This window comes from Oncorhynchus masou, chromosome 18 (genome assembly GCF_036934945.1).
Source record: "Oncorhynchus masou masou isolate Uvic2021 chromosome 18, UVic_Omas_1.1, whole genome shotgun sequence".
NCBI classification, from domain to species: domain Eukaryota; kingdom Metazoa; phylum Chordata; class Actinopteri; order Salmoniformes; family Salmonidae; genus Oncorhynchus; species Oncorhynchus masou.
The window spans coordinates 52,869,052-52,941,140 of NC_088229.1; the positions used below are offsets into that span (position 1 = coordinate 52,869,052).

At 41.6% G+C, this 72,089-nt stretch overlaps 2 protein-coding genes, 1 non-coding gene and 1 pseudogene across 3 annotated transcripts; 2 read left to right on the plus strand and 2 right to left on the minus strand.

Moving 5' to 3' along the window:
• The first annotated feature begins 5,254 nt into the window (after window positions 1-5,254).
• LOC135504797 (kelch domain-containing protein 1-like) lies at window positions 5,255-28,262 on the plus strand. Its single transcript, XM_064923665.1, has 13 exons — window positions 5,255-5,383; window positions 6,135-6,205; window positions 6,513-6,630; window positions 13,770-13,882; window positions 15,595-15,679; window positions 15,777-15,875; window positions 16,067-16,141; window positions 16,393-16,451; window positions 16,660-16,772; window positions 17,444-17,516; window positions 17,783-17,867; window positions 27,118-27,197; window positions 27,918-28,262. The coding sequence occupies exons 1-13, from the start codon at window positions 5,279-5,281 to the stop codon at window positions 28,075-28,077; spliced, it is 1,236 nt and encodes a 411-aa protein (XP_064779737.1). The 5' UTR covers window positions 5,255-5,278; the 3' UTR covers window positions 28,078-28,262.
• An 84-nt stretch (window positions 28,263-28,346) lies between these two features.
• Window positions 28,347-60,333, minus strand: LOC135504798 (LIM and SH3 domain protein 1-like). The gene is made up of 7 exons (XM_064923666.1): window positions 60,043-60,333; window positions 58,708-58,802; window positions 57,913-57,997; window positions 48,580-48,687; window positions 46,675-46,747; window positions 30,508-30,605; window positions 28,347-30,233 (listed from the first exon to the last, which is right to left on the minus strand). Exons 1-7 carry the CDS (start codon window positions 60,109-60,111, stop codon window positions 30,060-30,062), a joined length of 702 nt encoding a protein of 233 aa, XP_064779738.1. The 5' UTR covers window positions 60,112-60,333; the 3' UTR covers window positions 28,347-30,059.
• Window positions 60,334-61,063: 730 nt separating this feature from the next.
• On the plus strand, window positions 61,064-61,135 carry trnac-gca (transfer RNA cysteine (anticodon GCA)). The gene has a single exon. It is a non-coding gene; the product is annotated as a tRNA-Cys (tRNA).
• Window positions 61,136-62,020: 885 nt separating this feature from the next.
• On the minus strand, window positions 62,021-62,899 carry LOC135559385 (general transcription factor II-I repeat domain-containing protein 2A-like; annotated as a pseudogene).
• Between the last annotated feature and the right edge of the window lie 9,190 nt (window positions 62,900-72,089).

Below are 72,089 nucleotides of genomic sequence, written 5' to 3' on the forward strand. Positions count from 1 at the left end.
GGAACAAGGGAAAAAACATAAGGTCAAAAAGCACAATGGGGGCATCTAGTGACCAAAACCCGGAACAACCCTGGCCAAATCCTGACAGTAATTATTGTCTTATTTCACTGTAGAGCCTCTAGCCCTGCTCAATATGCCTTAGTTAACACTTTAGTTCCACCTCCCACACATGTGGTGACGTCACCTGGTTTAAATTATATTTCTAGAGACAATATCTCTTTCATCGTCACTCTATGCACAGGTTTACCCCCACTATACTCACATCCTACCATACCTTTGTCTGTACATTATGCCTTGAATCTATTATACCGTGCCCAGAAATCTGCTCCTTTAGCTCTCTGTTCTGAACGAACTAGATGACCAATTCTTTAGCCGTACCCTTATCCTACTCCTCCTCTGTTCTTCTGGTGATGTAGAGGTTAATCCAGGACATGCAGTGCCTAGCTCCACTCCCATTCTCCAGGCGCTCTCATTTGTTGACTTCTGTAGCCATAATAGCCTTGATTTCATGCACGTTAACACGCCTCCTCCCTAAGTTTGTTTTATTCACTGCCCTAGCACACTCTGCCAAACCAGATGTCCTAGCCGTGTCTGAATCCTGGTTTAGGAAGACCACCAAAACCCCAGAAATTTCCATCTCTAACTATAACATTTTCCTACAAGATAGAACTGCCAAAGGGGGCGGAGTTGCAATCTACTGCAGAGATAGCCTACAGAGTTCTGTCTTACTATCCAGGTCTGTGCCCAAACAATTTGAGCTTCTACTTTTAAAAATCCACCTTTCCAGAAACAAGTCTCTTACCATTGCCGCTTGCTATAGATCACCTTCTGCCCCCAGCTGTGCCCTGGACACCATATGTGAATTGATTGCCCCCCATCTATCTTCAGAGCTTGTGCTGTTAGGTGACCTAAACTGGGACATGCTTAACACCCCGACCATCCTACAATCTAAATTTGATAATCTCAATCTCACACAAATGATCAATGAACCCACTAGGTACAACCCCAAATCCGTAAACACTGGCACCCTCATAGATATCATCCTAACCAACATGCCCTCCAAATACACCTCTGCTGTCTTCAACCAGGATCAATCACTGCCTCATTGCCTGCGTCCGTAATGGGTCAGGGGTCATGCGACCACCCCTCATCACTGTCAAACGCTCTCTAAAACACTTCAGCGAGCAGATCTTTCTAACCGACCTGGCCCGGGTATCCTGGAAAGATATTGACCTCATTCCGTCAGTAGAGCATGCCTGGTTATTCTTTAAAAGTGCTTTCCTCACCATCTTAAATAAGCATGCACCATTCAATGTTTTTTAACCAGGAACAGATATAGACTTGGTTCACTCCAGACCTGACTGCCCTTGACCAGCACAAAAACACCCTGTGGCGTACTGCATTAGCATCGAATAGCCTCCGCGATATACAACTTTTCAGGGAAGTTAGGAACCAATATACACAGGCAGTTAGGAAAGCAAAGGCTAGCTTTTTCAAACAGAAATTTGCATCCTGTAGCACTAACTCCAAAAAGTTTGGGGACACTGTTAAGTCCATGGAGAATAAGAGAACCTCCTCCCAGCTTCCCACTGCACTGAGGCTAGGAAACACTATCACCACCGATAAATCCGCGATAATTGAGAATTTCAATAAGCATTTTTCTACGGCTGGCTATGCTTTCCACCTGGCTACCCCTACCCCGGTCAACAGCCCTGCCCCCCTCACAGCAACTTGCCCAAGCCTCCCCCATTTCTTCTTCACCCAAATCCAGATAGCTGATGTTCTGAAAGAGATGAAAAATCTGGACCCCTACAAATCAGCAGGGCTAGACTGAAATGATCCACCTAAAATATGTTGCAACCCCTATTACTAGCTTGTTCAACCTCTCTTTCGTATCATCTGAAATCCCCAAAGATTGGAAAGCTGCCATGGTCATCCCCCTCTTCAAATGGGGAGACACTCTAGACCCAAACTGCTACATATCTATATCTATTCTACCCTGCCTTTCTAAGGTCTTTGAAAGCCAAGTTAACAAACAGATCACCGACCATTCAGAATCACACCGTACCTTCTCCGCTATGCAATCTGGATTCCGAGCTGGTGATGGGTGCACCTCAGCTACACTCAAGGTCCTAAACGATATCATAAACGCCATTGATAAGAGACAATACTGTGCAGCTCTATTCATCGACCTGGCCAAGGCTTTCGACTCTGTTAATCACCACATTCTTATCGGCAGACTCAACAGCCTTGGTTTCTCAAATGACTGCTTCGCCTGGTTCACCAATTACTTCTCAGACAGAGCTCAGTGTGTCAAATCTGTTGTTCGGACCTCTGGCAGTCTCTATGGGGGTGCCACAGGGTTCAATCCTCGGGCCGACTCTTTTCTCTGTATACATCAATGATGTCACTATTGCTGCTGGTGATTCTCTTATCCACCTCTATGCAGACGACACCACTCTGTATACTTATGGCCCTTCTTTGGACACTGTGTTAACTAACCTCCAGACGAGCTCCAATGCCATACAACTCTCCTTCCGTGGCCTCCAACTGCTCTTAAATGCAAGCAAAAATAAATGCATGCTCTTCAACCGATCGCTGCCCACACCTATCCACCCATCCAGCATCACTACTCATGACGGTTCTGACTTATGTGGACAACTACAAATACCTAGGTGTCTGGTAAGACTGTAAACTCTCCTTCCAGACTCACATTAAGCATCTCCAATCCAAAATGAAATCTACAATAGGCTTCCTATTTGGCAACAAAGCATCCTCCACTCATGCTACCAAACATACCCTAGTAAAACTGACTATTCTACCGATCCGTTACTTTGGCGATGTCATTTACAAAATAGCCTCCAACACTCTACTCAGCAAATTGGATGCAGTCTATCACAGTGCCATCCATTTTGTCACCAAAGCCCCATATACTACCCACCACTGCGACCTGTATGCTCTCGTTGGCTGGCCCTCGCTTCATATATGTCGCCAAACCCACTGCCTCCAGGTCATCTATAAGGCATTGCTAGGTAAAGACCCGTCTGTATGTTTGTTTATTCCATGTGTAACTCTGTGTTGTTGTTTGTGTCGCACTGCTTTGCTTTATCTTGGCCAGGTCGCACTTATTCTCAACTAACCTACCTGTTTAAATAAAGGTGAAATAAATGTAAAAAAATTAAAAGCGCTGTAAAGTACAATGTCTCCAAACTCTGTTCTGACCAAAATAGCAGTCACACGAACTGCCACCAAAAGGTCAACCAAATTTGCAGTTTAGAGTTTGTAACATAAATGCCATTAATGTACCAGAGATGGTAAGTTTAAGAATTTACTAAATGCATGTCAGCTCAGCCAACCATCTGAGGGACCAGTTAGCAACAGTCCAGGAATCGGTACCAGCCCATGGACCAGAGGTTTAGAAACACTAAACTGTAGCTTACTAAACTCAGCAAAGAAAAAAAAGTCCTCTCACTGTCAACTGCATTTATTTTCAGCAAACCTAACATGTGTAAATATTTGTATGAACATAAGATTCAACAACTGAGACATAAACTGAACAAGTTCCGCAGACATGTGACTAACAGAAATGTAATAATGTGTCCTTGAACAAATAATGTGTCCTCCTCATGGACTGCACCAGATTTGCTTGTTCTTGCTGTGAGATGTTACCCCAGTCTTCCACCAAGGCACCTGCAAGTTCCCGGACATTTCTGGGGGGAATGGCCCTAGCCCTCACCCTCCGATCCAACAGGTCCCAGACGTGCACAATGGGATTGAGATCCAGGCTCTTCGCTGGCCATGGCAGAACACTGACATTCCTGTCTTGCAGGAAATCACGCACAAAACGAGCAGTATGTCTGGTGGCATTGTCATGCTGGAGGGTCATGTCAGGATGAGCCTGCAGGAAGGGTACCACATGAGGGCGGAGGATGTCGTCCCTGTAACGCACAGCATTGAGATTGCCTGCAGTGACAACAAGCCCAGTCCGACGATGCTGTGACACACCGCCCCAGACCATGATAGACCCTCCACCTCTAAATCGATCCCGCTCCAGAGTACAGGCCTCGGTGTAACGCTCATTCCTTTGACTATATACGCGAATCCGACCATCACCCATGGTGAGACAAAACCTTGACTCGTCAGTGAAGAGCACTTTTTGCCGGCCCTGTCTGGTCCAGCGACGGTGGGTTTGTGCCCATAGGCAACGTAGTTGCCGGCGATGTCTTGTGAGGACCTGCCTTACAACAGGCCTACAAGCCCTCAGTCCAGCCTCTCTCAGCCTATTGCGGACAGTCTGAGCACTGATGGGGGGATTGTTTGTTCCTGGTGTAACTCAGGCCGTCCTGTACCTGTCCCGCAGGTGTGATGTTCAGATGTACCGATCCTGTGCAGGTGTTTTTACACGTGGTCTGCCACTGCGAGGATGTTCAGCTGTCCGTCCCGTCTCCCTGTAACTCTGTCTTAGGCGTCTCACAGTACGGACATTGCAATTTATTGCCCTGGCCACATCTCCAGTCCCCATGCCTCCTGGGCATTTTTCTTTTGGTGTTTTTCAGAGTCAGTGGAAAGGACTCTTTAGTGTCCTATGTTTTTATAATTGTGACCTTAATTGCCTACCGTCTGTAAGCTGTTAGTGTCTTAATGACGTTCCACAGGTGCATGTTCATTAATTGTTTATGGTTCATTGAACAAGCACGGGAAACAGTCATTAAACCCTTTACAATGAATATCTGTAAATTTATTTGGATTTTATGAATTATCTTTGAAAGACAGGGTCCTGAAAAAGGGAAGTTTATTTTTTTGCTGAGTTTACAATCAATGGCTACTAGAAGACAGAAAAACGCGTAGCCCATATTTTAAGTGTTTTGTCTAATGTTAAACTGAGCAGAATTATTATATTGTTTTTTTTACCTTGGCCTAATAAAATTAAACAATTAGAAGTGCATCATTATACCATATGACATCAAATGTAGGGTATTGTGTCTATTTCTATCTATTCAAATGTAGCTAGTGTATTATAACCTAAAAAATATATGTAGAAGATTTATTCAATTGAAACGGCGGCCTTCACCCAGTCACATAATGTTCTGAAAAGATTTAAGTCTCACAATAGAAACGCGGCCCATGAGTTTAAATCAATCCTGAAAAGCACATTTGCACAGTCTCGCTTGCCTTTGCATGTAGCAAGAAGTCCATCCCATCTCAGAGCCATTAGCATTCCTATGATCTGGAGAAAGTAAAACCGAGAGACACAGTTGCTTTTCTTTAGTCGCAGTAGATGATGGATACAGGAACCGGTGTCGAGATGTCGAACTCGCTGGAGCGGAGTGATCACACTGCATTCGTGGAAGGGAGCTTTCTTTATGTGTGGGGAGGCTGTAAGGTAAGGTTATATGGGGCAAAGTATTTATTTATTTTTTAAGCCGCATTTGAGCAAAACGCTATAGGCATCACATTTAATATGTTCAGATACCTTTTGAGTTGAGAAACTCGGCTTTCTTTTCACTTAACTAATTCATAGACGTAACCACCTTCAGCTCCTATCGACGATATCTTACAGCCGTGGAAGTTTTTTTGAGCTTCAAATCTCGTTTATTAAATTTCAAACGCATCGCTTTCAGTACGGTTTAGGAAACAAAATGAACTTGTCTTTCATACCGACAGCGAGAAATAATAATACAGAATGTGAAATTACTACACACCTTTATAGGGTTAGGGTTCCCACACGGTCATATTACAGCGCTTGTTCACAGAAAACAAACGCGTCTCCGGACACCTGTGTGTAACGAAGACAGACGCCACAAACTTGTCACTGAAAACTACAATCTACTGCAACTGTAAAACTGGTTAAAATAATGTATGTTTAAAAAATAATAATAATGAAAGTTGAGGGCTTTATGTTGCTAGAGCCGTACCGCAATTGAGACCCTATTTATGAGATTGAGTATTTGGTTGCCAAAGCCAATTTACCTCTACAATAAGGTGGAATGTTGGGCTACCTTTTCCGTTTTTATTAATGTTACCACTGCCGAAACTTTTAGTAGGTTTAGCCTATTGTGTGAATTGCTACAATGTTTCAATAGAGTTTGAATCTTATTGACGGTAGATGTTGTTTTTTTGATGTTCTATGACAGTCAGTCTCCGGAACAGAAACACTGTTACCCAGTGATGAGATTTGGCTGTGCGATTTGGAGAGTGGAATATGGTAAGAGTCTCATAACAATCTTAATGTCTGTTTCCTGTTGGATTCTAGTCATTGTTAATTTAAATTATTCTAAAATTAAATGATTCACCTGCCCGCTGCTGTTGACACTTCTTTGTCATTCATTGTTTATTGCTCGTTAATATCTTCACTTACTTGACCAAGTTTGCAGTGCCGTAGCAAGTACACAAAGGCTATCACTCTTCCCTATTTCGTTTTTTGTGTTTGTGATAAAGCCACCTGTCCCAACACACACTACCCACAGACATACACACTACGGAGCTTTAATTTGCGTGTGTGTGTGTGTCAGGGAGCGGAGGGGGATGGAGGGAGAAATCCCTCCGGCCTTATCAGGCGCCTGCGGTTCTTATCACAACGGCACTCTCTACGTGTTTGGAGGGTGTGACCCAAATGGACACACCAACCAGGTAAGAATCACCCCCCTTTTCTCTCTTACCGCCCCACCCCAAGACAGCAATTATCCACCCGATGACCTAGGATCAGGTCACCCTAAACCTTAACGTTTGCTTCTGAGTCAAAACAGTTTCCGCATACATTTTGTGATATCTTTGTTTGTTTTGGTGTCTGTCAGTTTTTTTTTCAGCTGTTCATGCATGTGTAAAGTTCTGGAGCCTAAGTCTGCGCTTCTTTGTCTGCGATTGGTCAACAGTAGCAATTCTTCAATGAATTGTTTGTTGTCATTTAACAACAGACGACTCGTTTTCATGCACATTTTTTTCACTTGAGAAATACTGCACCAAACATTTTAATGTAAAATTGCGTGACTATGACCATCCCAGCAAAAATGTCAAAATGAATTACAAAATGTTATTAATTCAGACTATTTTTGAAGAAGTGTACTTTTGCTACAGTGTCTCAAGAGGGGCAAAGAGCAGTATTACTGCTTTTTCCCCCCTTGTTTGCCAAGCGAAGGTATTTTAAGGGAGTATGCGAGCACAGACATTCACTTCTCTTAGCTAAGTTTGGCAAGGAGCAAACCAAACCTATGTATGCGGATGCCTTTATCCAGCTGTGTCCTTTCCCCCCCTTGGAGGTACAAAGTGTTAAATAGTGAAACTGACCTCCGATCAGATTGTGTGATTGATAGGGGCCTATTAAGAGAACCAAGAAAGGCCAAAAGCTGTCGGACGTGTTTTGTTTTGCTCATTGCCATGAAAACTATCCGTGATATGCAACCTGGGCTGTAACCTGATATCAGAGAAGTGCAGACAGAGAAAAAGACAGGAATGCATTAGTGCCATTCCTATGAACTGTGTTCATGAGAATGTGGCTGCTTGTCGATTGGAAGTGAATTGGAAGCTGACTTTGTGAAAAGGGGAGTTCGAAATGGTCTTTGGTAGACTATTACATCCGGGCTTGGGAAAGTTTTCTTTGGTATGACAAGGAAACAAACCTTTCGTGGTAGTTGTTAGTACACTGCTAATAATTTGATAACCATAAGTAGTATGGTAGTAGCTCCACCTTGCTCTCTGATCAAATCAAACTTTATTTATCACATGCACCGAATACAACAGATGTAGACCTTAGAGTGAAATGCTTGCTTACAAGCCCTTAACCAACAATTCTTTAAGAAGTTTTAAGGAAAAAAAAGTGTTAAGCAGAAAATAGAAAATAAAAGTAACAAATAATTAAACAGCAACAGTAAAATAAGAAGCAAGGCTATATACAGGGGTTACTGGTACAGAGTCAATGTGTGGGGGGCACCAATTAGTCAAGGTAATTGAGGTAATATGTACATGTAGGTAGAGTTAAAGTGACTATGCATAGATTATAAACTGAGCGTAGCAGCAGCGTAAAAGGGGGGTCTGGAGTCTTTGACAATTTTTAGGGCCTTCCTCTGACACCGCCTGGTATAGAGGTCCTGGATGGCAAGAAGCTTGGCCCCAGTGATGTACTGGGCCGTACGCACTACCCTCTGTAGTGCCTTGCGGTCGGAGGCTGAGCAGTTGCCATACCAGGCGGCGACGCAACCAGTAAGGATGTTCTCGATGGAGCAGCTGTAGAACCTTTTGAGGATCTGAGGACCCATGCCAAATCTTTTCAGTATCCTGAGGGGGAATAGGCTTTGTCGTGCCCTCTTCACAATTGTCCTAGTGTGTTTGGACCATGATCGTTTGTTGGTGATGTGGACATCAAGGACCTTGACGCTCTCAACCTGTTCCACTACAACCCCGTCGATGAGAATGGGGGCGTGCTCGGGACTCCTTTTCCTGTAGTCCATAATCATCTCCTTTGTCTTGATCACGTTGAGGGAGAGGTTGTTGTCCTTGCCCCACACGGTCAGGTCTCTGACCTCCTCCCTATAGGCTGCCTCATCGTTGTCAGTAATTTTTCTGCACTGTTGCACTGTTGTGTTATCGGCAAACTTGATGATGGTGTTGGAGTTGTGCCTGGCCTTGCAGACATGAGTGAACAGGGAGTACAGGAAGGGACTGAGCACGTACCCCTGAGGGGCCCCTGTGTTGAGGATCAGCATGGCGGATGTGTTGTTCCCTACCCTTACCACCTGGGGGCGGCCCGTCAGGAATTCCAGCATCCAGTTGCAGAGGGAGGTGTTTATTCCCAGGTTCCTTTGCTTAGTGATGAGATTTGAGGGCATTATGGTGTTGAACGCTGAGCTGTAGTCAATGAATAGCATTCTCACATAGGTGTTCCTTTTGTCCAGGTGGGAAAGGGCAGTGTTGAGTGCAATAGAGATTGCATCATCTGTAGATCTGTTGTGGTGTTATGCAAATTGGAGTGGGTCTAGGGTTTCTGGGATAATGGTGTTGATGTGAGCCATGACCAGCCTTTCAAAGCACTTCGTGGCTACAGAAGTGAGCGCTATGGGTCGGTAGTCATTTAGGCTGGTTACCTTAGTGTTCTTGGGCACAGGGACTATAGTGGTCTGCTTGAAACATGTTGGTATTACAGACTCCGTCAGGGACTGGTTGAAAATGTCAGTGAAAATGCTTGCCAGTTGGTCATGCTTGAAGTACACGTCCTGGTAATCCGTCTGGCCCTGCGGCCTTGTGAAGTGTAATTCAAGCTATACGATTCTATTTACATGGTAATTCATTTTGTGAAGTCTGCAAACAAATACACAAAAACAATACACTATAATACAGGTAATGCAGAAAAAATGGATAGTTAATGCACACATATTCACAGTTGCTGTGTCCTACTGTCGGACCATGTATTGGACCTACATCTGTCCTATGTCCCACTGTTCAGCAGCCTGATGGCCGTCGGAATAAAATTTGACCCGTCCTATTCTTGCTGAAGAGTGATACTTTAGAGTATATCTCCTTCTGGAGGGCAGCAGCTCAAATCATTGGGCAAGGTTGTGTGTGGGGTCCTCTATGGATCGTTTGGCCTTTTCCATTGCCCGTCTATCAAAGATTCCCCGAAGACCCTGGGTGTTGACATGCAGTTCAAATCCAATTTTATTTGTCACATGCACTGAATACAACCGAACCGTTGTGGACTTTACCGTGAAATGCTTACTTACCTTTCCCAACAATGCAAATTGAAAATGCAACAAATTTAAGGAAATGGTAAAACAAATTACAATGAGGCTAGAGTCCAGTGAGTCAGCATAGAGCCAGTGCAAAAAAATATAGGGGGTCAATGCAAATACTCCGGGTAGACATTTGATCAACTGTTCAGCAGTCTTATATCTTGGGGGTAGAAGCTGTTCAGGAGCGTTTTGGTCCCATACTTGGCACTCCGGTACCGCTTACCGTGCGGCAGCGGAGAGAACAGTCTATGACTTGGGTGGCTGGAGTCTTTTTTTAAGGCCTTCCTCTGACACCGCCTGGTATAGAGGTCCTGGATGGCAGTGAGCTCAGCTCCAGTGATTTACTGGGTTGTTTGCACTACCCTCTGTAGTGCCTTGTGGTCAGATGCCAAGCAGTTGCCATACCAGGCAGTGACGTAGTCAGTCAAGATGCTCTCAATGGTGCAGCTGAATAACTTGTTGAGGATCTGTGGGTCCATACCAAATGTTTTCAGCCTCCTGAGGGGGAAGAAGTGTTGTCGTGCCCTCTTCATGACTGGGTTAGTGTTTGGGCCATGATAGGTCCTTAGTGATGTGGACACCGATGAACTTGAACCTCTCGACTCGCTCCACTACAGCCCCATTGATGTGAATGGGGGGCGTGCTCGTCCTTCTGTTTCCTGTGTTCAAAGATCAGCTCCTTTGTCTTGCTGATGTTGAGGGGAGAGGTTGTTGACCTGGCACCACACCACACACTCTCATTGTCGTTGGTGTTCAGGACTACCACCGTTGTGTCGTCAGCAAACTTAATGATGGTGTTGGAGTCGTGTGCGGCTGCACAGTCGTGGGTGAATGGGGAGTACAGGAGGGAACTAAGCACAAAGTTGTCTTAGTCTGCATAGGAGGTGCAGATGTTGTTGGATAAAAAAATGTTTTCAGTGTTGCCATTGAAAGCGAGTCTGCTGTCCATGATATTCCCCAGGTACTTGAATCTCCCCGCTCTTTCTGCCTGTTCAATACCCAGGAATAGCTGGCTTCCTCTGCTTTCCTCTGGAAATCAATGAGCATTGATTTTGTTGATGTTGCATGTGAGGTTGTTATAGCACCATTCATAAACCCTGTTTACTTCTGTTTGGGAATGCATTGTGTAATCTGAGGAGTCCACAAGGGTGGCGTCGTCAGTGTATTTCGCTGCCAAGCAGTCTCTGTCTGAACCTTTCATGTCATTGGTAGACATGGAGAATAGCACAGGATAGATTAATTTCCCCCTTGAACCAGTAGATGTACACAGAGGAAGGGATGTTGTGTTGTTGAACTTGGCATACTGCCCCCTGTTCAGCAGGAAGTCCAGCACCCACAAGATAATGCTGGGGTCTACCTGCAGGTGTTAGAGTTTTACACAGAGAAGGTGAGGCTGCATGCAGTCGAAAAGCAGAAGAGAATTCCAGGAAAAGGGTGCACACACAAGAGAGACAGTGGAAATCCGGTGGGACCATTCTACCCAATGAGAAGGCAGATACGCGTGTGAACAACAGGCACAACTAAGTAGTTTTTCTCAGTCGCCGGAATGCCACTTGCATCCACTTATATCAGTACATTTGTAACAGCCTAAACTGCGATACAGTGGAATTGGCCTGAGACCCAAGTAATACATTTGGGCCCGATAACTCACACCGGTATCAGCCCGGAGCTCAATCCCTTCCTCCTAGCCATAAGTAATACTGCCTAAGGCGGTCCGGACTCGGGCCACATGACGTCGGCCAAGTCTGACTCTCAGCCGAGTGCCCCGACTCTCAGCCGGAATCGGCCCAGATCCACTGTGCTAGCTGGGGCAAAGAGCGATTCGCATTTCTTGCTAGCTAACCAAATGACACGTGCATCTCTAGTTGTGTAGCTACCGAAATAAAATGATACAAGAGCACATTTTTAATTACAATGACGGCCTAACAAAAGGCTGGGGTTGCAAATAAAATATAGGACAAAACACACATCATGACAAGAAACGCCACAACCCTACATAGAGACCTAAGACAACAACATAGCATGGCAGCAACACAACATGACAACAACGTGGTAGCAACAAAACATGGTACAAACATTATTGGGCACAGACAACAGCACAAAGGGCAAAAAGGTAGATGCAACAGTACATGACGTTAAGCAGCTATAACTGTCAGTCAGAGTGTCCATGATTGAGTCTTTGAATTAAGAAACATGATAGTAATATTTTTTTGGACTACCAAGAAATGTATTGGTGAATTATATTGAGCTGCATCCATCTTTTCTGCCTACAATGCCTTAGTGTACATCATGGAATGTTGAGTCAAATAGAAATAACCAATAACCAATAAAAAAACTGTTTTAAAGTTGGTTTTGTAGCATAAACTGGGAATTTGATAGTTTGGAGTGATATGATGGTCTGTTTTCATATCTGCAAAGTACTTAAAACATTGTAAGTTCCACTTTAAGGAGAGTGCAAAAGATGTCTGCCAGTTCATCTGTGCATTCCTTTGGTAGCCGTCCCTTGGTTTCCACTTTCTTTTTGTAGTTGTCTTTAGCTTGGGCTGTTTGTTGTTTTAATGGTCCCTTGCAGTTTTCACTTCCTTTTGGTTGCCAGCAGAAAGGGATGTCTGTTTCAGCTCTGCACTAATCCAAGGCTTGTTATGTGGATAGCATTTCACCATCTTTGTGGGGATTAACATGCCCTCACAGAAATGGCTGTATGCAGTCTCTGCTGATACTGATAATGTCCCAATTTGTACAGGGAAAAACATCCTTGCAGGCTATTTATATTGATCCACCCACCCACTTGTAAAGTGCATAGTCACTTTACATATGACCTTTAATCCCACACATTGACTCGGGACCGGTACCCCCTGTATATAGCCTCGTTATTGTTATGTAATTTGTTACTTTTGATTAGATTTTTTAAAACTTTAGTTTATTCAGTAAATATTTTCTTAACTCTATATCTTGAACTGCATTGTTAGTTAAGGGCTTGTAAGTAAGCATTTCACGGTCAAGTCTACACTTGTTGTATTCGGCGCATGTGACAATTACAATTTGTTTGATCTGTCGCCTCATCTGACCATATCTGAACTGCCCTTTCCAATACTTTTCCTGCTCTTGTTTGTATTTTAGTAGTACTGGATGCGTCTGCAGTGACTTGTATGCCCTGTTAATATTATCATAACACAAGTCTAATTTCCTATCTCCCCTTGTGCTACAAGTAACACATTGTTCATAGTTTTATAGGTCAGTGTGAAGTGAGCAAGAGTTAAAAACTCCAGGAGACAAATTGGTAGGTGATGTTAGCAGCAATTGTAGTAGTATGCTGTGGCTGGTACATAAACAGTTGGGATAAACACTGAAATAGCGCAATGAGATGCCTAACATTTCAACATCTTTTGCTCTTGATATTTATGGAAGAACACCAGCGTTCGTTTATGTAGAAACACACCCCCTCCTCCTGCGATGCCAGGTCGCGCTCTGCGTGAATGGGACCATAAAATCCATTCAATTTCAGCACATTAGAAATCTCATCAGCTAACCAAGTCTCTGTAAAACAGAGTGAAAGCATCTCTATATTCACTCAGAAAGCAGGCATTGGCGGTGAGATCATTAAGGATCAAAATTGACACACACACACAGCTGCCCTACTAGACTTTTTGGGGGCCAACAATTGATTCCCATTCAAAGCTCTATTTTCCTTAACTCCAAAACCTTACCCCAAACTAAACCACTAAGCCTAAAATGTCCTTTTTACAAGTGGGGACCAGCAAAATGTGCTCACTTCTCTGAATTTTAGTTGGCTTACTATTCTTGTGAGGACTTCTGGCACTCCACAAGTATAGTAAAATGTGTGTGTGCGCACACACAAAGACCAACATAGGGCTACATTGCTTACACCCTAAATGCAATCCTCTAGTACCTACACAAGTGCCTAGTAGATTGGGGTTGTTTCTGGACAGAGCCTACACCTTTTATGTCTTTGATACATTATGGAGCAACAGTCCACTGCTTGTGTTAAAATGAGAGCGTATTGTTCCTGTGTTGCTCTGTCTGCAGCTGTACAGTGTTGACCTGCTGGAAGGATGCTACACCTGGAGGAAAGTGATAGACGCTGGGGGAAACACCCCCTCACCCAGAGACAAACAGTCCTGTTGGGTAAACCGAGACAGGTACACACGCGCATCATGCTTTGCTATGCTTTTGGGGACCTAAAAAAGATTTCCATTCAAAATGTAACTCCTCACGCTAATGTAACCTCTAACCCTAATTATAACCCTAACTCCTAAGCTTAAAATATTATTTTTACTTGTAGGAAATGTACCCACGAGGGACAATTTTCCTTGTAGTACTATCGTTGTGGGGACTTTGGGGCATTTCCGGTACTCACAAGGATGGTAACACACACACACAAAGACCTACATTGGTATAGAACTTTGTCAGTGTGCTATCTCTGCAAGCACTAAAGTAATGTACACACACACACTTTGTTTTTTTTACTTTAAAGGATTTTATGGAATTTTCATCACATGACATCTAGTGGCCTTTTTGGGTACTTCCGATAATTAGAGGTGTCTAAATTTCTCTGGACATCTTTTTGGCCTTACCTGTCCCTCTATTGTTTGTGGATATTCTCTGATGGTTGACTGACCGAAAGCTTAGCTTCTTTAAAAAAAAACAATTGCATCTGACTTTTTGCTGTTTCTCCAGTTTTGGATTTTCCTCCAGCACCTTCACTAATCGGCTCACTACAACCCATCAACTTAGTGAATACCATTGGTGTTTAATATGACGGTTTCAGTATAAAATATCTTATTTTACGTATTTATTTTTTATTTGACCGTTTATTTAACTAGGCAAGTCATTTAAGAACAAATTCTTATTTTCAATGACGGCCTAGGAACAGTGGGTTAAATTGCCTTGTTTGGGGGTAGAACGGCAGATTTTTTTCACCATGTCAGATCGGGGATTCAAGATCGAAACGCTCTAACCACTAGGCTACCTGACGCGCCAGGGTAGGCTGTCATTGTAAATAACAATTTGTTCTTAACTGGCTTGCCTAGTTAAATAAAGGTTAATAAAACGTGTATATATATATATTAAATGTCAATACATCTTTGCTGTAAATGTTTTAGCGTCAAGCTAATGGCGGATATGAAAAAAGTCAATAGTTTTAAGAGTTGCAGTGTTAATTGAAAAATAATGCCACTGTTGGTTGATGTTTTTTTTTGCATTAGGCCATTTTCTCTTGAACCATATGGTCTATTAACTAGAAACTCATGGACGCAAATATAAAATATATATTTTTTATAAATGACCATATATGGCCATAGATGACCTGTTGATGATTGAAAATTCTGACTTACTTTGGTAAATTACCGGTAGTTTGCAAACCGACATTTATGACATTGATCACTACCCAGACTGGTTAGGCCTAGAAATGTGACGACGATGCAGAGGAAGAGGGTATTTTAAAGCCTTCTCCCCACACCCATTGTTACTAGCATTAAGGCTAGCCCTACAACAAAAGGTGCTCTTGAGCCATTCGCCAAACATTCACACCTTCTAGCTGACAAAGTCTATTAACTGCCTATTCAGATTCACTCAGTTGGAATCCTCATTTTACTTGCTAATTTACCTACTTATTACATCTCAATGGGAGGGAAATAGCCATTCATAGTAAGGACTGACTTAGATTACAGTAATGGGTGTATTGTGAACAAACAAAACGATGCAAACATTATGTGAGTGTACACTGTGTTCACTGCTTGCAATATATGTGAGAGGGTTACTTTCAACGGATTTATTAATCAATAGATGAAGTGAGCAGCTGGATGTAGTAATGATGGTGCCATTAGTGATCTTTTGTGTTATTGTTTTATAGGCTCATCTACTTTGGAGGGTATGGATGTAAAACCATAAGAGAGGTCAACAACTCAAGGAACTTCACAGTCCATGAATCATCCTGGGTAAGTAAATAAGAAATTAACAAACAATATAAATACACTACATGTTCACTGATACTGGAATATGTTTATGTTTTACTTGGGTGTTATAACTCCTCAGGCAATGATTGGGACGACATTCTTTAGGTTCTGGGGCTGGAACAGCGAAGTCAACGTTTTTGACACACACACTGCGACGTGGGAAGAACCTGAAACCCATGTGAGTGTGTGCGGTACTACTATATTCATGTGAATGAAATGAATGGTCTTATTATTGTTGACATGTTCCTAATCATGATTTAAGTAGGATTTTTATTCAAGTATGTAGCAACTATCTTGTCACTTGTTTTCTGTTGTTGACACATTGATAATACTCTTGATGACACGTTCCCTCGTGGCTTCCTTCCGTAGGGTCAGACCCCATCTCCTAGAGCCTCCCACACCAGTGCCACCCTGGGGGACAAAGGTTACATCTGTGGAGGTCTGGTGAGTGGACCACCATTAGATTCCTGCTGTTTATGGATGGTCTACAGCATCTCTTTTTGGATCTGCCATCTTGAAACCAACTCTGGTCCTTTGCTTTGAACATCTTTATATCAGTGGTTGCCAACTGTATTGACCTAACAGGAGAAGAGAAAAGAAGCTGACAATGTGGCATCTTGTGATTGAGACAAGGATTTGCTGATGGTGACTGACTTATGTCCCTGTGATTTCAAAACATTTCATATTTGTGACAGGAGGACACAGATTTGGACATCCACTGTCTGGATCTGGACACCTGGATATGGACACGGATGTAAGCTCATTTACTCTTTATCTATATAAAGTATGTGACTGACTGGGTTTGAACCTGGGTCTCTAGCGTGCCTCAAGACTGTTCGATCTAATATGTTTACTCAACCTACAACAACCAGGGGCTCGTCTCTGTAAAAACTTTTGTCCTTGTTAGCATGTGTTTAGTGCTATATCTGTGTGTTTGTGTAAAACACTCTGCATTCCTCCAGTGACTTCCTCTCGTCTTTGGTGCCCGTGGGGCGTTCCATGCACACCCTGACCCCAGTGTCTGACCACACCCTCTTCCTGTTTGGTGGGCTGAGTATCACCGGTGATTCTTTAAGTAAGTCTGAAGCTAGCCTGGATAAACCAGACCGAGTGCTACACTCACTTTTGTCTACCAGGCTAGTTATGTCTAACAAAAGTGTTACCTCATTGAATCAGCAAATAGATACGTTCGTTTAGTTTTTTAAATTCTTTTACATTTGTTTTTTTAGCAAACACTAATGCATTATGGGTGTAATAAGGATTCATAACAGCCCCATCAGTCCTTATAGCACTTACGTCTTTCTAAAATGCTAAAGTGCTTTTGTAATCTCTCGTGGACAGCATGTAACATAACTGGTATTTTAGCATCTGTCAACAGACTGATGCGATGACTAACGAGGAACTTTGTTCCGCTGCGCAGATTTATTATCACCACGGATCATTTGGACAAATCACGATTTCTCAGGTGTTCACATCTTTTGCATTTAGGAAGTGGGTGGCACAATTGGCCCATAGACTAACCTGTAACTTGCAAAGAGAGGGGGGTGGAGCTAACGCCTTGCTTCTGCCCCTCATTCTAGTATTTTTTCTAACATGTCTGCCCCCCAGAACTTAATCGAGCCTCTGACGCATTACTGAAGATTTTAGTTCTGGGTTTCCTGTGAGTAGTGCTTTTGCAAAGAATGACATATGTATTGAAGGTGGTTTGTAAAAAATCATACATATTCTTTCATATCTTTCCTTTAGGTGACGGATGGGAGTTTGACACTCAGACAAATACATGGAGAGAGATGGATCACCTACACCATGACAAGCCCAGGTAGGGGATGGCCATCAAAAGCCACTGTTTGTGCATATTTTCACTGTCATTAGCCTAATTTCCAGTAACACGCCATCTCTGTGCAGACGTTTTGAACCGAGAGACTCAACCAGCAATAACTTATTGTAATGCTTGCGACGTTCCTGTTTTTTATTTCTTTATTCGTTAGGTGCAACCAATTAGTGAGCAGATGTTTATTTTCTTCAATTAAACAAAATAGTTGTTTAAACATGGTATACCTGTCTGAACATGGTATACCTCCATAGGTTGTGGCATTCGGCGTGTCGGGGCAAGGATAGTGATGTGGTTGTCTTCGGGGGGAGTCGAGACTACGTCCTCCTGATGGACTCGGTACGTATACGTCTACACTGGGGTAAAACAGGTCCTTAAAACCTCTTATGGCTGGGGTAGTATTGAGTAGCTTGGATGAATAAGGTGCCCAGAGTAAACTGCCTGCTCCTCAGTCCCAGTTGCTAATATATGCATATTATTTGGATAAAACTGTTTGAATGATGTCTGTGAGTATAACAGAACTCATATGGTAGGCAAAAAACCTGAGAAAAAATCCAAACAGGAAGTGGGAAATCTAAGGCCTGTAGTTTTTTAACTCACCCCTATTGAAGATACAGTGGGATATTGGTTATGTTGCACTTCCCAAGGCTTCCACTAGATGTCAACAGTCTTTAGAAACTTGTTTGGTGCTTCTACTATGAAGGGGGGCTGAATGAGAGGGGAATGAGTCAGAGGTCTGCCAGCAGCCACGAGCTGTTATGGCGCATTTCACATGAGAGGTAGCTCCTGTTCCTTTGCTTTTCTGAAGACAAAGGAATTCTCTGGTTGGAACCTAATTGAAGATTTATGTTAAAAACATCCTAAAGATGAATTCCATACATCGTTTGACATGTTTCTGTACTGTAACGGAACTTTTTGACATTTCGTCTGCAACTAGTGAACGCGCTTCGTGACTTTTGATTTGTTTACCAAACGCGCTATCAAAAGTAGCTATTTGGACATAAATGATGACATTATCGAACAAATCAAACATTTATTGTGGAACTGGGATTCCTGGGAGTGCATTCTAATGAAGATCATCAAAGGTAAGTGAATATTTATAATGTTATTTCTGACTTCTGTTGACTGCACAATATGGCGGATATCTTTTTGGCTTGTTGGTTCTCTGAGCGCCGTACTCAGATTATTGCATGGTTTGCTTTTTCCGTAAAGCTTTTTTGAAATCTGACACAGCGGTTGCATTAACTTTTTTGATGCACCCATCCCGTTCCCGGGATCATTTTTCGACAACATCCGCTGAATTGCAGAGCGCCAAATTCTAATTAAATTACAAAAAAATATTTAATTTTCATGATATCACAAGTGCAATATAGCAAAACACAGCTTAGCTTGTTGTTAATCCACCTGGCGTGTCAGATTTCAAAAAAGATTTTCGGCAAAAGCATACCAAGTGTTTATGTAAGGCCATCTCTCTCAGTAGACAAAACATTACAAACAGCTAGCAGCCAAGTAGATTGGTCAGAAAAGCAATAACATGAATCGCTTACCTTTGATGATCTTCGGATGTTTGCACTCACGAGCCTCCCAGGTCCACAATAAATGTTCCTTTTGTTCCATAAAGATTATTTTATATCCAAAATACCTCCATTTGGTTGGCGCGTTATGTTCAGAAATCCACAGGCTCGAGCGGTCAAGACCGGGCAGACGGAAATTCCAAATAGTATCCGTAAAGTTCGTAGAAACATGTCAAACGTTTTTATAATCAATCCTCAGGTTATTTATACAATATATAATCAATAATATTTCAACCGGGACTGTAGCTTCTTCAATAGGAGAGAGAGAGAAAATGTCTGCTCCAAAACTGTTGCGCATGCAAAATGCTGCTGGCACCCAGCCATCCAATGACGCGATGTGATCTTTCTCGCTCATTTTCAAAATAAAAGCCTGAAACTATGTCTAAAGACTGTTCACAACATGGGGAAGCCATAGGAAAATGAATCTGGTTGATATCCCTTTAAATGGAGCGAAGGCAGGCTATGGAACAGAGAGCTTTCAGAAAAAACAGCACTTCCGCGTTGGATTCTCCTCAGGTTTTCGCCTGCAATATCAGTTCTGTTATCCTCTTACATCTATGGGGGCGCTATTTCATTATTGGATAAAAAACGTGCCCGTTTTAAGCGCAATATTTTGTCACAAAAAGATGCTCGACTATGCATATAATTGACAGCTTTGGAAAGAGAACACTCTGATGTTTCCAAAACTGCAAATATATTGTCTGTGAGTGCCCCAGAACTGATGCTACAGGCGAAACCAAGATGAAACTTCAAACAGGAAATGAGCAGGATTTTTGAGGCTCTGTTTTTCATTGTCTCCTTATATGGCTGTGAATGCGCAAGGAATGAGCCTGCCCGATCTATCGTTTCCCCAAGGTGTCTGCAGCATTGTGACGTATTTGTAGGCATATCATTGGAAGATTGACCATAAGAGACTACATTTGCCAGGTGTCCCGCCCGGTGTCCTCCGTCGAAATTGGTGCGTCATTTTCAGCTGCACGTCTTTTTCCAAGCGATTCAGAGGAGAAAGTAGACATCCACGAACGATATATCAATGAAGAGATATGTGAAAAACACCTTGAGGATTGATTCTAAACAGCGTTTGCCGTGTATCAGTCGATATTATGGAGTTAATTTGGAAAACAGTTCGCCGTTTTGATGACTGAATTTTCATTTTTTTTGGTACCCAAATGTGATCGATTTCAGAGCGATTTCTCCTACACAAAGAATCTTTCAGGAAAAACTGAACATTTGCTATGTAACTGAGAGTCTCCTCATTGAAAACATCCAAAGTTCTTCAAAGGTAAATTATTTTATTTGAATCCTTTTCTGGTTTTTGTGCAAATGTTGCCTGCTAAATGCTACGCTAAATGCTACTCTAGCTATCAATACTCTTACACAAATGCTTGTTTTGCTATGGTTCAAGAGCATATTTTGAAAATCTGAGATGACAGTGTTGAAAAGGCTAAGCGTGAGAGCTAGCACATTCATTTCATTTCATTTACGATTTTCATAAATAGTTAACGTTACGTTATGCTAATGAGCTTGAGGCTATAACTGGATACAGGTTTTTTTCATAGCCAAACGTGAACAAAACGGAGCGATTTGTCCTACACAAATAATATTTTTTGAAAAACTGAACATTTGCTATCTGAGAGTCTCCTCATTGAAAACATCTGAAGTTCTTCAAAGGTAAATGATTTTATTTGAATGATTTTCTTGTTTTTGTGAAAATGTTGCTGGCTGAATTCTAGGCTTATAGCTATGCTACCTATCAATACTTTTACACAAATGCTTTTTTAACTATGGTTGAAAAGCATATTTTGAAAATCTGAGATGACAGTGTTGTTAACAATAGTCTAAGCTTGAGAGCAAATATATTTATTTCATTTCATTTGCGATTTTCATGAATAGTTAACGTTGCGTTATGCTAATGAGCTTGAGGCTATAAATAGGATCCCGGATCCGGGATTGCTCGACGCAAGAAGTTACTCACAGACAATATACTCACAGACAATATTTTGACAGTTTTGGAAACTTTAGTGTTTTCTATCCTAATCTGACAATTATATGCATACTCTGGGCCTGAGAAATAGGCAGTTTCATTTGGGTACGTTTTTCATCCAAACATCAAAATACTGCCCTACACTCAACAGGTTAAGAAGTGTATCTATATTTCCATGTATAACACTTGTATTTTCATCAACATGTATAATGAGTATTTCTGTAAATTGATGTGGCTCTCTGCAAAATCACTGCATGTTTTTGGAACTCCTGAACATAACTTGCCAATGTATACTGAGATTTATTTTACATAAATATGAACTTTATCGAACAAAACATACATGTATTGTGTACCATGAAGTCCTATGAGTGTCATCTGATGAAGATCATCAAAGGTTAGTGATTAATTCTATCTCTATTTCTGATTTTTGTGACTCCACTCTTTGGCTGAAAAAATGGCTGAGTTTTTCTGTGACTTGGTGGTGACCTAACATAATCGTTTGTGGTGCTTTCGCTGTAAACACATTTTTGAAATCGGACACTGTGGTGGGATTAACAACAAGATTACCTATTCAAATGGTATGATTGTATGTTTGAGGAATTTTAATTATGAGATTTCTGTTGTTTTGAATTTGGCGCGCTGCACTTTCACTGGCTGTTGTCATATCGATCCCCTTAACGCGATCTCAGCCCTAAGTTTTAAGGATGCTTTTCACATTCCCTAGCTTGATAGATGGAGTCTGAATGATGGTTGAATTGTGTTCATTTTGTTTAGTTTTCATTTGATCAAATAAGTAATCTTATGGTTGAAAGACACTGTAAAAAAACTGCTATTGATAAGACCGATAACTGATTTCTTAAGGGAACTAGCTTTCTTGGACCAGTAGTTATGGTCACTGCCTTTGGTCATGGCGACCCAATTTCAGGCTGCTCATCTTAACCTTGCACTGTTCCCTCAATCACTACAATACTTAATGTACTCATGTTCATCTCAAGTCTGGGCTGAGTGGGAGCTGCCCTCCCATAGGGGTGGGAGGGCTAAGAGACCTGAGGTGGCAGAACAGAGTGTTGGGTAGGGAGGGGCAGTTGCTCTTGCTGTTCCATAGGTAAGCACCATGGTCTTCTAGTGTATGTGAGCTTCAACTGGAAGCCACTGGAGTGTGCGGAGGAGGGGGTGACATGAGTGAACTTGGGAAGGTTGAAAACCAGGCGGGCTGCTGCGTTTTGGATAAGTTGCAGGGTTTTGATGGCACAAGCCGGAAGCTCAGCCAACAGTGAGTTGCAGTAGTCCAGACAGGAGAGGACAAGTGCCTGGATTAGGACCTGCACCGCTTTCTTTGTGAGGTAGTGTCGTACTCTAAGGATGTTGTAGAGCATGAACCTGCAGGAGCGGGTCACTGCTTTGATGTTTCCAGAGTATGACGGGGTTGTCCAGGGTCTTTGCACTCTGGGAGGGTGACACTGGAGTTGTCAACCGTGATGGAGAGGTCTTTGAGAAGGCAGGCCTTCGAGGAGGAAGAGCAGTTCCGTCTTGTTGAGCTTGAGGTGGTGGGCCGACATCCAAGTTGAGATATCTGCCAGGCACGCAGAGATGCGTGTCGCCACCTGGCTGTCAGAAGTGCGGAAGGAGAAAAGTAGTTGTCATCCACATAGCAATGATGGGAGAGACCATGTGAGGACATGATACAGTCAATAATACAGTAGAACAAAAGAAAACAAAAAGTCTAAATACAGTGAGTGCAAATGAGGTTAGTTAAGGAAATAAATAGGCCATGGTGGCAAAGTAATTACAATATAGCAATTAAACACTGGAATGGTAGATCAGCAGAAGATTAATGTGCAGGTAGAGATACTGGGGTGCAAATGAGCAAAATAAATAAATACCAGTATGGGGATGAGGTAGGTAGATAGATGGGCTGTTTACAGATAGGCTAAGTACAGGTGCAGTGATCTGTAAAATGCTCTGACAGCTGGTGCTTAAAGCTAGTGAGGGAGATGTGAGTCTCCAGCTTCAGAGATTTTTGCAATTCGTTCCAGTCATGGGCAGCAGAGAACTGGAAGGAAAGACGACCAAAGGAGGAATTGGCTTTGGGGGTGACCAGTGAGATATACCTACTGGAGCGCGTGCTGCTATGGTGACCAGTGAGCTGAGATAAGGTGGGGCTTTACCTAGCAGAGACTTGTAGATAACATGTAGCCTGTGGGTTTGGCGACGAGTATGAAGCGAGGGCCAACCAACGAGAGCGTACAGGTCGCAATGGTGGGTAGTGTATGGGGCTTTGGTGACAAAACGGATGGCACTGTGATAGACTGCATCCAGTTTGTTGAGTAGAGTGTTGGAGGCTATTTTATTGATGACATCACCGAAGTCGAGGATCGGTAGGATGGTCAGTTTTACGAGGGTATGTTTGGCAGCATGAGTGAAGGATGCTTGTTGCGATATAGGAAGCCGATTCTAGATTTAATTTTGGATTGGAGATGCTTAATGTGAGTCTGGAAGGAGAGTTTACAGTCTAACCAGACACCCAGGTATTTGTAGTTGTCCACGTATTCTAAGTCAGAGCCGTCCAGAGTAGTGATGCTGGACGGCCGAGCAGGTGCGGGCAGCGATCAATTGAAAAGCATGTATTTAGTTTTACTTGCGTTTAAGAGCAGTTGGAGGCCACGGAAGGAGAGTTGTATGGCATTGAAGCTCGTCTGGAGGTTAGTTAACACACTGTCCAAGGAGGGGCCAGAAGTATACAGAATGGTGTCGTCTACGTAGAGGTGGATCCGAGAATTACCAGCAGCAAGAGCAACATCATTGATGTATACAGAAAAGAGAGTCGGCCCGAGAATTGATCCCTGTGGCACACCCATAGAGACTGTCAGAGGTCCAGACAACAAGCCCTTGAAAGCCTTGGCCAGGTCGATGAATACGGCTGCACAGTATTGTCTTTTATCGATGCCCGTTATGATATCGTTTAGGACCTTGAGCGTGGCTGAGGTGCACCCATGACCAGCTCAGAAACCAGATTGCGTACCGGAGAAGGTACGGTGGGATTCGAAATGGTCAGTAATCTGTTTGTTAACTTGGCTTTCGAAGACCTTAGAAAGACAGGGTAGGATTGATATAGGTCTGTAGCAGTTTGGGTCTAGAGTGTCACCCCCTTTGAAGAGGGGGATGACCGCGGCAGTATCAGACGATACGAAAGAGAGGTTGAACAGGCTAGTAATAGGGGTTGCAACAATTTCGGCAGATCATTGTAGAAAGAGAGGGTCCAGATTGTCTAGCCCGGCTGATTTGTAGGGGTCCAGATTTTGCAGCTCTTTCAGAACATCGGCTATCTGGATTTGGGTAAAGGAGAAATGGTGGGGGCTTTGGCGGGTTGCTGTGGAGGGTGCCGGGCAGTTGACCGGGGTAGGGGTAGCCATGTGGAAAGCATGGCCAGCCGTAGAGAAATGCTTATTGAAATTCTCAATTATAGTGGATTTATCAGTGGTGACAGTTTTTCCTAGCCTCAGAACAGTGGGCAGCTGAGAGGAGGTGCTCTTATTCTCCATGGACTTTACAGTGTCCCAGAACTTTTTTGAGTTTGTATATTTGTTCCTAACTTCCCTGAAAAGTTGCATATCACGGGGGCTATTCGATGCTAATGTAGAACGCCACAGGATGTTTTTGTGCTGGTCAAGGGCAGACAGGTCTGGCGTGAACCAAGAACTATATCTATTCCTAGTTCTACATTTTTTGAGGGGGGCATGCTTATTTAAGATGGTGAGGAAGGCACTTTTAAAGAATAGCCAGGCATCATCTACTGACGGAATGAGGTCAATGTCATTCCAGGATACCCCGGCCAGGTCGATTAGAAAGGCCTGCTCGCAGAAGTGTTTCAGGGACCGTTTGACAGTGATGAGAGGTGGTTGTTTGGTCGCAGACCCATTACAGATGCAGGCAATGAGGCAGTGATCGCTGAGATCTTGATTGAAAACAGCAGAGGTGTATTTGGAGGGCGAATTAGTTAGGATGACATCTATGAGGGTGCCTGTGTTTACGGATTTGGGGTTGTACCTGGTAGGTTCATTGATAATTTGTGTGAGATTGAGGGCATCAAGCTTAGTTTGTAGGATGGCCGGGGTGTTAAGCATGTCCCAGTTTAGGTCACCTAGTAGCACAAGCTGAGAAGATAGATGGGGGCAATCAGTTCACATATAGTATCGAGGGCACAGCTGGGGGCAGAGGGAGGTCTATAGCAAGCGGCAACAGTGAGAGACTTGTTTCTGTAAAGGTGAATTTTTAGAAGTAGAAGCTCAAATTGTTTGGGTACAGACAGCCTGCAGTGTTCTATATTACTTTCTATCTTTGCAGTAGATTGCAACACCACCCTCTTTGGCAGTTCTATCTTGGCGGAAAATGTTATAGTTAGCAATGGAGATTTCAGGGTTTTTGGTGGTTTTCCTAAGCCAGGATTCAGACACGGCTAAGACATCTGGGTTGGCAGAGTGTGCTAAAGCAGTGAGTAAAACAAACAAAGTAGGCTTCTAATGTTAACATGCATGAAACCAAGGCTTTTACGTTTACAGAAGTCAACAAATGAGAGCACCTGGGGGGTGGGAGTGGAGCTAGGCACGGCAGGACCTGGATTAACCTCCACATCACCAGAGGAACAGAGGAGAAGTAGGATAAGGGTATGGCTAAAGACTATACGAACTGGCCGTCTAGCACGTTCAGAACTGAGAGTAAAAGGAGCAGGTTTCTGGGCACGATAGCATAGATTCAAGGCATAGTGTACAGACAAAGGTAAGGTAGGATGTGAGTACAATGGAGGTAAACCTAGGCATTGAGTAATGAAAAGAGAGATATAGTCTAGAGATGTTTAAACCAGGTGATGTCATCGCAAATGTTGGAGGTGGAACAACATAGTTTGTTGAGGCATATTGAGCAGGGCTAGAGGCTCTACAGTGAAATAAGACAATAATCACTAACCAGGACAGTAATGGACAAGGCATATTGATATTAGAGAGAGGCATGCGTAGCCAAGTGAACATATGGGTCCAGTGAGTGGTTGGGCTGGCTGGGGACACGGCGATTCAGACAGTTAGCAGTTAACCCACTGTTCCTAGGCTGTCATTGAAAATAAGAATGTGTTCTTAACTGACTTGACTAGTTAAATAAAAGGTAAAAAAAATAGATTGCATCTCCTTGTGAAATATTTGAGAAGAGAACATATTTTCAACCAAGCCACGAATACATTTCTATGTTGAAACTTCTGAAACTTTGGAAACAGCACATTAAAACATATCATTCCCTGGGCCTCCCGTGTAGCGCAGTGGTTTGGGTGCTGTACTGCAGCGCCAGCTGTGCCACCAGAGACCCTGGGTTCACGACCAGGCTCTGTCGCAACCGGCCGTGACCGTGAAGTCCTTGTCTCAAAGCGCACCAGAGACTCCTGTGGTGGGCTAACCAAGGTTGCCAGGTGCACAGTGTTTCCTTCGACACATTGGTGTGGCTGGCTTCCGGGTTGGATGCGCGCTGTGTTAAGAAGCAGTGCGGCTTGGTTGGGTTGTGTATCGGAGGATGCATGACTTTCAACCTTCGTCTCTCCCAATTCCCGTACAGGAATTGTAGCAATGAGACAAGATAGTAGCTACTAAACAATTGGATACCACAAAAAAGGGGTAAAATTCCCTATTTAACATCTTGTTTAGGGACCTTATAATCATTTTCTAAGTAAACAAAACTTTAGCTGGTTTGGACTGACTCAAACAAAGCTCAAATGGAGTTAAGGCTATTTCCAACGCAACTGCTTGGGTGCGAGGTGGACTTGAGCTTTTGCGTATAAATGTATGGATTCATACATTTCTATATGGATCATGAATGGACTTAAAACAGGATCCAGCACATAAGAACCTAGTCAAGCAAATGCAATGTTTGGGTTTAGGCTTAATTAATATGGTATGGCCTCACTGGGTTCGTTATGTCACTATATACCCTCTATCAATCCATCCATTCATCTACCCATCTCACTACTATGTTACCAACCCTCTGCTTTCAGGTCACTGTTTTGAGGTCTCCGTCACAGAACCACTGCAAAGATGTTCTAGTCTTTCAGACCCAGCCATACCCCCTACTCAGGTAAACCACACACCTGGTGATATACTGCACTTGAATCAAAATATAATGTGGTTAGAGCGTTAGACTAGTAACCGAAAGGTTGCAAGTTCAAATCCCCGAGCTGACAAGGTACAAATCTGTCGTTCTGCCCCTGAACAGACAGTTAACCCACTGTTCTTAGGCCATCATTGAAAATAAAAATGTGTGACTTGCATAGTTAAATAAAGGTAAAATATGTGTAAGTCCGTGCACTGGCACATGTACAGTAGTCGCCTGTGCAAGTGTGTGTGTACGTGTTGGTCCACTCTCAACCCAACCATTTATGACTAAGTGATTTAACAAAGTCCACAGTGACCATTTGAGCATGTTGTGCAATTTCTACTCCGACTTTGATCCTAACGTTACTTGTTGTTTTAGTGTTGTGGGATTTTGCTGTGTTTTTCCACTGTGACGTAGTGCTGATTTTATAAAGAACTTAACCAAAAATGAACATCACTGTAAATGTGCAATAAAGATTTGACATGTTTTATGTGAAACCGTAAACTTAAAACCAATTATTTAATCCTTAACCAGAGAGAGAACTATTTTTAGATAATCAATCGCTACTTTTCTCAAGTCTGTATTTTACACACATTGTATATGGTTGCCATGCTATCTATAGTAACATACCTTTTTTTAGTTTCCTGCACCTGGTTATCCGTTGAAGTTTTAACAAATCTGTACTTCAATTTCTCTTTATAGATTATGTAAAGACTGCATAGGCTGTAACGCTGATGTTTTGCAAGAGCAGCTATTGTGGCTGCCACCCAAACTACAGCAGACTGTGGACAAGAGAGTGACCTTCTTCAGGATCGGCCCAAACCAGGAAAATAAAAAACGGTTGGACCTGGTTTTAGATTGACAGTATATCAAGATATATTACATGACAAAAGTTTGTTCAAGTGTGGTATTCTATTTGTTTTTATCAGAACTTGTTCCTTTCACTTTTCTAAAGCTCATTACAAAATGAGTCTCATTGGTGCATCGTTCAAAAGCTCTTCTCACACAGGTCATGAATGGGAGATGGCTACAGGTAGTAAGATTGGATATTTGGCCCCCCAAAAAATGTTTTGCAATTAATGTACAATCAATAGTAGCTCATTTTAACTTGACAAAATGAAAACAGGAAAATAAGGTTGTTGTATTTTCTTTTTAATGTTGATTAATAAAATGTTGCTGACTTAAAATATTGTTGGATATGCTCTATTCAAAGCCTACTCTTTGGTTCGACTGGGTACCTCAACAATGCTAGCTACATAGGCTGTGATTAGACAGGCAGCCCAATTCTAATTGAACGGCCAATTAAGTGAAAAAAAGATCAGAATTGGGCTGACTGTCAAAATGCAGCTATTGAAGTAGTCCCTCTTGACAGCTACACATTGGCTGGCACAAGATTTCAAAGAACGCTTGCAAGATTGGCTAGATTTGACATGGTTGCATTCAAGTCAAGTTCGCTTTCTTAAGCAGAAGCAGAGACATTCTGGCACATAGGCTGCTTTGTGTATGTAAGAAAAACAATGAGACAAATTCTCAAATATTCAGTTTTACCCCAATGAATTTTAATTCTTCATTGCAAAACTTAGAATAGAATAATATAAATCATACCTATTTAATTTTTTTAACTTATAAAACACCCTTGAATCCCTGTGAATGGTAACATTTTTGAATTCTTCATTTCTGTCAAGCCGTATCACACCACCAATTAAGTATTTTTCGTATGCACGGCGGTGATATATTTTAAACGTCTATTTTAGGACATCATTAGTTCTGTTCTTGTTGATTTAATGTTATATTTTATGTTTGGTGTGGACCCCAGGAAGAGTAGCTGCTGCTTTCACAACAGCTCATGGGGATCCTAATAAAATACCATTGATTGATAATTGTGCACACCTGTTTCTGCCTAGCCCAAACCAAGTGCTGCTGATTAGTGTAACTATTGTAATCAGTAGATACAGACCAGTAGGTATTCTAACAGGTACTAGTTAGTAAATACAGTTTGCTAACAAGTACTAACACGGAAGCCCTCTAGGTTCTAAATTATAGAAATATCTGTCCTAAAATGTACAACTGTCAACTGGAAGCCGATCCTAAACTTTCCAACTTCATGCAAAATTTTGGAATAATTAATACATTTTGGGGAATGACTTGGAAGTATGGCAGCCACCATTCAACTCTATATATTGTACACTGCCTAATAGATGCAAGCTTAATATGGTATGGCCTCACTGGGGTCGTTATGTCACTACAAATAAACCACAGGGAAGACCTAGACATTTAAAACCTTTTAGGTGTAGTAGTATTAGGGCATTGAGCTGTCCGATAGTGGACTGTGTACTGAAAATGGCAGTGAGAAGCTTTATTAGCTAAATCAATTGACTTTTCAAAAACCATGAATAATAGACCATATGAGCAAAAACATGGTCAGAGACAATATTCAAGTCTTAATGGCACTAGTTGTTTCCTTTTCTCTTTCTTCCCTCCTCTCCCTCTCTTGGGCTGTGACTTGTTTCCCATATTCCCCCCCCCTTTTTTTCATCTCCCCATTTCTCCTGGACTAAGTTCAGCAGTGGAGTGAAACTCTGAACGTTGCAGATAGAAAAGTACAACCTAGAGAGGACACTAACCTTCAACCTGGGTTTTGTTCATTACGACATGCAACAGAAAGGGTTTTAAACGCTTTGCAATGAAAAAGTAAATTGAGTGTTTCTTATTGGACACGTCCGGGCAGTCACACCTTCTTTCAATCCATTTTCTTCCCTTTGGTGCCTAATGAACACAACCCATGCTTACATTTCTGTCTGCAGTGTTCTGAATGTTTCAACCAATTGAACGAGGCCCAGGGTTTCAGAGGGGTTGGACGTAGTTAGCAGGTAGCATGCCCTGTTGCCCGGTGCGTTCGATGCGGCCGTACATCCATCCCTCATCTATCTGTTGTACGTCTGCAATTAGGTCGCCCTCCTGGAGAGACACCTCGTCGGCGTCGGCAGCCGTGTAGCTGTACAGAGCCCGGTAGCGCTTCTGTAGACAGATATGGGGACATACTGTATATCCATGCATGGACACCACACACATTAGTCAACATAGGGCTACAGAATTGTGTGGGTATTACCTCTACAAACACGTGCACACACACACTACAGAGTTAAGCAGATCATATCACCACTACAACAACAAAAAATCATAAAAACGCTCCTACCATTGCTGCTCAGGGCACACAAAGAGGAAGACAAAGAACAGTGGACTATACTGTATGACATCATACAGTGATGTACTGCTCTGTGTTATTCCTTACCCCTCCACTAGGTGGTGGTATAGCAGCAGCAGAGGGAACAGACACAGGATCCGGCTGGGAGCTGTATGTCTGAGGGATGGCTGGCTGCGGCTGCGGATCTACAGACACAGAATACAGGATCAGACATTGCACACTCCACATTCTTCTAAGGAGATTCAAGGAACAATGTATGGCAATTACAATGATAACCTTTCGAATTGATAAATATTACAGTGATTACCATTAGATTGTTTGTCTGGCAAAATATAAAAAGATCTAACTATTATACACAATAGTATACAGTAGCATTTAGGGGATTTTTTGTGTCGATATTCTACATAATTTGAGAGGGTAATTTGCTCATAAATTGATTTTAATATATGGTGTACTTTAATTAACAAGCTTTTTGTGTCATATAAACCTCAAAATGATGAAGTCAAGGAGATTTCTTTGACATGTAACAGGTTATAACACATCTTACAAACTTTTAGGGGTTAATTTGCAGACTGTTAAAATAACCCAAAATATGCTGTATTATAATTAAACCACAAGCTTTTTATCATATAAACCAAAATGACAATTACATCAGCTAGTGAAATCAACTCTTGCCAGTTCTGGGCTATTGTGACATCACCACAGTACAACAATGTGAGCCACAATAGATGCAGTATTTTTGTTTGTGTATGAAGTATTTGGCAACAAGATTAACACAATTCACAATCATTTCAGTGGTCTTGTTATCATTGCAATAGTAACATATCTTTCATGTCAAAAACATAGGTGGTGTTCATAATGGTAAATAAGTATTTTGCAAGGCTTTCCCAAAATTCTGACACAAATTTACATTCAAAGAACAAGTGAGACAAATTCTCACCGTTTTCACAGAAAACGCAGATATCATCAATAGCCACAAATTTGGATATCATAGAATTACACATTTTTTGATTGAATATAACTATTTTATTAAAACATTAGCCCTAGTGAACAATAACAAGAATAAAATTTTCCTACATAATTCTGAGATTTTTTCAGAGTGATTACAATTGCACTGAAATAGTAAATTTTTTATATATTTTTTGTTTGTTCCAATATTTTCTCATTAATACCTGCGTTCTGTTTTGATGTAATGTTTTGATGTAAGAATGTAAATTGTTGATCTCTATTTTTATTTATTTTATTTATTATATTTAAAAAAAACAATAGATGCGGTAAAGGAGTAAATGGAACGCAGACCATTCCATTGAGCAGATTGGCGCACAGTCAACAAATCTGATCTAACAAATTGGATATTCCTCAAATCCATGATTTATGATTTATGTATTGTAACAGGCCCACAATGTGGTTACTTAAGTCCGATTTGGATATATTTGGCTGTTTTCGTAGCACAACATTTATACGTTTTCAGGTTTAGAAGAAGTAAATGCTAACTCTCATTCATACAAAAGTTACACTTAAACCTGAACTGGTTCTCCAGCAGATTTGTAAAAATGGCTCACCCTGTGTTAAAAAAAGCCTCTTTCCCAATATTCAAATTACAACGTCTCACTTTCGGTTATTTGAAAATGAAATCATCTCCAAAATATTGCTGTATTTAAAACAACCCATAATAAGCTGTTTGCAATTTCTGTTTCATCCACCAGAAAAGACAAACAAATATTACAACAAATATTATGGTTAAACCCAAATATACTAATTAATATATTTTTAAATTAAAAAAATTTAACAGTTAAATACCTATCTTTGTTAATCGCTCAACACAGAATAGCCGTATAAGCGGACTCCCTCAAATGTTTGAAGAAAATATTTATATTTTATTCAGCTTTGTTCAATAGTATTCCTCATACTATAAAATAATGCCACCATAATTGGGAAATAAATTCATTAAAAATCCTACAATGTGATTTTCTGGATTTTTTTCTCATTTTGTCTGTCATAGTTGAAGTGTACCTATGATGAAAATTACAGGCCTCTCTCATCTTTTTAAGTGGGAGAACTTGCACATTTGGTGGCTGACTAAATACTTTTTTGCCCCACTGTATGTAAACTTCCGACTTCAACTGTATGTGTAGATGCCAGGAGATGCCAAATGTGGTGTTCATTAATGGTCAATTATAGTGTGACCGACAGTTACTTACTTGACAATCACCGGGTGACAAAATGTTGTGACCGCCACAGCCCTAGTCCAGACCTTACCAAATCTGAACCAAACATTGACGTTTAAGATTGGTTCAGATTTGGTCTGGACTGGACCAAAAACCAATGTCCGTGGATGTCGAAATCAAGGGCGGTCTGGAACTGCACCAAAAAAACAACATCCAAAAGGCGTCGGTCAGTGCTTACTGAGGTGTTGCCCACAGTGTTGCCTGAAATGGCATCTTATTAATGCCAATCTATGTGGCAAGCCTACCATTTGTAAAACACAAAAAAAACGACGTCTGGGCAGGAAAATAAATAAATGTCCAAATAACGTTGGCTCGTGCTTACTGGGGTATAGCCTACCATGCCAGCCCACAATGGAATTTTATGAATGCCCATCCATGTGGGCAGCCCACCGATTGTAAAACAGGCCATTGTATTGGCTTTCTTAGTCCTGATTCATGTGACTGATTAATTTGGCTATTTAAGCTCTGAATATCATCTACCCAACTGTATCAGGAGTTATCGCGAGCCTATTTGCACAGCGGGAAATGCGAAAGTATTTTATTTTTCACTATGATAAGCTTGTCAAAAATTGATGGATACAAACTTCAAACCACTGATCATGACAATGGGGTGAAACTCCTCGACAACAGTTGTGGTTGTCCATTCGATATTGTCCATTTTACTTTGACCTGTCCTGTTTTTAGGATATGTTGTTTGTTAACATGACAGTGTATTTTTTTGGGGGGGGGAGGGGGGGATTGAGTGCCATTTAGTTTAGGGTATTTGATCGGAGAAACCTGCATGATGTAAAACGTGTCCATCTCATTACATTGTCATACATTTTATCTTCAGCGTGTAGGCTACAGAAAAGGCCACATACTCTTTCTACCATATCCTCTATCTGCTATATGATTTATGTTAGATTATTTTTTACAGAACGTTGGTGGAGCGCTGCAGAGATGCATCTCTCCGACAGCACCGTGGAGAGGCGCGCTGGGAATGGAGAGGCAAAATATTTTTACGCCCGCCTCTAAAAAGTGGCAGCTGCTTATCAAAGAGCGGCATCAGCGCTCACCTAAAAAGCTCATATGCCACTGGTTGAGAGAAATGTTCATTGTTTTTGTGCAGAAGTATGCGAGGTTTAATTTGTCGTTGTTGGAGGTGTGTCTTGGCCAGTTTAGCTCCGAAAATGCCATCCTCGTCATCTGGAAAACCCGCCTAATTCTGCCTAATGACCGGGCTGGCCATGGACACAACCATCCCAGCTCTGCAGATTTTGCATGCGAAGAGACAGAATCCTTAGATAACTTGTTTCGGTACTGCCCCATATGTAGCTTGTTTTTGGTCGCATGTTCAATAATGGCTGAAAAATCACAACATTTATCTAAAGCTAACTCTGCAAATAGCACTGGTGGCTGACTTGAAAAGCCATAGTCATTTGATCAATAATATAATAATACTCTTAGTAAAAATGTTAATCTTTAATTTACGGCTGGAGAAACTAAGAGAATAGAAAGTGTCAGAACTTTTGCGAAACATCAGAGCACAGTCGAAAAACGTATGGCAAGTAGAAATCACAACTGGATGGTGTTCAGAGATAGATGGGAGGGGCTGAGGGTAGCTGAAGGGTAAAAAAAAAAAGATAACTAGTGTAGAATGTACTGTGTCTGTAAAATGTATATAGTACTGAATGTTTAAGCTGGAAGTAGAAGTCTACGTGTTGTTGTCCATTATGTTTAGTCAAATTAGGGGAGCGGGGTGGTAGAGTTTGGGTAAAAGAACTGCTGTCGGTGGCACAGGGAGTCTGGATGGCAGATGCGGTCTAGCCTTCTGCTGTACTAAAGTAGCTGTACCGAGGTCATGTTGTGAGCACAGATCCTCTAATTGACTTTCTTTTCATCATCCAGATGATCACCTAATTCATCTGCTCCTTCTCCCTCAGTTTCAGGTTTTCCTGCAGTAATTCCTTGTAAACTTCTGGAGGCTTCATTGCAAGCAATTTGCTTTGATAGCACTTTCTACCGCCACTGTTAAGAAGATTTGTGTTATAGTTTTAGTGGTCAGCCAACAAATGGTTCAAATGGAATGTTCAAGGTGCACTGATCAGTTATGACATAGACGTGGTAAAGAGGTCCATCGAACTCAAGCCAAAACAATGGAATTGCTATGGAAACGCACTGGGGGAAAAGATCCAGTCTCCTCATTGCCCCCAGCAAAATGTACCTACATTTAGGCTATTGTTATAATGCTTGTATGGATGTCAACCTCAAATGTTAATTTCATCGTCACAAATCAATTGCATTGAAGTTAAAAACGACTTTGACTACCACCACCAATTTCAGTATGCTAGCTATGCTAACCAGGATTTTTTTTTTTGGGGGGGGGTTTAATATTGCAGATAGATTGTGGGTTCTATCACTGTAATTGTCTGCATCACTTCCAATCCCCCATATATTTTTTATTTAAAAAAAATGATTTACCATAATCCTACCATCCCTCCCCTAATTGGAATAAACTAATGGAGAGCAAAACTTAGACTTCTACATCCAGATTATACATACTATATATATTTTACAGACACAGTACATTATACACGAGTTATCATTTATTTCCAGTATCATTTGTCCCAATAAAGTTTGACTAAATGAAAATCCACCGAACGGATAAATATGTTGTCGATCTTTAGAACATTTTTCCTATATCTGCCGTTTCCATTAGACTACATAAGTCACAATATATTTTTTTGCCACATTGCTTTTGTAGAATAAACCTGGGTGAATTGAAACCTGCCTAGAGACAGGACAAAGATAGTCTAAAATTTATAAAATAATGTTTTCCCCTCATCAATCGAGATTTTTGCAAATGTATAAAAATAAAAATGAAATAAATTATTTACATCAACTCTTCAGACCCTTTACTCTGTATTTTGTTGAAGCACCTTTGGCAGCGAGCACAGCCTTGTCTTCTTGGGTATGACGCTACAAGCTTGGCACACCTGTATTTGGGGAGTTTCTCACATTCTTCTCTGCAGATCCTCTCAAGCTCTGTCAGGTTGGATGGGGAGTGTTGCTGCACAACTATTTTCAGGTCACTCCAGAGATGTTCGATCGGCCACTCAAGGACACTCAGAGACATGTCCCAAAGCCACTCCTGCATTGTCTTGGCTGTGTGCTTAGTGTCGTTGTCCTGTTGGAAGGTGAACCTTCGCCCAGTCTGAGGTCCTGAGCACTTTGGAGCAGGTCTTCATCAAGGATCTCTCTGTACTTTGCTCCATTCATCTTTCCCCCGATCCTGACTAGTCTCCCTGTCCCTGCTGCTGAAAAACATCCCCACAGCATGATTCTGCCACCACCATGCTTCACATAAGTGATGGTGCCAGGTTTCCTCCAGACGTGACGCTTGCATTCAGGCCAAAGAGTTCAATCTTGGTTTCATCAGACCAGAGAATCTTGTTTCTCATGCTTCGAGAGTCCTTCAGGTGCCTTTCGGACAACTCCAAGCGGGCTGTCATGTGCCTTTTACTGAAGAGTGTCTTCCGTCTGGCCACTCTACCATAAAGGCCTGACGGGTAGAGTGTTGCAGAGATGGTTGTCCTTCTGGAAGGTTGTTTCCTCTCCAAAGATGAACTCTGGAGCTCTGTCAGAGTGACCTTTGGGTTCTTGGTCACCTCCCTGACCAAGCCACTTCTCCCCTGATTGCTCAGTTTGGGCGGGTGGCCAACTCTAGGAAGAGTCTTGGTGGTTCAAAACTTCTTCCATTTAAGAAAGGTGGAGGCCACTGTGTTCTTGGGGACCTTCAATACTGGGCTCCCGAGTGGCGCTAGAGGCATCACCACAGACCCTGGTTGATCCCAGGCTGTATCACAACCGGCCGTGATCGGGAGTCCCATAGCGCGGCGCACAATTGGCCCAGTATCATCCGGGTTAAGGGAGGGTTTGGCCGGGGTAGGCCGTCATTGTAAAATAAGAAGTTGTTCTTAACGGACTTGCCTAGCTAAATAAAGGTTAAATAAAAATGCAGACATTTTTTGGTATCTTTCCCCAGATCTGTGCCTCAACACAATCCTGTCTCGGAGCTCTACAGACAATTCCTTCGACCTCATGGCTTGGTTTTTGCTCTGACATGCACTGTGGGACCTTATATAGACAGGAGTGTGCCTTTCCATGTCCAATCAATTGAATTTACCACAGGTGGACTCCAATCAAGTTGTAGAAACATCTCAAGGATGATCAATGGAAACAGGATGCACCTGAGCTCAATTTCGAGTCTCATAGCAAAGGGTCTGAATACTTATGTAAATAAGGTATTTCTGTATTATTTTTAATTTTTTTACATTTGCAAAATTTTCTAAAAACCTGTTTTCACTTTGTCAATGTTTGAGTATTGTGTGTAGATTGATGAGGATATATTTTTATTTTATACATTTTTACAATAAGGCTGTGTCGTAACAAAAAAATCCACTGTGAAATATCTTTTCCATAACCAAAAAGATTGTAGTTTCAGCTGTTTGAAGCTGGCGTACAAAACCGAGAAGTAAAAGATGCAAAAACTAAACTTAAGCACGGGAAGCATAGAAATAATGCACATAGAACAGATCTCGCTCTTCTTAGACATGGTTTCAATGAGAATGACATATCTATAATTTATATGTGAATTTGGTCAGGTCACCCAAAAAGTTATATATTGCAGCTTTAAATAAACAGAAATTCTACCTCATGAGTCTTGCGAACGTTCATGTACACAATAAACATCGTACCAAGTCAGAGGGTAATAAATGATAGGCCTAAATTAAAATATATCTTGTCAAAAATGAAACAGAAATGTCTAAGTAGCTAGCTTTCCATCCAATTGGCTACAGATTATCATGCAAATACTCTAAAATTCTAAAATATGCATTTTCTCACCAGTGGTGTGTTTCCATTCAATAGACTTGTTGCAGATAAAAATTTGTGTGTGATGACGTAGTGCAAACAAATAATTTAAGTTTTCCTGTACTGAGTAAAAAAATCTCAAATTCAATGCGTTTCCATCGCATTTTCAACTCTATGAGTTTTGTCACAAAAACTGTTGCGTTGAATAGCAAATGTGCCTACTCATATATGATGGTTGTTTTATCAATATTTGCACATAAAGGCATTTCCACCACCATTTCTCGCTAATAAATTTTACAGACAAAAAATATCCCACTATGTCGAAGGAACAAATGATCTTTCGGCATTTATAAAATTGTACCGAAACTACCTATTTTTATCACAGCTGTCGTGATAATTTTTTACAAGGTTATGACTTTACTCGCATTAAAATTGTGGATGGAAACATAGTTACTGTTGCAATAAACGGTCAGGTAAAGTCAGACTCGAGTCCAAGTCATGTGACTCCAATCCAAGAATAGTATTAAAAATGACAGATATCACATGACATCGAGGTAACTGTTCACATGGTTCCTCCATTTGACTTTGAGGCTAGGAGGTAGAGGCTAGGAGTTTTTGGATGGATGACGAGGAGGAGACCTGGCTGACAACTGTGGCACATTTTGGGAGCATGGAGAGGCCAGAGATACTGTTGCCTGACTAATAAATTGGGCTAAGGAACAGAAGATGGGTTTTGGAGAAAGGCCATCAGTGTGTGTTCTGCAAGCAGTACAGGGGATGACGGCACGGAATGAGCTCGGTGAAAGGATAGACGTGGTTATGGACAGTGAGGAGGAAGGAGAAGAGCCGAGTGCAGTGGGAAGATGTGTGTTGGGGAAAAAAGGCACCAAATACAAACCGTATTATGCCATCTCTGATTTCTCAGAAATTGAACCTGACGAGAGTCAGGATGAACTACCCGTGGTGCAGGTGTGGTGAAGACCTCCGAGTCCGTGCCTCCCCCCGATGGTCATGCAAAGGATGATTCGGGCCCAGTGGGAGTGACATTTTTGGAAAAAGTGCATCCCTGCGTTTTGGCTGAGGCTGGGGTAGATAATAAGTTGGGTAATGTTAAATTGGTTAAGGTAGCTCAAAGTAGACTTGTGAGAATTTTCTGTGTTTCTTCTGTCCAGTGGGAGCGGGCCCTTCACATCACGCGACTAGGGCCAAGAGCTGTGAATTGCAATTGGGAACAGGGCGCCTTTAAAAGGAGTGATTATTCGGGTGACGTTATGTGCTAAGGTGGAGCAAATTGAAAATTCCCTATGTCTGTGATGCCCGCCGTTTGGTACGACGCCGACCCGGAGGCGAGCTTGGTGAAACTGAGAAGACACTGTCTGTCATTTTGAGTTTTGAAGCAGTCTATACCTGATAAAGTGATGTTAGGATATGTCAGTTATCCTGTGAAAGCGTTTGTGCCGAACCTACAAGGTGTTTCAGATGCCAAGCTTTTGGTCATTGTTGCAGCAGTGTGTAGGAGGGAGATTCCCGAGAGAGAAGTGTGCTGGAGGGTATGGGATAAAGGAATGTGTAGTATCGGTGAAAAAAACTGTGTGTGTCAATTGTGTGTGTACTCATGTTGCTGGGGATCACAAGTCCCCGGTGCGAGAGAGACAGGTTGAGGTTGCCAGGGTCAGACTAGAACAGAAGGTTTTGTATGCTGAGGCAGTGAAGAGAGTAGAGGATGATGGGTCAAAGGTGAGACGTAGGCTTAGGCCAATACAGAGTGATACGAATTTGTGCTTCAGTAAGGTTGGCTTCTTAGCATTCATTCATTGTAATCATAGAAAATAGATGTTGTGGTAGCAGCTGCAGAGAAGTACAGTACTTGGGTGTACATGCTTTTACTGCAGAAGAGTTACAAAGTGTGTTGAAGAAAAGAGTCCCGTCCTCCCAGGCCGTCTAACTGGTGTAGGATCAGTTACGGTCAAAGTGGTGGAATGGGGGTGGGGATTTTTCTTTTTATGAAATAGTGGTATATATAGTGTTGTGTTCGAGACCGATTCAAGACCAAGACTGGAGCGAAAAGAGCCACGACCCAAAGGGGGGGAAAGACCGAGTCAAGACTGAGACCGGGAGGGGGGCGAGAGGTACAAGACCGAGTCAAGACCGAGACCTGAAAAATGCGAGTCCAATTCAAGACCATGATTATAATTTTGTCAAATCGTCCCCATAACAAGAGTTCAAATAGAGCCAGTCTAAAAAAATGTACTAACCCAAAAACGGTGGGGAACAATAGCGGGCATTAGTTTTCCCAAGGTCCCGCTAGCTATCTTTTATTGTAGGCTAGTTTGCAGCGGCTGCAGCAGGTGCTATTGAAGAGGATGTTGTTGCTTATTTGTTAGCTTCTCCCTTTTCAAGAATAAATTTCAACAAGAGGTAGTGGAACTGTGTTTTTTTATTGCTGTTTGCATGCTGGTAGCCATCTCCTTGAAAATAACTTATGTGTGTGACACATTGTTGCATTTCAACTTTAGATCACTGGTTACTTTGTGTGCTAAACCTGAAAAAATGTTTTCCACTGGGAAGTAACAGTTGAACATTTCGATTGGGAAATGCTTAACCTAATGGTTGTGTTTTTGTATTCTTAGGACTTGGACCTACTGGCTTATTGTGTCAGAGTGAATGGACTGCTGTCTTTCCATCGACCCTGTGTAGTGGTGTAGTGGTGTGTCACGCCCTGGTCGTAGTATATTGTGTATGTCTGCCTTTATTTGGTCAGGCCAGGGTGTGACATGGGTTTTTTGTGGTGTGTTTTGTCTTGGGGGTGTATAGCATAGTCTATGGCTGCCTGAGGCGGTTCTCAATCAGAGTCAGGTGATTATCGTTGTCTCTGATTGGGAACCATATTTAGGCAGCCATATTCTTTTGAGTATTTCAAGGGTGATTGTTCCTGTCTCTGTGTTTGTTGTCACCAGATAGGCTGTATAGGTTTTCACGGTCCGTTTGTTGTTTTGTATATTTAAGTTATTTCATGTCTAGTTCATTTTCATTAAAGAACATGAGTAACCACCACGCTGCATTTTGGTCCGCTTCTCCTTCAACAGACGAACGCCGTTACGTTGCCTGTTGAAGTGGGTCCTGTGTGAAGGAAAGGCTGTTTTCCCATCGATTTTTTTCAGATTTTCACTTTCAACATCACACTTTCAAAAATGTTATGCTGTAAGTCTACAACAATGCTTAACCACATCGGCAGACCATTTGAGGTCTGGGAAAAAAATACATTAAGGTCTGGGAAAAAAATACAAAAATACATTTATGGAGGGTGTAGCTGCCCTTTAAAATTCAATTGACCAAAGCAAATGCCCTCCCCATTGATACAAATCAGCATTATATCATTCTATCAGATAGGACTACAATGCAGTCAACACTTAATTGGGATGTTTTTTTGGGGGGGAAGCCTTTAGAAATGTTCATGCAAACAGCGCATGATGACTGAATTGCACATCGCAAATTGGACCAACATTTTTTGAAACCTGGTTTGCATACCCACTGTTGCCTTAGTTAGCATTTACTGGTAGATATAAGTTGAAAGTCTTTCCTACCTACCGCCTACCGATGTCATTCTTCTGTGAGCTGCTCCATCCCTTACGAAAAAAGACTGCAGTAATTTTGCAGTGTAACTGCAGTTACAGTGCAGTATAACTGTAGTTCAGCTTCAGTACACTGCAGTTATTTCTGCAATCACTGCACCCAAAATGCCACAGTCGACTGCAGTTACTGAAACCTTTACTGCAATTTCAAAACTGCAATCAGCCAACTTCAACCTGAAAGAGTGTGATATCTGCGGCTGGCGCTTTCATCCCGACCGTCTGGAGAAACACAGGCAGAAATGTGCCAAGGTCGCCTCCAATGGCAAAAGACGGGGGTTGTACGACTCCAGTGAGCACCGGTGTACAAGGGCACAAACCTGGATGGCTTCATCAAGCAATCTATTGATCCATGATTCATGTAATGCAGTGTCGCTGTCCTCAAAGGCTCCCTGACTAAGACAGTTTATAACTCTACGCCTATTAGAGAAACCACTTATTTTCACCTCAATTAAAACACCTATTGAAGAAATATGAATCGGAATTGTTTGGATTTATCAGTGTATTTCAAAGAAAATATACAGTACCTGTCAAGAGTTTGGACACACCCACTCATTCAAGGGTTTTTCTTTATTTTTACTATTTTCTACATGGTACAATAATAATCAATACCTCAAAACTATGAAATAACGCATATGGGATTATGTAGTAACCAAAAAAGTGTTAAACAAATGTATTTTATATTTGAGATTCTTGGCTACCACGCTGTGAACAGCATGAGGCGAATCCGTGCACATGCGCAGATACTGTGTTTGACCGTGTGAAAGCGAAGTCTTGCATCTCGCTCATCTAAATATCTCTGGTGCTGCTCATGGCAACGTCATTTTGCAGAGTCTACCTTTAAACTGTCTTCTTCTATGACCATTCGCTTCTATGACCATTCGTTTTCTCACACAGGTTTGAATGGGAGATGGCTACAGGTAGTCTTTAATTGGATATTTCGCAACGAGAACATTAGGTGTAAATACATTTTTTTTCTTTGCAATTGATGTACAATCATCAATAGCCGTTCATTTAACTTGACAGGATGAAAACATTGAAAATAACACTGTTGTATTTTATCTTCTTTTAATGTTGATTATTAAAATGTTGCTGTTTAAAATGTTAAAATGATTAAAACGAAAACCTTTTATTGTTGTGTTGGATGTACTGTATTCAAAGCCTACTCTTTGGGTAGACTGGGTACCTGACTGGTTCTACATTCAACCATGTTAGCTACATAGGCTGCGTTGAGACAGAAAGCCCAACTCTGATATTCTTTCCACTAATTGGTCTTTTGACCAATCACATAAGATCTTTTACATTTACATTACATTTACATCTTTTCACATCAGTTATTTTTCAGATTGGTATTTTTTGACCTATCAGTGAAACAAAGATCAGAATTGGGCTGCCTGTCTAAATGTAGTCATTGTAGTCCCTCTTGCCAGCTTAATATTGGCTGGCTCAAGAGCGGAAAGAAAGATTTCAAGATTGGCTTGATTTGACAGTGTTGCATTAACAACCAATTAGCTTTCTAAAGAAGAAGCAGAGACATTCTGGCACATAGGCTGCTTTGGGTATATTAAGAAAAACAATGATGACACCGGGACACAAATTCTGAAATATTCTGTGTTTTACTCAACATAATGAATTGCAATGCTTCATAGCAAAATTTTGAATGGAATATTATACAGCACGTTCGGAAAGTATTCAGACCTCTTCCCTTTTCCCACATTTTGTTACGTTACAGCCTTATTCTAAAATGGATTTAAAAAATAATAAATCTCATCAATCTACACACAACACCCCATAATGAAAAAGCAAAAACAGTTTTTTAGCTATTTTTTCCCATTTATAAAAAATACAAAACGGTAAGTATTCAGACCCTTTGCTATGAGACTCGAAATTGAGTTCAGGTGCATCCTGTTTCCATTGATCATCCTTGATAAATCATCAAATCACATTTTATTGGTCACAAACACATGGTTAGCAGATGTTATTGCGACTGTAGCGAAACACTTCTAGTTCAGAGGGTGCAGCAATCTAACAATTCCACATCAACTACCTAATACACACACATCTAAGTAAAGGAATGGAATAAGAATATATATGTATAAATATATGGATGAGCAATGACAGAGCAGCATAAGCAAATACAGTATATACATATGAGATGAGTAATGCAAGACATGTAAACATTATTAAAGTAACTAGTGGCCAATGATTTCAAGTCTGTATGAATGCAGCAGCCTCTCTGTGTTAGTAATGGCTGTTTAACAGTCTGATAGCCTTGAGATAAAAGCTGTTTTTCAGTCTCTCAGTCCCAGCTTTGATGCACCTATACTGACCTCACCTTCTGGATGATAGCTGGGTGAATAGGCAGTGGCTTGGGTGGTTGTTGTCCTTGATTATCTTTTTGGCCTTCCTGTGACATTGGGTGTTGTAGATGTCCTGGAGGGCAGGTAGTTTGCCCCCGGTGATGCATTGTGCAGACCGCACCACCCTCTGGAAAGCCCTGTGGTTGTGGGCAGTGCAGTTGCCATACCAGGTGGTGATACAGCCCGACAGGATGCTCTCAATTGTGCATCTGTAAAAGTTTATGAGGGTTTTAGGTGACAAGCCACATTTCTTCAGCCTCCGGAGGTCTGCTGTTTCCTGAAGTACACGATTATCTCCTTTGTTTTGTTGACGTTGCGTGAGAGGTTGTTTTGAGTGCCCTCACCTCCTCCCTGCAGGCTGTCTTGTCGTTGTTGGTAATCAAGCCTACTACTGTTGTGTCGTCTACAAACTTGATGATTGAGTTGGAGGCGTGCATGGCCACGCAGTCATGGGTGAACAGGGAATACAGGAGGGGGCTGAGCATGCATCCTTGTGGGGCCCTAGTGTTGAGGATCAGCGAAGTGGAGATGTTGTTTCCTACCTTCACCACCTGGGGGCGGCCGTCAGGAAGTCCAGGACTCAATTGCACAGGGCGGGGTTGAGACCCAGGGCCTCAAGCTTAATGATGAGCTTGGAGGGTACTATGGTGTTGAATGCTGAGCTATAGACAATGAACAGCATTCTTACATAGGTATTCCTCTTGTCCAGATGGGATAGGGCAGTGTGCAGTGCCATGGTCGATTGCATCGTCTGTGGACCTATTGGGGCGGTATGAAAATTGGAAGTGGGTCTAGGGTGACAGGTAAGGTGGAGGTGATCCTTGACTAGTCTCTCAAAGCACTTCATGATGACAGAAGTGAGTGCTACGGGGCGATAATCACTTAGTTCAGTTACCTTTGCATTCTTGGGTACAGGAACAATGGTGGCCATTTTGAAGCATGTGGGGAGAGCAGACTGTGATAGGGAGATATTGAATATGTCCGTAAACACACCAGCCAGCTGGTCTGCGCATGCTCTGAGGACGCGGCTAGGGATGCCGTCTGGGCCGGCAGCCTTGCAAGGGTTAACACGTTTAAATGTCTTACTCACGTCGGTCACGGAAAAGAAGAGCCCACAGTTCTTGGTAGCTGGCCATGTCGGTGGCACTGTATTATCCTCAATGCAGGCAAAGAAGGTGTTTCTACAACTTGATTGGAGTCAACCTGTGGTAAATTAAATTGATTGGACATGATTTGGAAAGGCACACACCAGTCTGTATAAGGTCCCACAGCTGACAGAATTGTGTCGAGGCACAGATCTGGGGTAGGGTAGCAAACCATTTCTGCAGCATTGAAGGTCTCCAAGAACACAGTGGCCTCTATCATTCTTAAATGAAAAAAGTTTGGAACCACCAAGACTCTTTCTAGAGCTGGCCGCCCAGCAATCGGGGGAGAAGAGCCCTGGTCAGGGAGGTGACCGAGAACCCGATGGTCCCTCTGACAGAGCTCAAGACATCTCTGCAGCATTCCTCCAATCAGGCCTTTATAGTAGAGTGGCCAGATTGAAGCCACTCCTCAGTAAAAAAGGCACATGAAAGCCCGCTTGGAGTTTGCCAAAAGGCACCTAAAGGACTCTTGGACCATGAGAAACAAGATTCTCTGGCCTGACGAAACCAAGATTGAACTCCTTGGCCTGAATTCCAAGCACCACGTCTGGAGGAAACCTGGCACCATCCCTACGGTGAAGCATTTTGGTGGCAGCATCATGCTGTGGGAATGTTTTTAAGTGGCAGGGGCTGGGAGACTAGTCAGGATTGGGGGAAAGATCAATGGAGCAAAGTGCAGAGAGATCCTTGATGAAAACCTGCTCCAGAGAGCTCAGCACCTCAGACTGGGGTGAAGGTTCACCTTCAAACAGGACAATGACTTTGAGTGGACAAGCCAGAGCCCGGACTTGAACACTATCGAACATCTCTGGAGAGACCTGAAAATAGCTGTGCAGTGACGCTCCCCATCCACGCTCCCCATCCAACCTGACAGAGCTTGAGAGGATCTGCAGAGAAGAATGGGAGAAACTCCCCAAATACAGGTGTGCCAAGCTTGTAGCATCATACCCATGATGGCTCAAGGCTGTAATTGCTGTCATAGGTACTCAAAGTACTGAGCAAAGACTCTGAATACTTATGTAAATGTGATATTTTCATTTTTAATTTTTAACCAATGTGCAAACATTTCTAAGAAACAGCTTTTCGCTTTGTCATTATGGGGTATTGTGTTTAGATTGATGAGGAAAAAACTCAAATTGAATCAATTTTAGAATATGGCTGTAACGTAACAGAATGTGGAAAAAGTCAAGTGGTCTGAATACTTTCCGAATACACTGTAAATAATACATATTTCTTATTTTCAAAATATTGTACAACTTCCTTGTGAATGATGAAATTATTGAATTCTTAATTTCTGTCAAGTTACATCACATCACCAATAAAATATTTTTCGTATGCACAGTGCTGGTATTTCCAACTGCTCTATTAGGACATCATTGATTGATTACTAACTGCGCTCGCCTGTTTCTTCCCAGCCCAAACCAGGTGCTGCTGTCAACTGGAAGCCAATCTTAAAGTGTCCAACTTTATGCAACATTTCAGAATAATTCATTAATACATTTTTGGTAATGACTTGGAAGTATGGCCTAATACTACCTAATACTATAGATGCAAGGAAGACATAGACATTTAAAACAATTTGTAGTATTAGGACATCAGGCTGCCTGATAGTGGACTGTGTACTGAGAATGGCAGTGAGAAGCATTATTAGCTTATCAATTGACTTTTCTAAAATCGTTAATAATAGACCATATGAGGGAAAAAATGGTTGGGAGCAATACTCAAGTCAAAATGGGCTTTTGGTTATTTTCTCTTCCCCCTCCCTCCCCAACTTCCTCCCTAACTTCCTCCCTCTCTCTTTCTTTCCCTCTCTATATATCCAAATACTTACTTCCAAATGTCTATAAGTTAGCTGGCATACCCAAAATAGTATTTGAACCCAGGTCTGTTACAGTATGCTTTTTATTGTGTGTGTGTGTGTGTGTGTGTGTGTGTGCGTGTGTGTGTGTGTGTGTGTGTGTGTGTGTGTGTGTGTGTATGCGCGTATGCGCGTATGAGTGTGTGCACGTCGCATGTGCCTGAATGTGTGTGGAGTATTTACCTTGACTGGCATTCACTGGGGGTGGGGCATCACTACTAATTCTGCTCTTCTCAAATTCCTCATGATACTTTATCTGCAAACAGACAGAACGGAGACATCATACATTGTACTGAGAGAATACTGCACTTTATAGATCATTCCAGAAGGGGTCACTATGTTGCCAAATTCTGCCATCAACAACGCAATAGTCTTGGTTTGTGTGAAGTACCATTTTTGGAGGTATTGAAAAAAACAAAGAGGAAATTACAGTTCAAAGACAACAGTGATTTAACAATGAATACGTTTGCAACCAAGTTAAGCCCTGATCACATAACTTTGTTAGGAGGTTTGCTCTAAAGTTCTAAAACGAGATCACTTTCCCATCCACAACCATGTGCTAAGACAATCCTACAATGGTTCCTTTCCTTGTTTCCTTTCCTTTATGTCCACTTGTCTTAAAGGGCTGGAAAGGGTTAGTAGTTCTCATAAAACAGTAGAAATTGTATCTAGTAACCCTTATAGGAGACAAGTGGCCATGAAAGGAAAGGAGACGATCTGTCCGAACTGTGTTCAACTACTGGAATGCAGCCATTGAAATTTGAGGATGGAGGAAACAGAGGACTGAATGTCCAGAGGAAGCGAAGTGCAGCCCTGTGTAACCAACTCGTCCTCAAACGACCTGAAGTAAACAAGCTTGGGAACTCAACAAACTACTAAGGAGCTTTAGAACGAGAGGAAAAGAGGGATAACAAATATAGAGTGTATGTGAAAGACAAGAAAACATACAAAATGGCTAGAATAGAATAAAGACAAAAACAGCTAGAAACAGACTGAGGCAAGCATTCAGAAAAATCAAAGAGAGATAAAGAGTTAAGAATGTGAGACGGGCAGAGAGAGGGGAGGACAACAACGAGACAGAAAGACCAGAGAGAGAGACAGGACATATCTAGACAGAAACACAGAGAGTAAGAGGAAATAATGAAAGGTGAAACATAAACAGACAGAACTAGGAGTGAGTCGGTGGAGGGGATTATGTTAGTCTGACACTTGAAGTCACATTTCAGACATTTCTTAGGGCCCCAGAAGGTGTTGCCCTATATGGTCAAACTCCCTCAGCTATGAGGGGAAAGTGAATGTCCACTCTCAGTTTGCTGCTGTTCCCCAGATAGACACTCTCACTCTCTCTCTCTTCCCCCTGCTCTCTCTTGCCTTTTTCTATATTTCCCCTTTCCCCTCTGTTCCCACTCCCTTCTCTCTCTCTCTCTCTCTCTCTCTCTCTCTCTCTCTCTCTCTCTCTCACTACCCCCTTCCTCTTTCGTATCTCTCTCTCTCTCTCTCTCTCTCTCTCTCTCTCTCTCTCTCTCTCTCTCTCTCTCTCTCTCTCTCTCTCTCTCTCTCTCTCTCTCTCTCTCTCTCTCACTCTCTTTCTCTCCTTGGAGCAGCAGTAGCAGAGTGGAATGAGGAGAGATAGTGTTGAATTCTAGCCATGGCTCTCCATTATACCTCTAGGGAATACTACAGTCTCGAACAGTCTCATTCTTTTAGCCTTATCTGATATATGATATAGAGATGGAATGAGATAGATTGAGCCAGTCCATTTGACAAAATCTGTCTATTAGTTTGGTCAGTCAGGAGAAAATGAGTTTATGTTTGCTGATGGAAAAAGGATAAGGGAGAGCACAAAGAAGGACTGGAGTTTTGTACATAGCACTATTAGCAATGGTTCTTGGTCCCAGATCTGTAAACGTATTAAGCGTAAACAGATGTGGGACCAGGCTAGTAGCAATGACCTTTGCAGCTAAAATCTTTTGGTCCAAAGTGAGAAGAGGGGGAGATAGGGAAGTGGGTGTAGTTCATTAGGAATGTTGACTCTATACTGGTTTAATACTGTTTTTGAAAATGTAGATATAGAGTTAATAGACTTACGTTGCTGATCTGGTCTTGCGTTTTTTTCACTCTCTGCATCTCCGGTGTGTCGGCCACCACGCTGAAGCCTTTCCCCTTATTCTTCTCAAACTCCTCTTTGTACAGCGCCTGACACACGCAAACGCACACACACACACACACACACACACACACACACACACACACACACACAGAAACACACACACACACAGGTTTACAGAAAACCTCACATACTAACAACATTTATTCACTTGCTTACTTACTGTATGTCATACAGACGACACACATGAGCACATGACACATAAGCCATTACACTTCAGTAGGAGGGCTGAAATCAAAATACTGTACTACAATTATAACATTAGTGGTTACGATAGTGTTGATTGGGCAATGCATTCATGTTAAATATACTTTTTCTCCTCGTCTTATCTCTGTGAACCCTCCATATTCCGGAACGAAATTGCTCACATCCACAAAGAACTACATTCCCCAAATGCTCACCACGACGCCCAGATCCGTTCACCAGTTTTCTTACACGAAGATAGGTTTTTAAATGATAATTCTGCCATAGACAACTATTGAACAGACATGAAAGAAATCCAACAAAGTTGTCAATAGTGACACTCGAATCACAGAGAAACATGAATTATGACCTTCAACTTCCGTTTGAATATTTAAGAAAGGTGTTGTTGATATAATTAAAACCAATCTTACAGTCAAAATGAAGGGAAGCTAATTTGGTACATGTCCTGTAATATGACACCTTCTAACAGCAAATGTTCATATTTTTGAAGGAGAAAAAGATAATTTATAGGAGTGGTAGAGATAATACATTCTCACTCAAGGCAAGCAACACGTGTTGATTGTATAGCTATGAGGGTTGTACATTTTATTTCACGTTGTTGCTCTGCTCTCACACCATTTGAAATCTCTGTGATGGGCTAATGCTAGGCTAGCTAGCTAGCACTGGGAAACAAATAGGACAGGTAGCGATAGCATCACTAACGTTAGCTAGGAGCTATCTATGGTTGAATTTGCTTTTAGAATGTAGTTATTTTCTTCTGTCTGTGTGGTTCATGTTTGTCAAACAGACAGTCTGTTCTCTTTCATTGACAAATCAGTTATGTTGATTTATGGGCAGGCGTATTCATGTTAGCTAACTGGCTGACTAAATTAGCAAGCTAGCCAACTACCTAGCTAATTACCATAAGAGCTAATCGGCCATACCACTTGATAATTGTAAGTTTACTAGCTATCTGCCTAAATGTCAGTAAAGACATGATAAAGCCAAAAGGCTCAGGCCTCATTCAGTGTGAGCTTTTGGCAGGACACTGGTACTTAACAGCTAAATTTAGCAAAACCATAGAAGGGAGGATGGTCAGGGAGGATATAATGCAAACGTCTAGCAAACCAAAGGTTGCGTGTTCGAATCGCGTCTGGGACAACTTGAGTACTTTAGCTAAAAAGTAACTTTAGCTAACCACAACTTCAGCTAACCCCAACCATAGTGTTGTGCAACTCCTTAGCATGTTAGTTAATCCTCAACCTAACCCTAACAGACCTGGAATAATTATAGTTTTACTCTGCTTTGAATACAGATCCCAAAAATTACTACCAATATTTTGTACCGATAAGTACAAATAAGTTATGAGGCTCAACTACTGTATGAATATTTCAACATGCCACTGAAAATGTTGAAGTCTGCAATTAATTTGACCATACCTGAAAATACTGCAGAGTAATTCAAAGCCATTTCCAAATATTGCAAACAGCAAGTTGGATGCTTAGCAAAAACAACTTCTAACCTCTTTGTCCATCTGAGGTTAAGTGTTCTTGTTTCAAACACACACTATACCATCTTTAAAGGGATGGTTTACTCAGAATTTAAACTAACGATTTTCTTGGCTGTAGTTTTGGGATATTTTGTTTCCTTCTGATACTTAATACCCATTTTTTGTTCCTGTTAGCATTCTCAGTAACACTCAACATTAAACTGTTCTTGTGCCTGTTTAATACAACTGTAATTACTTTTGGAGCAACATTTTATTAGCATGTTGTTTCATAACACTTTGGTAATTGCATTTTAATTCCATAGCAATGAGCTGAGAGTTTTGTAACGACTGTACACAAGGTATAGTGACTGTCCCATATTCCAATGATGTAATAACCCATTACTATGCAATTATAAAGCAATTTCCAAAGTCCTATGTAAAAACAATGTTGTTATTGTAATAATGACAAAGTTACAGTACATGTATAGAACTTGATGTCAAGAATTACTGTACTACCTTATGTCTCACTCAATATGAAAATATATTTGTTAGTCATTTTGAAGCTGCAAAAGTGGTCTACTCTAATGTTGAGGTGATTCCATGTCCCTCATGTATTTCATTTTAGGCCATAAACTACATTAAGCTGAATATCTAAGAACCCTCCAAACCATGTGCTTACGATCATTATATTCAAATACCTTCAAATATTATTTGGTTTTCTGAGAGGTATTCAAAATACTTTCAAATATTATTTGGTTTTCTGAATTTGAATACCAAAGAAAAAAGTTGCCTTTTAGTTGAAGCTCTATATAATCTATTTTTGACTTCCTTGAGTATTTGAAAAGTTGGTATTTTAAAATAAACTACAAAACATAACTAATTTCTGCCCAGGTCTGAACCCTAAACCCTAGCCTAGCTAACGTAGTCGCCTAACTAACATTAGCCACAAATGCGAATGCAACAAGATGTAAACTAGAAATCATGTTGTAGCTGATTGCCATGCTTTTTTGTTATTTGACTCAACTTCAAATTTTGTACAGTGTATCAATAGCAGTGGCAGATGTAATAAGCTAAGTTTGCTGTACAACCTTAGTGCATATGTAAAATTTAGGGCAGGGATGCTCATATCAAGCATACAGCCATGCAATCTACATAGAAAAACATTGGCAGTAGAATGGCCTTACTGAAGAGCTCAGTGACTTTCATCATGGCACCATCATAGGATGCCACATTTCCAACAAGGAGGGTACTATGGTGTTAAATGCCGAGCTGTAGTCGATGAACAGCATTCTCATAGAGGTATTCTTCTTGTCCAGATGGGTTAGGGCAGTGTGGTTGAGATTGCATCGTCTGTGGACCTATTTGGGCGGTAAGCAAATTGGAGTGGGTCTAGGGTGTCAGGTAGGGTGGAGGTGATATGGTCCTTGACTAGTCTCTCAAAGCACTTCATGATGACGGAAGTGAGTGTGACGGGGCGGTAGTCGTTTAGCTCAGTTACCTTAGCTTTCTTGGGAACAGGAACAATGGTGGCCCTCTTGAAGCATGTGGGAACAGCAGACTGGGATAGGGATTGATTGAATATGTCCGTAAACACACCAGCCAGCTGGTCTGCGCATGCTCTGAGGGCGCGGCTGGGGCTGCCGTCTGCCGATGAAGTGGCTATGCTGAGCGTTAATGTGATCATTTGTTACATGTCCTATCCGCTAGATTTAGAGTTATTTGCCAACTTTAATTGTGAATGATACAAACCTAACAATGTCTTAGAAATTAAAACATATACGGGCTACATGATACGAATACAGGCTCTTGATGATTTGAGAAAGACAAAAAAAAGGAGCTTGCCCCACTTTCATCAAGTTATCATATCTTCACCCATCAAACTATTCTCAATGTAATATTGTCTTTATTAATATGTCAAATTAGTTTAGATTTACAATGGCCCATTATCAAATGGGCAGGAACAGGGGCAAGGGGAAAAGACATGTCGTCTGTATGCACTCGAATAGCGAAAGGCAACGCTCGGTTTTATAGTGGAGCTGTGCTTAATATGAGCAGCTGATAACTAAATATAAGAACACTTGTTTAACTCCATGCATCAACCCCTGTTTGAGGAGCATGCTCTCATTGCGCCGTGGGCTCTCCAACCCTGTTTCTACAGCAACCCAGTGCTTAATTTGAGAAACCATGTGAGATATGTTCGGGAACATTGATAGTAACATGTTTTCGCAACAAAATAGATTTCACTAAACTGTTGACTGCCCCTCTACACGCTCAAGAAAGGAATAAAGAAGAGAGGAGGAGTAGATGGAAACGCATGGTGGTGAGATACTCTGTATACCTAGAGGTAATGTGTCACCCAATGAATTATGAAAATATGAACAATGCCCTATTACTAGGCTGTTCAAAATCAAATACAAATTCACTATAATTGTAGGCTAACTGTAAGCCTTTGAGGCTTGGGCTCATATGCCTAAGAATAAGCTCTAACGTGTATTGATGTTTTGAATTAATCGTCACCTCAGAAAGCGCTGTCTATTTCATTGCGCTAGGCTTTGAAACAACATCCACAACTCAGTTTCAACCTGCTGCTGAACTTCTTTCTTCATATTGATCATCACATTGAGGTGAGTTTTAAAAGCATGATACTGTTTTGATGATGTGTTTGATGATTTTCGATTGTATTTGCATTGATGTCAGAGTAGTTAGAGGGACAATAGAGCCCTGAGTACCAGGCCATTAGGACCTGATGTTAGTTAACAAGTTGTGTACCATCAAAGCATGTCCGGTGTACATAAAAGGAGATTACCGTGACTCAACGGTCACATGGAATTTTGACTTATGACTGCCGGTGTGGCGTTAATACGGTCACCGCAACAGCCCTACCTAATAGCACCATTCTCCATTCCTCACTGAGATTCACCAGAGTAGCCTGTTCTAGGCACCCCGAACAAGTAGAGCAGAAACTGTGCATATAGTGGAGAATTTGGCACATGCGGAGAAGCTTCGAACTTTTAGCTGTCAGGAAGAAGGTTCCAAAGAATTCGGATCCACAGACACCCCCCGTAATTTTAAAGCCTCCAACTGCTGGGAGCCACAAGTACTGAAGTCATTAACAACAACCCATAGCAGAGAAGAGAGAACTCCTCCTTGCCACACACACACACACACACACACACACACACACACACACACACACACACACACACACACACACACACACACACACACACACACACACACACACACACACACACACACACACACACACACACACACACACACACACACACAGAGAGAGATGTGAGTCATGTGCTTGCTATGCTATGAGGAATATGCTTTCTCAGTGAGGGAGAGCAGGGGTGCATCGACTTTTATGGTTATGCTTTATGAACAATAAAAAGGCTTTGCTCGTGTGAGTGAGTGAGCGTGAGGGGGAAAGGACCCTACCATGTTTACAGAAAGTACCCTCCTACAATAGGAAGATTCTAAGAAGTTACTAAACATTAATATTGTTTAACGTTACATGAACATTTCCCTTTTGTCAAACCTTCCCCTAAAAGTTTTACCAAATTGACAGACGAGGCATTTTCTTCTCACTTAAATGTGAATGGCTAATCTTTGAGATATGGCTGTATCTCCTGTCATTAAAGGCCCAGTGCAGTCAAAAACTAAATGTTCCTGTGTTTTAAATATATATATATATATGTCCACACTATGTGGTTGGAATAATACTGTGAAATTGTGAAAAGGATAATAATGCCCCTTTAGTGTAAGAGCTGTTTGAAAAGGCCGCGTGAAAGTTCTGTCTGTTTTGGTGCGATGGAGTTTTGGCCTGCCTGGTGACTTCACCAGGTGGTAAATTAGTTAATAGACCAATAAGACAGATAGTTCCAAACATTGGATTAGGAATCAGTAAATTAATAGGATCTGGTTCAAAACCTCTTTGCCAATAGCAGGTTGTTTTCAGTTTTCAGTTTTCAGCTCCCCACCTCCAGACAGTCCTAGCAAAATTGTTGCTTGAGAAATTGCTCTTTGTTTAGAAGCTATTTTTGTTTCTTTTTTATGATTTTAATTGATAACAACACAGTAAGGTACTTAATTGTCACCCAAAAATTGATTTGATATTGATACAAAAACAGCTGCATTGGACCTTTAACATCTATGGTAGTGGGAAGAATTGCATGTAACTCTGCCCACTTAATATTTCCGCTAACACTAAACATACTGTACAGCTGTGTGTGCATAGTCGCTGCTAACCTAAAAATACACAAAATATACTCCCGTTCTTCCTCGGCAGAAACAAGAGATAGAAGGAGAAAGAAAGGAATAGAAAAAGGAACAGATAGTGATAGAGGAAGACAAGCAGAACATGGGGTATTTAGCGATGGGGGGGGGGGGGGGTTGACCTTAAAGGCAGTCAAATATTTGATTCACGTTTGACTACCATTTTGTGGCTGTGGGTAGGCTTTACTGGTATCAGCGTGGCTAGTAATAGGTTTAGGTTTATTTAATCATCTTGGTACATATGTCAGAAACATACATAGCATGTGATGTCATACAACAAGTGAAAAGATAAGACCAGCCTGAAAGGATAAGACCAGCCTTATCCATGACTATTGTTTTAGGGAAGAGTTATAGGTAACACTTCTTATGAATATCTTCTTCATAATGCATTATAAACACATCCACAGAGCCTTATTAGCTATGCATAAAACACTTTAAGCTATAACTACATGCATGAAGGGTTATGAGTTATTATGCACATGAGATTCTGTATTGGATTGTTGGAGTGGATCATGGAGTGGATCATCATGGAGTGGATCATCTTTGTTCATGGTAATGTACAAAACATTAAGAACACCCCCTCCCTTGCCCTCAGAACAGCCTCAATTCGTCAGGCACAGACTCTACAAGGTGTTGAAAGTGTTCCACAGGTTTGCTTGCCAATGTTGACTCCAATGCTTCCCACAGTTGTGTCAAGTTGGCTGGATGTCTCTTTGATGGGTAACCATTCTTGATACACAAAGAAACTGTTGAGCATGAAAAGCCCAGCAGCTCTTCAGTTCTCAGCAGCTCTTGACACAAACCGTTGGACCTGGCATCTACTACCATCTCCTGCACAGAGGCACTTAAATCTTTTGTCTTGGCCATTCACCCTCTGAATGGCACACATACACAATCCATGTCTCAACTGTCTCAAAGCTTCAAATCATTCTATTGCCTGTCTCCTCCCCTTCATCTACACGGATTGAAGTGGATTTAACATGTTACATCAATAAGGGATCACAGCTTTCAGCTCGATTCACTTGGTCACTTGGTCAGTCATTGAAAGAGCAGGTGTTCATAATGTTTTGTACACTCAGTACAGTAATTTGCTTAATCTAGTCGCATTGCATCAGAGGTATGAATAGGGAAGGAAAGCCAGTGTGTGAGTTTTGGTTCATTGCCACATGAGAGTGTGCATATACAGTGACGGGGTAGGCTGTCATTGTAAAATAAGAATTTGTTCTTAACTGACTTGACTAGTTAAATAAAGATTGCATTTATTTTTTTATTTTTAAATGCATGTGACTCCATGATCACATTGGCCCCACAGGGGTTCCCAACCTTTTTACAAGGGTTCCCAACTATACTTTACATTTGAGAAATTCCTTGAAGCACTAGGAAATGTTTGCTAATTTAAAGCAAATTTCCGGCAATTTTACGTTTAGTATGACATCTATTGTTGTGTATGCCATTTCATGATAATAATGATGGGAAAAATCAAGTTTCGCTCATTTGAGGTTATCTCCCTACCAATATGTAATATTGTATTATAAGCCATTTTAACCTCTTATTCAGAACACCATGGACTATCAAAGTAGCAAAATGCTCTATGGTTTTGTGTCATTTTCAGAAAGTGAATAGCTCAATTGATGGCAACAAATATTTGTGACAACTGAAGGTTGTAGCTCAGCCTCTGAATGTCAAACCGAGGATATCCCTATGTGCAACAGGATCGTGTCTTTCTTATGCAGTTTATGGTTGGTTGTTTCTAGCCCAAAGCATTGCAGAGATATTCATCGTTATACATTGGTTTATTTAATAAGGATCATTTTTTTTACCCCTCAAATCACGTAAGGCCTCCGGAAACCCCCCAGGAAACTTTATCTCGACCCCTAGGTTGGTAACCCTTTGCAGTAGGGTGTCTGCAGTGCCCATGTTGGTAATTGCTGGATAGATAAAGTATGTGTTTGTGTGTGCGTGTGCGTGTGTGTTTCCATGGCCTCATTACTAATATGTGAGTTCAAATTGGGCCATGCAAAGTGTGTGTGTCACACCCTGACCATAGTTTGCTGTGTATGTTTATATGTTTTGTTTGGTCAGGATGTGATCTGAGTGGGCATTCTATGTTGTGTGTCTAGTTTGTCTGTTTCTTTGTTTGGCCTGATATGGTTCTCAATCAGAGGCAGGTGTTAGTCATTGTCTCTGATTGGGAACCATCTTTAGGTAGCCTGTTTGGTGTTGGGGGTTGTGGGTGATTGTCCTTATGTCTGTCGTGTGTTAGTTTGCACCAGTATTAGGCTGTTGCTGTTTTCGTGTATTGTTTTTTTTGTATTTGATTCGTGTTTACTTCAGTTTCATTAAACATGGATCGCAATAGCCACGCCGCATTTTGGTCTGACTCTCTTTCACCTATAGAAAATCGTGACAGTGTGTATATGTGTCTGTGTGAGTGTGTGTTAGTTTCTAAGGAGGGTAAAGAAGGATTCATCAGTTGTAGAAGGAATCCAATTGTCATGACAGCGGGGTAGAGAGTTGGGTTCAATCTGTCTTACTGAGTGACGGAGTAAGAGATGGAGATAGAGAGAGGAAAAGGAAGAGAGAAGAGGTCATGCCACAGGATTAAAGAAAGATTACTATGGTACCTGGGTAGCAATGACGGGAGGAAAAAAGGTTAGAGAGAGGTTACAGTACGACACCAAGTGGGTGTGAGCCCTGCAAGGTAAGGTCTAATGCAGGCAGGATTTAGAAGTCTATCTCTGGGCACAGGAATGTGAATCTGGGTTGTCTTTGATTCCCAGCCTAAAATAAATTGGTTTCAATTTCAATTTGGTTAAAGAGGCCCTAGATGTTGTTTTGAGGGCCTTTGCACTCTTATAAACGCTTATACCTCCCGAGTGGCACAGCGGTCTAAGGCACTGTATTGCAGTGCTAGAGGCGTCACTACAGACCCTGGTTTGTTTCCAGGCTGTGTCACAACCGGCCGTGATCGGGAGTCCCGTAAGGCGGCGCACAATTGGCCCAGCATCATCCGGGTAGGAGAGGGTTTGGCCGTGGAGGTAGGCCGTCATTGTAAAAAAATAATTTGTTCTTCACTGACTTGCCTAGTTAAATAAAGATAAAATAAATAAATAAATTATATGGGTATATACACACAGTTAGGCAAGTATCACACAGATAGTGTCCTGGACCACAAACAAAACCCCTTTTTCAATGGACAATCTCCATTGAAAGTACTTTGTGCTTTTTAGTCCAGGACTAGGTTGACTCTTTGACTAGGAAACTGGCCCTTAGAGTTCAGTAGTATCTGTGTTCTAACCTGGCTGTTCAACATGCTCTGCTGTTTGAGTCGCAGGTTCTCTGGGGTGTCAATCACGGAGGTGAAGGAGCTCTTCGGGTAGTGCCTGCAACAAAGGGCCAAAGAGAAGAGATGTTAGATCAGGATGTGAAGAGGCATACGCAGGGTAAGAATGTACATTTCTTTCAACTTCTAGGGCTTTTTTTTTGCCACTGTCAATTGATTTTCAGTGGAATTTTTGGGCCTTTCCAGAGCACTGACCAAACTAAACTTGGGTGGTTGAAGCTAAGGTAATCTATGTTAAGAAGGCCCTCCTATAATGCCCCCCATCTGGAGAAGGGTGTGTGCACACAGGTAAAATACATCCTGGATTAGCAGGTAATCCCACCACACACACACTACTGTGAGTACACACATACACACACAGATGGACACGCAGCATGTCTGTGTGTGTTTGTCAGTTTGCCAACTGCACCCTGTCATTCATCCTGTGCCACAATCTTTTCTTGGTTAATTTGATCTAGTCACCATAGGGGAGTGTGGGAGAAAATGTAAGACTTGTCAGACAACTGACAGATTTGTCTCTGTCTCTGTCTCTGTTCCTCCCTCGCTTCGCCCGTCTGTCTGTCTGCCTAGTCCCACTTCTCTATATCACCTTTTCAATGACATGACAATAGCCCTACTGTCTTGTCATTCCCGTAGCACATTGTAGTGTAGTTGGAGCGATCATTGTCTGCCTGCATGAACAGAAATTCAAATGAAAAGCACCTAGCACATGGACGATAATATCAATGGTATGCTGTGTGATATACTCACATACTGCAGTAGGGTTTCTTGTCGAAGCCTTGGTAATTCTTCATGTTAAGGGTCAATTTGCACACCTCACAGCTGAAGCATCCTTTATGCCAGTACTGTGAAGAATGGGTGGAGAGAAAGAGATGGAGGGAGAGATGGATGGGTGGAGAGAGAGAAAGATGGAAGGACGGGGTAGAGAGATGGAAGGAGACAGGGAGCAGGGAGAGAGGGGGAATATTAGGGTAAAATAGCTCAATTACATGATTTAGGACTAGTGTCACGACTCGAGTTTGACTAAATCTATGACTGTTGGAATGTTTGTCCTATGGGAAAAGCAAATCCAAGTGTAATGGCAAATGAAATGTAATCTGCAATGACAGCATGGGAAAATTCCATTCTTCTAACATTAAAGCACAGCTGCACCACCGTTCCATGACTCACGAAACCACCATATCCTCCTGACCCGTGTGGACTCGGAGTGGGGTGACATGGGAAATTGAGTTTTCAGACTTGATTTAGAAGAAATCCGTAAAGCAAGTGTAAAATATATTTGGAGGGATTTTTGCGCTTTCAACGTTCCAGATTCGACACACACACACACACACACACACACACACACACACACACACACACACACACACACACACACACACACACACACACACACACACACACACACACACACACACACACACACACAGAGAGAGAGAGAGAGAGAGAGAGGGAATAACAATAGCCAAAGAATCATATCTGGTAGATACACAAACCACAAACCTCAAGTGTTTGAAAATAGACATGATATGCTCTTGGGCAGGGCTATGACACCATGTTGTGGATGTAGAGAGGGACATAGAGATCTGTTGAGCTTCCAATTTACTGGTCATGTAAAGAGGATAATGTATATCTAGCCCATCATGCACACCTTGCAGTTGTAATTGCATGTTACAGCCTATTACAACATGAATCTGCTCCCAAACAGGGGATTAAAACGTAACATGGAGTAAATTGTATTATTATATATGGACTGGATACATTTAGCCAGAGCTGGATAGATAAGCAATACTACACACATCAGACAATGTTATTATAGGCTAGCCCATCCATTGTACATTTCCCAAAAGACTAAGCATAATGTAAACAAACATTGGCAGAATATAGGCTATCATTCACACAGCAAAACTTGTAAACTCTTAGTGCAACTAGATCATTTATCATTCATTGTTTTTTCCCCTTCTATCAGTAGCCACCCATGCACCCAAAATGCGCTTGCACAAAGAAGATAGCCAACTCCCTCAATATAGTTTATTCTATTCTGTGAATATGCGTAGGCCAAAATGCGCTCGAATCATGCCTTACCTTGTCTAGACAATTCACTTTTTCCGTGGGGTAAACCATTTTACTGCATCTTCCACATAACGGATTCATGGCGAAAGGGAAAATCCTCTTTCAGAAATAACGGGACGCAATGAAATTAATATTCTGGTGTAGACCTATTGAAGCGAACCTATCCAAAATAGCGTCAGTTAAATCGGCAGATATTCTAAATTCCAATAGTCCGTTTTTTTGACAGCGCACAATTCTTACTAGGCACGCGCGTTCACGAAATTGATTAAATGAAAACTCGGTCGTGAGGCGAGAGGGAGAGGCTTATTTTCGGAGAGCGGAGAGGGAAGGCGGTACCGCTGTAATGATGTAGAACCGTCAAGCAGACTATTTGCTCCGTAATAACCTTATAAGGAGTACAGCAGATGTGTCTTGTATTTGCTGTTATAAACAACATTGGCACAAGTATGGTTATGGTATTCAAGTCATTCGCAACTTGTAGTTTAGGGGGAGACCTACTGAAGTTGCAATCCTGGATGAGTGTGCCAAGTTCTAGGGCGTTGCAGTAGTTTCAACATGTACTAGTAGCTAGGCAAATAACCATCAAAGAAATAAAAACAAGCTCAGTCAAAGAACAATGATGCCATGTGTTAACCATTATTGGAGAAGAAAAATACAAAAATGACATGTAACCCCCACCCCCATTAAAAACGTGCATAATAGGCTACATACATAAATACACAAATATAGAAACCAGAATTTTGTTACCCCCTATTATTTTGTGGGGAATTAGACAAACGCATATAATGGTTTGATCGACCAAGTGTTAAATTGAGAACATGCTCCTTTGGTGTCATGGCAGCGATTTACATTGCCACGCATTTACATTGTAACATATCTGAGATTTTCCGTGCTGGTAGATGTGTTTAGAAATATTTTCGTTTTTGCTGCCTATCCTCATAAAACACCATTACTAGCAGAACATCATAGTTCTACATCAGCAAAGACAATTGTAGACTACATAAACTCTTAAATGTGAAGAGTTATCGTTAAAGGGGGTATAGCTCAGTGGTAGAGCATTTGACTGCAGATCAAGAGGTCCCCGGTTCAAATCCAGGTGCCCCCTCATTTTGGCGATGCTTATTTTATCAGTAGAATATTGATTGCTTGAAATAGTTTTTCACACGTCATAATATTGGTATCCTGAAGCTGATCTATATGGTAAACATGTAGGGCAGTAATGCAGTACAAATGAAAGGACAGACCTGGGCAATTATTTGTGATGGAAGGCCACATTAGAATATAATTTTGCCATTGCGGGCCAGAATGATATTACACGATTATACATCATGTGTATGACTGTGTTGACAGATATATCTACTGTAAATCACATCCATATATGCTACTTATTTTACCTTTTTTAACATGCACAGAAATAAACATCATCCATGTTCTCCTTTTGGTAGGCATTTTCATTATTAAACATGCAGTGAACTGCACTGAGGGAAAAGTACACTGTGCATTCAACACCACGGAAGGAACTCTTGTTAACGGGTATGCACAACAACACAAGAAAGAGAGAGAGCTCAATATTACATTTAAACTTCTCAATCAGTGTGAGGTGTGAAATCTCTGGGCATTGACTAGAGCAGTGAAGTCAGGTATAGTTTCTAACGTCGCTATGCGCAGGATTGCTGAGAGGTGAGAGTCAATGAGAGATGATCTGTGCCTTGACTTGTTATATTTAATCCCTGAAAATGTCTGTTCACGTACCTAGGTTGACCCAAACAGTACAAACATCTTCTGAGCATGACTCCTAATCTTTGGAAAGTTTTGTTCGTCGAGAGATGCATAGAACCTTGTCAGTGACACTGTTTTGAATAGTTCTCCAATCACTGCATCAGACTGAAGATCGATACGCTCAAGTTGCAGGTCAGTGGGAGCGTTATCCACATTGAAGGTGAAAGGAGAGGAAACCAACAGCATGTCATTTTCCAACACTTTGAAATCCTCAAAACGACTGGTCATCTGATGAGGAACAGACTGGTAGCGCCGGGAAGGTGGGTGAGATTGTTGGCTTCTACTTGGCGGGTCAGGATGAGTAATTTTCCTTTGAAGGCTTTGACTAGGCTGTACATCTGATGTGCAAAAGGCTCTTCCCCCTGTAGTTTGGAAATCAGTTCATTCATGAGGGCCATGATGTCCACGGTGAAGGCAAAATCGGCCAACCATTCTTTATCTTGCAGTTGAGGGAAATCCACATATTTTCCTTTCATTTGTAAAAACTCATCCATCTCCAACTTCAGGTCCCACACCCTTTTAAGCACCTTCCCAAACTCAGCCATCTCACGTTTGTGTGGTAGGGGAGATCTGCATGACCCGACTCTGTCTCTTCCAACAGTGTGACAGAGACAGTCTGTGGAGACAGTCTGCGGTTTAAAGATTTTTCTTTTATGAAATAAATCACTTTAGTGACTGTATCCACAACATGGCTCATTTTCAGAACACATTTACAGAGCATCTCCTGATGAATAATGCAATGCAGGAAAATAATTTTCTGATCTGGGTTCAGCTCAGCTACTTGATCGTGTATCTTTTTCAAAAGGCCAACATTTTTCCTGTCAAGTTTGGGCACCCATCAGTGGTCACACTGGATAACTTTTCAAAACTCAGTCCCAGCTTTGCCACACACTTATTAACCTAAATCTTTCTCTGTGGTTGTGCTCCTCATTGCCTGCACTGAAGCAAGCTCCTCTGTAATTTCAAAGTCTGGGGTTATGCCTCGTAAGAATATCAACAACTGCGCTGTGTCACGTGCATCACTGTTCTCATCCAGGGCCAAGGAGAAACAGGTGAAATCCTTTACCTCGTCTTTCAACTGTTGTTCCATTATTCTCTGCGATGTTCGTCTTGACAGGGAAACATTTTCAAACAGCTCTTTCTTGTCAGGGCAAAGTATTGCTGCTGAGTCAATTAAACATTATTTTATGAATTCGCCCTCAGCGAATGGCTTGCTACGTTTAGCAATTTTGTGGGATAGTACATAGCCAGCTCTCGCAATTCCGTCGTTTTCTGAATGCAGTTTTGTGAAAAGTCCTTGCTGCTTTTGCAACTGAGAAAGCCACACCTTTCGATGTACTTGTCCTCTGCTCAGAAGACACATTCCTATATTTCTCTGCTTCAACTGGAAGTGTCGGGACAAGTTGTAGACTTTCAAGACAGCGATGCTCTTCGCACACTAAGCACACATCTTTCCCTGATATTTCAATAAAGAAATATTTTGATGTCCACTCTTGCTGAAACACCCTACATTCATTGTCTACTTTCCTTTCCAATCTTTGAAAAACACATTTTTGCGCAATTTCTATCTAGCTACAATGTGTAACTGTGACGTGTGTGTCAGCCTGTCAGTCACTGTCTGTCCTCATGCAGTTGTTATTTATACGTGCCTTCAAAATAATTGTCCAGCAAGAGGTGGGAGTTAAATCATTACACAAAGATGAGTATTCATTAATTTAAATAACAAATACGTTTTTCAACACCTTTCTATCACAAATTCTTTATGTGATCTGTGCATGATTCTGCGGGCTGTATTGAACCAGGTCTTGGGCTGCATATGGCGCCCGGGCCGGCCTTTGCCCAGGCCTGGCTTGTAGATTTACAGGTGAATAGCCAGACTTACCTGTTTTTTGGGTCATTCCAAGTTATTTCATCCTGCTTTAGAACTCTGTTCATGATATGGGTCTGAACCTGGTTAACTATAGGCTAGAGATGGAAAGTGGGCAGACCCATGACAACATCTCCATTTAAAAGTAGCACATCTTCAACAGTAGTATTTCTTCGACTTGTATGTATGAGTGTATTGGCAGTTCTTAAACAAACTGAAAAGGCATACTGTCACAGACTGCTGGCCGTATAGCCTAGGCCAGTGATTCCCAACCAGGTGTACTAAGACCTGGGGGTACTTGGCCTATCCACATGGGGTACTTGAGACCATAAGCTTACTGGTAAAATGCACATGATGGGCCCTTCAGGGGTAAAATTCAGTTGGTGGTACAGTAAGCAAAAAAGGTTGGGAACCACTGGTCTAGGCTACTATAGGAATAAAGTCAAATTTGGTGATTTGCTGCCACATGCAGTGCTAGAGCAGCAGAGAGCCCACTCTGGAAATGTGATGTTCCCGTACACTATATTGTCTAAAAATCAACAACCTTAAAAAGGGCACTTTTTAAATATTTAGGTTTATATTTTGAATTATCCATAAATGGATGTAAAGAAATTATATTCCCAATCTCACCATCATGCCTGTTTTGCATGTTATTTTGGCATTAATACATGTCCCACATCAGTTTGCAAACAATGTAAAATAACATATATCATTGACTGAATAAAGCTGCATATAAACATGGCCTCTTTTTGGTTTTCTTGAGTAAGTCAGCTCCAAAATGTAGGTGTTTCTGCATAGCTCAGCGCTTTCTGTGGTGGTGGGGCAAGCCAGCAGAAAATATGGAATGTTGCGCTTTCATTGGCTCAGTGTTCTGTCACTCATGGGAACTTTACGTCACTGCCAAGTGTCAGAGAAGACATTGAAAATTCTAGCCCTTCGGCTGCTGCCATAGAAGTGACCATTCAAGAAGGCTCAAGGTCATTGACCACAGATAAAATGACGTCAAATCACGTTATATCTACAGTAGCTTTGATTGGACTGATCGTGTCAACATCATACTTTCACAATCTTAGCTAGCAGTCATCATCATGAATCAAGTCTACTGGCAAATAATTTTTAATCCTTGTAATATGAAGAGAAATTATAGATAAAATGTATCGGTGCTCATCGGCCATTGGACATAAACATTAGACAACAAGTGGGAAATTGTAAATTCAACGAGTGGTTTGGAAGGAATCAGTGACAGTGGCTATGTGGTCCCAAATCTGGGATTAAGGGGATATTTTCCAAGTTTAAAATGATAAACATTCAACATTGGCCATGCTGTCAATGACGCACGATTTGTCCCATGCTCAAAACAACTCTTAACTCAGAGGACCGCCGCGCCACCTTACTGTTCAAGTAAGCCAACCAAAAATGTATTATATGCTGCTACAAAAATGATGTAATATGCCAGGGAGGTATGTTTACCGTAGCTAAGAAAGTAATACTAAGTGTATGTTGTGTAGTAAGATATTAGTAGCCCATGTGCCTCACTCTCGTAATTTGGTCAATTTACCCCTCTTAATTTAACCTACTGTTCTACTGTAGCCCATAACCTGTTTTAGAGAAATGTAATCATTGAATATTGTAAGAGCTTTTATTGTCTGCTTATTTGCCCCCTTTATTTATCCTACGGTTCTAACTTGGTGTACAGGGAGAGCACTGTCAGAACGGTTCATGTTCTGAATTCTGTCGCTGTACATTTCAAAAGTGCTAAACAAATAGTTATATTGACTACTGTTACGTCTGTCCTAGCTCGCTCATTGTCTTAATTGAAATTACAGTTTACCTCTTATCCACTTGTCGTCCCCATATGCCATAGTTTCGACATTTCAATTGTCATTAGAAACCACATTTGTTTCAGCAAGTCAGCCATATCAGCTATTTATTTTAAAGGCAGAGTCTGAATTAACTGTTTCGCTGTCAGACAAGGCTCCGCTGATAGCCAGGTGTAGCAGTTGTAAGGTGTTGGGACTGCTGTTGGGACAGCTTTATGTAGGCACTAACAGTTTGTGGGCACCATTTGTCACCGTTATAGTGCAATTAATGTATTATTTTGTGTTGTGGCTTTGCTGGCATGCAATCCACTTTTCTTTTTTTTCGCCCCACCAAGATTTACATACTAAAATCGCCACTGATCATTTCTATCTTTGAGCCAAACCTGGATGGAATGCCCCAGTAAGACTCCAGACAGGACTTGACAGCTTTCTGCTTTCTCCCAGGGCAGAACTCACTCTTTACATCTCCAGGTCCTGCATAGCCAGAATTATTTTGACCTGAGGTTCACCAGTAGGTACATCTTTAAACCACTCAACACACAACGTCAAATTATGGGCGACATCAGTTCCGTCAGTCACAGCCATTATTTCACCCCAAAATAGTATTTAGTCCATCCGTTTTGGCCTAAATTTAGCTGAAGATCAGCCTGACCGTTAGCTTGCTGTACTCATTGAACACGAGAAGCATGAAAAAATAATCATATATTGCATAGCCTATATTGATTGAATTATGGTGGCTTCATGGAAATATGGGTGCACAATTTAACAACTAAATGTATTGCTATTTGAATTCAGTATTTTAACTGCCATTTTGTGAGGTAGGTCAATAAAAGCCAATCAAAACCTATTTCTTCATGCAACAATGCTGAATAGTTGTTTAAGGTCTGTTTAATGTTAAAAAATAAAAAAAATTAAAAAGTATTTGAATGTAAATGAATTGCGTTTTATTTGTACAAAGGATTGTTTTCCAACACTGTCATAAATATGCCTTTGGTTTAAAGTAAACTTCAAAGTAAAGAAATTACTGTTTTCAGATTTGCTGCTTGGTGGGGTTAGCAGGGACAATCCCATAGAAGGCGTAGACCTTCAGATTATCCAGGTCAGCCTGGCCTGCCACAGTGAAGTGTCACGTTCTGACCTTTATTCCTTTGTTTTGTCTTTATTTAGTATGGTCAGGGCCTGAGTTGGGGCGGGCAGTCTATGTTAGTTTTTCTATATTTTCTATTTCTGTGTTTGGCCTGATATGGTTCTCAATCAGATAGCAGCTGTCTATCGTTGTCCCTGATTGAGAACCATTTTCCTTTGTGTTTTGTGGGTGGATATTTTCAGTCTTTGTGTGGCTGCACCAGATAGAACTGTTTCGGTTGTCACTTTGTTGTTTTGTATTTTTGAAGTGTTCAGTTGTTTATTAAAAAGATGAACACTAACCACGCTGCGCTTTGGTCCTCTCCTTCTTCCACCCAAGACAGCCATTTACATGTAGGCTGTGGACAGGAACTTGCAGAAGGAGCTATATAGTGGATGGTGTTCCGAGACACACACTCTGGTGAACCATTGCATGCAGTGGAACAAGTCCAGTTTTACATTGATGTCCTTGTTGAACTTGCTCTGTGAGGCACAGTTGTTAGCCAAGTTCTCAGATGTGACCTCTGCCACTATAGCATCTGTGGTCGTTCAGGCAGCCCACAGGAGATGCTCATGAGGCTGGGAGTCCGGGACTCAGAATGCAGCACAGCAGTCCCTATTTACACATAGAGACAAAAATTATTGACATAACTATTTTTCATGAGCTGATCATAGCAAAAAAGAAAATACTTCTGCTTTTCCCACTGTGGAAACACATTGCAAATATGTTCAGGATAAATCCTGTTAGGTTTGGTAGATGATATTCAGAGCTTAAATAGCCCAATGCCAGCAGCGCTGTAGTGATTGGTCCTCTTAGGTAGCCTCCAGGGACTGCTCACTCTCCAACTGCAGCATAACCCAGGACAGGATCATCCAGTTCTCATTCATCATCACATAGGATGACATGGTGCCAGATGACAATGTCACCTTCCTGGCCACTTCGTGGGTGTGGTCAGACCTGAATACCTGTCCGAAGGTGCCATGTAGAGCTGGATGAGGGCTGGCTCCTGCTGTTGGTATTCTTGTAGGAGGCAGTCAGTCTGGTATTGTGAAGACACAGACACTCCACACCAGCCATCTATCTGCATCTTCATAGCCTCCAAACAGAGCAGGAGAAGCAGGGTGTTTCAGAGCTACAAGATACAAAATAAACATGAAACATATTGTTAAACCAAAAAAGATCAGTGTAGATGAATTACATGGCAGAGTATGTCATACCTTGAGGCAGCACTGTACCCTGCTCTGCTCTGGTAGGGGCAGGGGGCCTCACATTCTGTAATGTAAGATCTAGGGTAAGCTGGGGTTCCAACGGCTGCTGCTGGTGTATCTGAAATTACAGTTAACATGTGTATTTATCATTGCAGTAGATACAGTTAAATAAATTACTAATCTGGACATGATTGGCATGCGTTTAAAGTATTAGTACACTCACTCAGCTAGGTCTGGAATATAGATGGGGACAAACCCAACATCTCCTTTTCCAAATCCTCATCCATTACTGTGAAATGAAACAAAGACGTCATTACAAATAGCATGTCATATTAAAGTAAACCAATAGTTTTCTATATTTTTGTTACCAACTGACCTGGAAGATCATAGGCAAGGGTCGAGGTGGCTGTTGGGGTTGGGGCTTCCATGCCAGATGATGTTAGAGGTGGAACAGGGACAGTTGTTACCTGGCTTTGCTTTTTCAACAGGGACTGCTGTAGTTAGTGAATGTGTGCCTGACACACACTTCTGACTAAGGATAAATCTAGCATACCCATCAGCCCTGGTGTTCCAAATTTCCATCCAGGTGTTTTTGGACTGTTTTCCCAAAACCAACAACGTTCTCATCCTCTGAGGTCACAACAGGTGTAGCTGGTTTTAGTGACTTGTACTTCAGATGGTCCTCAATCTCTAGAAAGCTCCTCAAGTACTGGAGGAAGGACATTAGGATGTTGTTTTTGTCACCCACTGGGTTGAACTGCCTAGTCTTCCCCTCCTGTTCAACCTTCTTGATGGAGGTACAAGGTCTATCCAAAATCATTCTCCAGAAGCCACCAGAAAGACTTGCCATTTTATTTTCCAAACTGAAGGATGTACTCGCACAACACCGCCAGTCTGTCTGACACAGAAACACGAGGCAAATGTACAAATAGTTAGCTTTACACCTTTGATGATCTATTATACAAATTCAACTTGGAAGCCTTATTGAATGACAACATTATGGGCACTTCTAGGCATTAGTCAAATCATTGGAAACATAGATTACGTTGTTAGGAATTCTCTAGCAATGCCCACTGGAAGGCTAATTGTACCTGTCACATTATGGTGTATTGTGTAGGTTCGCTATCATTATGCAGATTATGGTGTAGACTTGTTGCAGTATTATCTAAAAAACACTATCAGTTGGGACTTTCCCAATAGATTGTAACACCTACTGTAGCTACATGTCTAACAGTGAACTTGCAAATTCAATCACCGGTCACAACTCTTAAAAAAAAAAGAAGAAGCATTGAGACGGTTAACGCTATCCTACTACTTTAACTTTAACGTTATAGAGGGCTTGAGGCTGTATCACAAATCACCTAGGACCACACCAGGCGCCATGTTGGAAGACCAGAGTCAGTCTGGCAGAAGTCCTCCAATCGTCCACATGGCTTGCTACCACCAGAAATGTTGAAGATTACCCTATTATTTAGTTTTTCCTAAAGGACCCAGCAAGTGTAAGCAGTGGGAGATCCTATTCAAGTAAGTAAATATATTTAGAAAACATGTATTATTAGCTAGCTAGCTACAAGAACTTAGTGTTCAGGCTAACTCAAATCAGCTACGAACGTAATGTTCGCTAGATAGCTTTGCATACTGTATAGCGAGCTAAGTGAGTTAAATAACACCAGCTAGCTAACATCATATTAGCTAGTTATCTTGATGTATAATTGTAACTCTAAATGCATTTGTAGCTAGGTAGCTAGCGAACAGCCGTGGAAGAAGGTGAAAGGATTAGCTAGCCGTTCCGGCTTTCAGAGAACATAGAGTAGGCTACTCTGAATATTGCAGGTACCTTTGTCTGAGGACATTATGAAAATATTCTCCAGTTCCAGTCCCAGAGTTATCGAGAAAAACTGAGGACAGAGAGATATAGCAACATCATTTTCAGTGCTGTCTAATTTGTGTATAATGCACCCTGTTTCTTTGTGATGTTTTCTGTCCTCAGATACAGAGAGCTATGAAACCCTGTGTGCAGACGAATATGTCCCAATGAATGCCCTGAGAGAATAAGGGTGCATCCTTGTATACCATGGGTCATACGCGTACCAATGTTAGGACATTTTGTTAACAAAAATGGAGTTTAAAAAGTCACACACAATGTGTAAACATATTAAACTGGATCAGGTCAACCCTGCTGGGTGTGCTGGATTCTGTTCCAGCCCAGCACGAACACCTGATTCAATTTATCAAACCAAATTAGTTGACAATTAAGTGTGCCATTGCTGAGCTGGAGTAGAAGTCTGCTCACCCAGTAGATCAGGGATCAGTGGAGCAAGGTTGGCCACCTCTGGTATGAACTTCTTTTGTTCAACTGAAATTATGATTTACTAATAGCCTACTGGTTACTAAGATGCTATTCAATTTGTTGGCTAATTGCAGTAATGCAAAATTCAGTGTTTCATCCAATCATTCAAAATCAAATAGCTAAATAATCCCCCCCCCCCCCCCAAACAGGGCTTAGAATAGAGGGTTAACTATTATTCAAGATGAACAAGCGCAATAAACAGGGGAATGGAATTGGTCTCTAATTTGTCTGCGTTTGTGTTGTATTCTCAAATAAATACTCGCTTCTTGTTCAGTTGTAAGCTCTCCAATTAGTTTTGATTGTCACTTTTTTCCCCAGTCCTTGAGTACCTTCCCAACAGCACACATCTGTGTTGCAACCCCAGACAAACATACCTGATTCAACTCATTGAGGGCCTGATTAGTTGAATCAGGTGTGCTTGTCTCGGGCTACAATAAAAATGTCTACTGTTGGTGGTACACGAGGGCCGGATTTGGGATCCACAGCTACAGTATGATGGAATTTGCCTTACAGGCAGTTGCAATGCACCCGTGCACATGTGTATGGCGTTGTGTGGGGGAGTAATTTGCTGATGTCAACGTTGTGAACAGAGTGCCCCATGGTGGCACTGGGGTTATGGTATGGGCAGGCATAAGCTACGGTCTACGACCACAATTGCATTTTATCTACGGCAATTTGAATGCAGAGATACCTTGACGAGATCCTGAGGCCCATCGTTGTGCCATTCCTCCGCCATCATCTCATGTTTCAGCATGGTAATACACGGCCCCATGTCCCAAGGATCTGTACAGAATTCCTGGAAGCTGAAAATGTCCCAGTTCTTCCATGGCCTGCATACTCACCAGAAAAGTCACTAATTGAGCATGTTTGGGATGCTCTGGATCTACGTGTACACCAGTGTTCCATTTCCCGACAATATCCAGCAACTTCACACAGCCATTGAAGAGGAGTTGGGAAAAAATTCCATAATCAAGCCTGATCACCTCCATGTGAAGGAGAGGTGTCACGCTGCAAGAGTCAAATGGTGGTCATACCAGATATTGGCTGTTTACTGATCCACGCCCTTACCTTTATCTGTGACCAACGGATGCATATCTGTATTCCCAGCACAAGAGGTTGGTGGCACCTAAATTGGGAAGGATGGGCTCGTGGTAATGGCTGGAGCTGAATGGTATCGAATACAGCAAACACATGGTTTCCATGTTTGATGCCATTCCATTCACTCAGTTCCAGACATTTATGAGCTGTCCTCCCCTCAGCAGCCTGGAATCCATTGTTTAGGGCCTAATGAAATTCCAATTGATTGATTTCCTTATATGAACTGTAACTCAGTAAAATTGTTAATTGTTGTATGTTGCATTTATTTTTGTTCAGTATACATGTTCCAAATGACATTTTATATATTCATACGATTTAAGGGTGCACTTTTGTCATGACGACAAGGTGAAGGTGCTCTCTACTAAAATGGCATAACAGAATCATTCAGATTGACCAAAACACAGCATATGGCAACCACATTGTATAACTGAGGGATGTCTCCTTATCTGGAAAAGGACAAAGTAGTAAAAGGAGAAATGGATGTTTCTGCAGATTTTACTTTTCGTAGCAGGTTAGCAGACTTAGGTTAAGAGTTAGGGTTAGCTAAAATAAAACAAAATCCCTTCTAGCCATCACCCCTTATCATACAGTAGGCCTAGATTAAATGGTTGCATTCAAAACAAGGTTGTTTTTATTGCTCTGTTGTCAGTGTCAGCAAAGTAGGTCTAGTCTATTGTCGTATTCAAAAAAGATTGTCATTTAAAGTGTAGAAGAATTTCATGAAATGTTTATCAAAGGCCACAATTTTCCAGTGCAACGGAAAGAAACATCTGATATAGGCTTATGCCACTATATGCTCATTAATAGTCGA

Coding starts and splice junctions, on each gene's coding strand:
- LOC135504798 (XM_064923666.1), bottom strand. CDS start 60,111: ATGAATCCGTTATGTGGAAGATGCAGTAAAATGGTTTACCCCACGGAA. Junction 58,803..60,042: donor AAGTGAATTGTCTAGACAAG/GTAAGGCATGAT, acceptor CATTCTTCACAG/TACTGGCATAAAGGATGCTT. Junction 57,998..58,707: donor AAGAAACCCTACTGCAGTAT/GTGAGTATATCA, acceptor CCTTTGTTGCAG/GCACTACCCGAAGAGCTCCT.
- LOC135504797 (XM_064923665.1), top strand. CDS start 5,279: ATGATGGATACAGGAACCGGTGTCGAGATGTCGAACTCGCTGGAGCGG. Junction 15,680..15,776: donor CAGTCCATGAATCATCCTGG/GTAAGTAAATAA, acceptor ATAACTCCTCAG/GCAATGATTGGGACGACATT. Junction 17,868..27,117: donor ACGTCCTCCTGATGGACTCG/GTACGTATACGT, acceptor CTCTGCTTTCAG/GTCACTGTTTTGAGGTCTCC.